At 46.9% G+C, this 72,089-nt stretch overlaps 1 long non-coding RNA gene and 1 gene segment (V, D, J or C); both read left to right on the top strand.

Annotated features, from left to right (window-relative positions):
* Positions 1–34,943: 34,943 nt before the first annotated feature.
* LOC119961467 lies at positions 34,944–45,888 on the top strand. Its single transcript, XR_005459667.1, has 3 exons — positions 34,944–35,010; positions 43,436–43,549; positions 45,840–45,888. It is a non-coding gene; the product is annotated as an uncharacterized LOC119961467 (long non-coding RNA).
* Positions 45,889–55,922: 10,034 nt separating this feature from the next.
* On the top strand, positions 55,923–62,677 carry LOC119961470. The segment is given in 5 exon segments: positions 55,923–55,948; positions 59,642–59,784; positions 60,927–61,226; positions 61,426–61,737; positions 62,358–62,677. Coding segments are annotated over 5 exon segments (1,101 nt in total).
* The last annotated feature ends 9,412 nt before the right edge of the window (positions 62,678–72,089 follow it).

Raw genomic sequence — 72,089 nt, 5'->3', positions numbered from 1 at the left:
GGCCGGTGGCCTGGATGAGCAGGTTTTTTGGGGTAGAGGAGAGGCGTGCCGGGGTGGGGGGGGGGGGGGGGGGGGGGGGGTACAGCAAGTCATGTCCATATGTTCTGGGCCTGCCTGAAGCTTGGGGGATCCTGGCAGGGTTTTACAGATGTCATGTCCACGGCCCTAAAAACACGGGTGGTGCCGAGTCCAGAGGTGCCGGATTTTGGAGTGCCGGCAGTCCAGGGGGTGAGAGAGACTGATGTCTTGGCCTTTGCCTCCCTGGTAGCCCGGAGACGGATATTGCTAGCGTGGAGGGACTCGAAGCCCCCGGAATCAGAGATCTGGGTTAGCGATGTGGCTGGATTTCTCAGACTTGAAAAATCAAGTTTGCCCTCAGAGAGTCACGCTCGGGTTCATCAGGAGGTGGCAGCCGTTTTTCGACTTCTTTCGAGAAAATTAACTGTCAGCAGAGGCAAAAAACTTAAAGGGGGAGAGTTAGGATTTCTCTGTTGAGGGTAGGAGGGACTTGTTATGGATGGAGATGATTTATGCACGCTGTTTTATGTGGATTTGCATTGTTTACTGTTGTCACATTATTATAAAATTATAAAGCCTTGACAAAATGTATTTTTAAAAAAATCAACATCACCAAAATCAGATCATCTGCACATTGCCACATTGCTGTTTGTGCCATGTTGCTTTGTGGAAATTGGCTGCTGCATTTCCTATAACAGTGACGACACTTCAGAAGCTCTTTGGGACAAGCTGAGGTTATGAAAGGTGCTACAGAAGTGCAAGTTTTAAATTGAAGATTGATGCTTTCTGATATTAATTGATTTCAGACATCCCAATTAATAAATTTGCTTTGGTTCGGACAAGACTTTAACCAATTAAATCAAAGGCAGAATTCTGGACAGTAAATTTAAAAAGGAGTTTTTTAAAGAAAAGCTTTATTGACTGACATGAAGAAATTGACATTTACAACTTCATGCAGGTGATCAGTCTGTGGAAGCGTAACCCTCCCTGGCTCCTTCTTTGACACTAATTTCCTTGGAACTCGGCCTCGAGAGTCTTCAGTACTTGGCCAGGAAGGAAGGCCTTCGGAACCTCGACTTTTACCCCCAAAGTGACCATTACCTCATGTCAGAGTTGGGCCTGTGGGAACATGACCATTGGTCAATTGGGCACCAGTTTAATTTAATTGGATCTTTAATTACTGACACCACCTTCTCTCATTATCTTTGACAGGAATACAATTGAACAGTTTCATACTATCCCTTTATCTGATTCTGTACAACCCCTTATTCAAACAGTTTCAAACATTGAGGCTAATCAGAGTTGGAAGGTCTCCCTTGCCGGTACATTTATCCTCATCGCACATTCTTTTTTTTTTTTATAAATTTAGAGTACCCAATTATTTTTTCCAATTAAGGGGCAATTTAGCATGGTCAATCCACCTAACCTGCACATTTTTGGGTTGTGGGGGCGAAACCCACGCAGACACGGGGAGAACGTGCAAACTCCACACGGACAGTGACCCAGAGCCGGGATCGAACCTGGGACCTCAGCGCCGTGAGGCGGTTGTGCTAACCACTAGGTCACCGTGCCGCCCTGTTCATCGCACATTCTTTATATACACAGCGATTAAGCTTTTATATTTTTACAACAAATAAAACTCAGACTTTTACTAGAACTACTGATCCATTATTGTTTAATTAATTGTAACTCAATTAAGGATCACTACTTATTTAATCATGTTACAGATTGGTAGCTAATTAATACTTAATTTATACATTTGGTTTATACATACACTGGTTATCTACTGAGTAGTACTACACTCAGTATGCTTCACACGGTGTCTGTGTCTATGTATTTACATTGTGTATTTATCGGATGTCCTAGATTGTTTCATGTATGGAACGATTTGTCTGGACTGTACGCAGAACAATACTTTTCACTGTACCTCGGTACACGTTACAGTAAATCAAATCCAATCAAAGAGACAGTTTCTGACAAATGTTCAGATTGAACAATGAGCCTTCTTAAAAATTATACATTCATAATGAATAATGGACCAGCATTTACTGCTCATTCCAATTCCCTTGAACTGCGTGTCTTGTGAGGCTATTTCAAGGGACACTTACAAATCAACCACATCATTGCTGTGGATCTGGAGTCACGTGTCGGCCAGGCCACGTAGAATGGCCATAAATTAGGAGAGGGGAATGTGCAACAGGACCTGGGTATCCTCGTACACCAGTCACTGAAGGTAAACATGTAGCTACAGCAGGCGGTAAAGAAGGCAAATGCTATGCTAGCCTTCATTGTGAGTGGATTAGAGGACAGGAGCAGGGATATCATGCAGAAATTGTGCAGGGCCTTGGCAAGGCCGTACCTAGAATATTGTGTACAGTTTTGTTCTCCTTATCAGATGAAGGATGTTCTTGCTTGAGAGGAAGTGCAGCGAAGGTTTACCAGACTGATTCTTGGGATGGTGGGACTGACGTATGAAAAATTGAATCAGTTAGGATTGTATTCGCTGGCTTTCAGAAGAATGAGGGGGGCTCTCATAGAAACCTATAATACATATAGATACATAGAAGACATGAGGCCTTTTGAGCCTGCTCCGCCTTTTATTATGATCATGGCTGATCATCCAACTCAATATCCTAATTCTGCTTTCTCCCCAAAGCCTTCGATCCTATTCTTCCGAAGTGCTATATCCAGCCGCCTCTTGAATATATTCAATGTTTTAGCATCAACTACTTCCTGTGGTAATGAATTCCACAGGCTCACCACTCTTTGGGTGAAGAAATGTCTCCTCATCTCTGTCCGAAATGGTTTACCCTGAATCCTCAGGCCCCTGAATTAGAAAAAATGAATCTCAGAACCCCTGGTTCTGGACAAACCCGTCATTGGTAACATCTTCCCTGCATCTCCCCTGTCTAGTCCTGTTAAAATTTTAAAGTCTCTATGAGATCCCCCCTCATGCTTCTGAACTCCAGCGAGAACAATCCCAACCTTATCGATCTCTCCTCATATGACAGTCCTGCCATCTCTGGAATCAGCCTGGTAAACATTCGCTGCACTCCCTCGAAAGCAAGAACACCCTGAGAAGGAGACCAAAACTGCGCACAATATTCTCGGTGTGGCCTCATCATGGACATGTACAATTGCAGCAACACATCCCTGCTTCTATACTCAAAACCTCTTGCAATGAAGGCCAACGTACCATTAGCCGGGGCGGCATGTGGCGCAGTGGTTAGCACTGGGACTGCAGCGCTAAGGACCCAGGTTTGAATCCCGGCCCTGGGTCACTGTGGTGTTTGCACATTCTCCCCATGTCTACTTGGGTTTCAGCCCCACTACTCAATGATGTGCAGGTTAGGTGGATTGGCCATGCTAAATTGCCCCGTAATTGGAGAAAAAAATAATTGAGTACTCTATTTATCTTAAACAAAACATACCATTAACCTTGTTGACCGCCTGCTGCACCTGCATGCTTACCTTCAGCAACTGGTGCACAAGGACACCCAGGTCCTGCTGCACACTTCCCTCTCCCAATTTACAACCATCCAGGTAGTAATCTGCCTTCCTGTTTTTGCTTCCAAAGTGAATAACCTCACACTTATCCAAATTATACTGCATCTGCCATTGATTTGCCCACTCGCCCAACCTGTCCAGATCATGCTGCAGGATCCCTGCATCCTCGTCACAGTTCACCGTCCCACCCAACTTGGTATCATCTGCGAACTTTGAGATGTTACATTTTGTTCCCTCATCCAAATTATTAATATATATTGTGAATAGCTGGAGTCCCAGCACCAATCCCTGTGGTATCCCACTAGTTACTGCCTGCCAATTTGAAAAGGACCCATTAATTCCTACTCTTTGTTTCCTCTCTGTCAACCAGTTTTCTATCCACCTCAGTACACTTCCCCCAATCCCATGCGCTTTAATTCTGCCCAATAATCTCTTAGGCAGGATTTTGTCAAACGCCTTCTGAAAGTCCAAATATACTACATCGACTGGCTCCCCTTGTCAACTGTACTGGTTACGTCTTCAAAGAATTCCAACAGATTTGTCAAGCATGATGTCCCCTTCATAAATCCATGCCGACTCTGACTGATCCTGCCACTACTTTCCAAATGTTCCGCTACAAAGCCCTTGATAATGGATTCAAGAATTTTCCCCACTACCGATATTAGGCTTACTGGTCCATAATTCCCTGCTTTCTCTCTACAGAACCAAAGTATGTATTCAATTGCTCAGCCATTTCTTTGCCCCTATTTTGCATTCCCCTGTTTCTGTCTGTAGGGGGCCTACATTTATCTTTACCAATCTCTTTCTCTTCACATATAGAAACTCTGAGTGTCAGTCTTTATGTTCCCTGCAAGCTTACTTTCATACTGTACTTTCCCCTTCTGAATCAATCCCGTTGTCCTACTTTGCTGAATTCTAAACTGCACCCAATCCTCAGACCTATTATTTTTCTTGGCCAATCTGTATGCTTCTTCCTTGGATCGCATACTATTTCTAATTTCCTTTGTAAGCCATGGATTGGCCCTCTTACCCATTTTGCTTTTGTGCCAGACAGGAATGAACAGTTGCTGTAGTTCCCCCATACGGTCCTTGAATGTTTGCCGTTGCCTACCTACTGTCATCCCTTTAAGTAACTCTCCATAATCTATCAAGGCCAACTCATGCCTCATATCTTCATAGTTCCCTTTATTAAGATTCAGCACCCAAGTCTCCGAATCAACAACTTCACTCTCCATCGTGATAAAAATTATCATGTTATAATCGCTCATAATATTCTAACAGCTCTTGATTTTCCCGATGGTGGCAGTGTACAGAATAAGAGGTCGCAATCTGAGGATACGGGGGAGACCATTTAGACACAGATGAGGAGAAATTTCTTCACCCAGAGAGTGGTGACCCTGTGGAATTTTTTAACACGGGAAATGGTTGAGGCCAATACATTGTATGTTTTCAAGAAGCAGTTAGATATAGCGCTGAGGGCGAAGGGGATCAAAGGATATGGAGGGGAAAGAGGGATTAAGCTATTGAGTGGGATGATAAACTATGCTCATAATGAATGGCAGAGCAGGCGCAAAGGGCCAAATGCGCCTATGTTCTATGTAATCCCTTCCCACACTGAGAGCAGGTGAACGGCTTCTCCCCAGTGTGAACTCGCTGATGTCTCTGCAGGGTGGATGAATCAATGAATCCCTTCCCACACTGTGTGCAGGTGAATGGCCTCTCCCCAGTGTGAACTCGCTGATGTCTCCGCAGGGTGGATGAATCAATGAATCCCTTCCCACACTGAGAACAGGGGAATGGCCTCTCCCGAGTGTGAACTCGCTGATGTTTCTGCAGGGTGAATGAAGCACGGAATCTCTGCCCACACAGAGAGCAGGTAAATGGCTTCTCCCCAGTGTGAACTCGCTGGTGTGACTGCAGGGTGGATGAATAAATAAATTCCTTCCCACACTGAGAGCAGTTGAATGGCCTCACCCCCGAATGAATTCGCCGATGTTTCCGTAGGCTGGATGAATCAATGAATCCCTTTCCACACTGAGAGCAGGGGAATGGCCTCTCCCCAGTGTGACTGCGTCGATGAATCTCCAGCTTAGACGGGACTCTGAATCCCTTCCCACAGTCCCCACATTTCCACGGCTTCTCCATATTTTGGGTCTCCTCGTGTCTCTCCAGATTGGACAATCAGCGGAAGCCTTGTCTATGCAGTCTATACACAGAACATGTGCACTGTCTCTCCTCGCTGTGAATGGTGTGATGTTTTTTCAGGCTGTGTAACCAGTTGAAGCTCTTTCCACAGTCAGTTCACTGGAACACTCTCACTCGGATGTGTGGGTCTCCAGTCACACTCACGTTTAAAATCTTTTGAAGCCGACAGATCGGACAAACATTTCTCCTTCTCACCAATGATATTCAGAGCCCGTTGTTTTCCTATCAGAAGGAATCGAATGAGTTTGTCACATCGAGACGTGATGTTTGAGATTTCTGTCTATAATTCCTCCTCTTCCAATATCCTTTAAAAACAATTTACAAAAGTCTTCATTGTTAGTTCAGGATAGAAATTCAGGACAGACCACTCTAGTTCCTCTCTCGTTCTCCAAAAGCTGTAAATCTCCATCCCACACAATCCCCCTCCATTCTCACTCTGCTGTATCTACTATTCACCCTCCCAATTCTCCTGAAGATGCTGATTCATGTTGATTGACAGATCCCAGCTCAGCTCACTGCTTCCTGACCAGGACACAGAAATTTGAATAGGAGCAAGAGTAGGCCATTCGGCCCACCGAGTCTGCTCAACTATGCAATGAGACCCTTGGCCGATCTCCCTCAGCACCATTTTCCCACACAATCCCCATATCCTTCAATATCTTCAATATCTGGAAACCTATCAATATTTGTCTTGAACAGACTTGGTGACTGAGGCTCCATATTCCTCTGAGGTAGAGAACTCAGAAGCTTCATCACATCCTCGAGTGAAGAAATCCCGCTTATTCTCAGCTTTTATGCTACTTTCCTATCTGTTCCCCATAACCCTTAACTCCATTGTCAATAAAATATGTCAAACTTGTGCTTCAATATATTCAATGACCCCCAGATACAACTGGTCCCTGTGGAAAACCCTCTGAGGGAAGAGATGACTAGAAATCTATAACGTAGCTACAGTCTTATATTACAAGAAGATAAATAATAATACGTTTACTTTATTATAGAACCGCAAATAATATATCTAATCTGTTCCATATATGAACACGAGACATATCTTTGTCCAATATTATTTTAATGTCCCGTGAAATGTCACCCATCTCCTGGGGAACTCACCCCTTTAATTGAGAACATTAGGAAAGAAACAATTATTTTTAAAAATAAATTTAGAGTAACCAATTTTTTTTTCCAATTAAGGTGCAGTTTAGCGTGGCCAATCCACTTACCCTGCACATCTTTGGGTTGTGGAGGCGCAGACATGGGGAGAATGTGCAAACTCCACGCGGACAGTGACCCGGGCAGGGATCGAACCCGGGTCCTGCGTACCGTGAGGCAGCAGTGCTAACCACTGTGCCACCATGCCGCCGACAGAAAAATATTTTCACCAGATAGGCTGGTGAACGGGAGTGAGAAGGGGTGAAGCTGCAGCGGTTGAACCAGTTTTCGCTGGTTCGTCAAGCTTAGCTTCTGGGGGGGCAGCACGGTGACGCAGTGGGTTAGCACTGCTGCCTCACGGCGCCAAGGTCCCAGGTTCGATCCCGGCTCTGGGTCACTGTCCGTGTGGAGTTTGCACATTCTCCCCGTGGTTGCGTGGGTTGCACCCCCACAACCCAAAGATGTGCAGAATAGGTTGATTTGCCACACTACATTGCCCCTTAATTGGAAAAAAATTAATTGGCTACTCTAAATTTTAAAAAGAGCTTAGCTTTTGGGTCGGAACCTGGGAGCGTGGGTCTGGATTCAATTTGTGTGTCTAGGTCGGGCGCTGATGGGAAATGGGGGGGTGGTGGGATGGGTTAGCTAGCTGATAGCTGATGTGTGTGGCTATCACCTTGGTGGACCCTTGGCCTGTACTTTTTGAAGATTTACTGGATAGTCCCTTATGGCTGATTCCGTAATGGGGTGGGGGAGGGGTGGGAGACCTCTGATTCAGGGCTGTCATGCTACCATGCTACCATGCTGCCCCTCATTCTAATCAATACACTTGTCCTTCTTTCATTCACTAGGATTGGCTTCCTTTTCTTTCCATCTCTGCCATCGCTTTGCATCATCAATAAAACATAAGATCAATAAGGGCAGCACGGTAGCATGGTGGTTAGCATAAATGCTTCACAGCTCCAGGGTCCCAGGTTCGGTTCCCGGCTGGGTCACTGTCTGTGTGGAGTCTGCACATCCTCCCCGTGTGTGCGTGGGTTTCCTACGGGTGCTCCGGTTTCCTCCCACAGTCCAAAGATGTGCGGGTTAGGTGGATTGGCCATGCTAAATTGCCCGTAGTGTGCTAAAAAGTAAGGTTAAGGGGTTTGTTGGGTTCCGGGTATAGGGTGGATACGTGGGTTTGAGTAGGGTGATCATGGCTCGGCACAACATCGAGGGCCGAAGGGCCTGTTCTGTGCTGTACTGTTCTATGTTCTACATTGGGACTCAAAGACTAATCCAGTTTGATGGACAAGTTGTCTCCATTCTGAAGAATGGGGAACAAGCTCCTCCCACTCATTGAAACATCGCCCCGACAAAGATGAGAAACGCGCATGCGCCCTGCTGCACATCCAATAAAGATGGCGGCCGTTAACCCGAGCAGAATATGAGGAGCTGCAGCTCCGCTCGGTACAAACGGAGTCCCGTAAAGTTTTCCGAAGTTTGCGGCTTACAACAATTTTACACAACATTTCCGCGCACCCCGCTATCTCTCGCTTCCTCCAGATTGTAAAACGCCATTTACCAATTTCGGATGTGAAGACGCAGCCCTTCTCCTTCGCCATTACCCACACTGCGCATGCTTCAATCACAGCGGACCCCGCCCCTCATTCACTCCGAATGGTTGGAGGACCAGCTGTTCCCGGTCGGTCCTCCAGTTCCGCCTCCCCTCTTCCTATTTGTCGGGAGTTGCCGTCAATTACCCGGGCATTATGACGGTTACAGACGGTGAGCGCGGCCACAGGCTCAGGCTGACTCGCTGATTGATCAATAATAACATTGTTTCACATTTGGCTCTGGGGTCGCACTCGGGATTTGTAAACCCCGCCCCCCCGGCACTGACCTCTCACTTGACACCTCACAATGCCCAGGCAATGATTGACGGCAGCTCCGGAACAATAGGAGGAGAAGGAGATTGGTTGGTGGAATCAGTGAATGTGGGGCGGGGCTCTCGGGTGCCGGATCTTCACAGAAGAAGCAACCGCGCAGGCGCACGTGCCAACATAAACAAAGATGTGGAGATGCCGGCGTTGGACTGGGGTGAGCACAGTAAGAAGTCTTACAACACCAGGTTAAAGTCCAACAGGTTTGTTTCAAACACGAGCTTTCGGAGCATGGCTCCTTCTTCAGGTGAAGGAAAGGCTTGTTCCAGAAATGTTTATATAGACACAGTCAGAGATGCCCCGGAATGCGAGCACCTGCAGGCAATCAAATCATCAAAGATGCAGAGAGAGAGGTAACTCCAGGTTAAAGAGGTGTGAATTGTCCCAAGCCAGTTCAGTCGGTAGGCCTCTGCAAGTCCAGGCTTGTTGGTGGGGGCCGAATGTAATGCGACATGAATCCCAGATCCCGGTTGAGTCCGCATTCATGCGTGCGGAACTTAGCTATAAGTTTTTGCTCACATGAGCAAAAACTTATAGCTAAGTTCCGCACGCATGAATGCGGACTCAACCGGGATCTGGGATTCATGTCGCATTACATTCGGCCCCCACCAACAAGCCTGGACTTGCAGAGGCCTACCGACTGAACTGGCTTGGGACAATTCACACCTCTTTAACCTGGAGTTACCTCTCTCTCTGCATCTTTGATGATTTGATTGCCTGCAGGTGCTCGCATTCCGGGGCATCTCTGACTGTGTCTATATAAACATTTCTGGAACAAGCCTTTCCATTCACCTGAAGAAGGAGCCATGCTCCGAAAGCTCGTGTTTGAAACAAACCTGTTGGACTTTAACCTGGTGTTGTAAGACTTCTTACTGAACATAAACAAAGAAAGAAAGGTTCCTCTCCTCCATATCTAACCTGGATGCATAGTGATGATTTTTGTCAACAGAGATTACAGCTATCAGGCAAAAATTAAACAGATTGAGCCTTATTTTCTTGAGAAAACAAGTCACTCAGTCGTGACCTAGCACATGTCTTTAAAATGATCTGTGGGTTGGACAGGGGAGATGTGGGGCGGATGCTGCCAATTGTAAAGGAGTCGAAAACTAGGAGCCAGGAATAAACATGGGCGGCACGGTAGCACAGTGGTTAGCACTGAGAAACGGTGCGGGATTTGCCGGTTTCGCGCTTGACACCGAGGAGGCTGACAAGCAGTGTTGTTTCACAGTGGGAGGATCCCAGATTCAATTCCCGCTTGGGTCACTGTCTGTGCAAAGGCTGCATGTTCTCCCCGTGTCTGCTTGGGTTTCCTCTGGGTGCTCGGGTTTCCTCCCACAAATCCTTAAAGATGTGCTTGTTCGGTAAATTGGATATTCTGAATTCTCCCTCTGTGAACCCGAACAGGCGCCGGAATATGGCAACTGGGGGCTTTTCACAGTAACTTCTTTGCATAAGCCTACTTGTGACAATAATGAATATTATTATTATAAACTAGGTCATAAATACAAGAGAGTTACTAAAATCCAAGAGGGAGATATGGACACCTTTCTTTATTCACTGGATTAGAATGTGCAACTTGTTACCAAGGAGGGAGTTGAGGAAAGTGCTGGGATGTTTCCAAAAGGAAATGGGACAAGCACATGAGAATGGGAATGGAAAGATCAGCTGACAGGCTGAGATGAGATGGATGGGATGAAAGGAGATGTGTCAAGTATAATCAGCAGCAGAACAGTTGGACCAACTGGCCTGTTTGTGCATTGTAGAATCTAAGTAATTCAATGTAAACTTATTTTACACAATATTAAGATTGCAGATGGGAGATTGAAACCAAACATCATGTCAAGTCCTAACAGAGTCTATCGATTCATCAGGAGTTGAAAATTATCAGCCTTTCAATGTGGAAGGAGAAATGTTTGTCCTGCCAGGGAGAAAAGATTGCAAACATCAGTGTGACTGGAAAAGCACTGAGGCACACACACACTGAGTGATTATTCCAGCGTACTGACTGCGCAAAGAGCTTTAACCAATCAGAGAGCCTGAAAACATGTTGCACCATTTGCATCAGGAAGTGACCGTACTCAGGCTGTGTGTGTGGACCAGGTTTCACATCAGGAAGTGACCGTACTCATGCTGTGTGTGGACGAGGCTTCAACTCATCATCCACCCTGGACAGACATAAGAACACCGTCCCCACGTAGAAAAAGTTGAAATGTGGGTATTGTGGGAAGGGATTCAATTAACAACCTGAAGTGGAAAATCATCCATGCAGTCACACTGGGTAGAGGCCATTCACCTGCTCTGCTTGTTGAAAGGGATTCACTCAGTCATCCAGCCTGTACACACACCAGCATGTTCACACTGGTGAGAGGCCATTCACCTGTCTGGGTTGCTTTATCCAACCATCCGGCCACTCTGATCAGAAACTGTTTCAATGTGCTGACTGTGAGAAGAGCTTTAAAAGCAGAAAAGATTTACTGTTGCACCAACGCACTCACACTGGGGAGAGGCCATTCACCTGCTCCGTGTGTGGGAAGGGATTCACTCAGTCATCCCATCTCCTGACACACAAACGTATTCATACTGATCAGAGACCATTTAATTGTTCTGACTGTGAGAAAACTTTTAAACAAACGGGATCTTCTGAAATACCAACACACTCACACTGGGGGAGGCTATTCGCCTGCTCGATGTGTGGGAAGGGATTCACTCAGCTCACCGTCTGAGACACTATCGAGTTCACACTGGGGAGAGACCGTTCACCTGCCCTGTGTGTGGACAGGAATTCATTGATTCATCCAACCTTCTGATACACCAACTTGTTCACACTGATCAGAGACCATTTAAATGTTCGCACTGTGAGAAGGGAATTGAAAGTAAACAGAATCTGCTGAAACACCAGCAAGTTCACACTGGGTAGAGGCCATTCAACTGCCCCACGTGTGGAAGGCATTTGCTCAGTCAAACAACCTGCTCAGACACCAGCAGGTTCACAGGCAGCATCAGGGTTTGGATTCTGCTGTTATTGCTGCTGTTAATCACATGCAGAAGTGAAATTTATTTGTGCACCTATTTCATGTGGGATTCCACAGTTTTGTGGTATATATCAATGATTTTGAGTTAAATGTAGGAGCAACGATTAAGAAGTTGGCAGAAGGTACAGAAGTTTTTCATGTGTTTGACAATGCGTGGGTTTCCTCCGGGTGCTCCGGTTTCCTCTTACAAGTCCCGAAAGATGTGCTTGTTAAAGGTGACATTCTGGATTCTCCCTCAGTGTACTGAACAGGCGACATAGTGTGGCAGCGTTAATGTCAGCCTGCTGTGACAGTAAAAGATTGTTATTATGCAGAACAAACCCATGGGCAGCAGGAAGATATCAATGGACTGGGTCAGATGGACAGAAAAATGGCAAATGGAATTCAATCTGCAGCAGTATGACATCAAGAATTTGGAGGGTAAAGAAGAGAAGGGAATGAAGAATAAACGGGATGATGCTGAGAATTATACAGGAACAATGACCTTGGATTCAAAAACCACAGATTCCTGAAGGTGGCTGGACAGGTAGATCAGGTGGTCAAGAGGCATTTGGGACACTTTTCTTTCTTGTCTGAGGCCCAGAATGAAAGAACAGGGAGATTATGTTTGAACTTGATAAAACATACAGCACAGCTAGATTGCTGAGTACAGTTCTGGTCACTACATGAATCAACTATAAAGTAAGGATATATGAATCAACTAATGTAAATCTTAAAATAAATTCATAATTTATCATATAGTTACATTCATTGTTCAGTTAATCAAATCTAGAGGATAAAGATAACACTAACTAACAAAGGATTGTAACAGTTGGAAATCTCAATTTTTCAGTAAACTAAATTCTGAGGTGTTTAGATAATAATAATCATTTCAGTTAATTCTATAAAACAAGGTGACTTCAGCACAATGGAAGAAGCTGATTGGTGAGTAGCTGATGAACCTTCATTTATTTTAATATCAAATTGATTCTGGTTCAGTCAGTTAATAATCAGATAAACAAAGACACAGCAGGGCATCCTAGTCCCGTGGAATGCACATCCAGTTCCCTGTGGGAAAAGCAGCATCTTTCTCATAGGCTGGACAATCACGCGTGCAGGAAATGTCATCAGCTGCAGCAACAGGAAGCAAAGAAGAGTATTTCTCAGGATACGATTCCATGCTTTGTGTGGTACATATCAATGATTTAAACTTTGACAGCGGATATGTTTAAGACAGTGACAATCTTGCGATTGTGAGGAAGAAAGCTGCAACCTGCAGGAAAATATCAGCCGACTGATCAGGTGGTAAGACAAGTAACAAACGGAGATTAATCTGTAACATTGTGAAATAATAAATACATTTGAGGCGGACAAACAAGGCAAAGAGAAATAATATTACAGGTATGAGTGAGAAGTGTAGAGGCACAGAGGGAGATTGAAGTGCAGGCCCACAGATCCCTGAATGCAGCAGGAGAGGTAGATGAGGTGGTTGAAAAGGCACACAGGGTAGCACGGTAGCATAGTGGTTAGCACAATTGCTTCACAGCTCCAGGGTCCCAGGATGATTCCCGGCTGGGTCACTGTCTGTGCGGATTCTGCACGTTCTCCCTGTGTGTGTTTCCTCCGGGTGCTCCGGTTTCCTCCCACAGTCCACAGATGTGCAGCCTCGGTGGATTGGCCATGATAAATTGCCCTTAGTGATCAAAAACGTTAGGAGAGGTTATTGGGATAGGGTGGAAGTGAGGGCTTAAATGGGTCGGTGCAGACTCGAGGGGCTGAATGGCCTCCTTCTGCACTGTATGTTCTATGTTCACGAAATCGATATTAAGTGAGACACAGCATATAAGAGCAGCGAATATGTCCAGCATTTTCTGGTGATGAACGATTTTGGGCTGGATTCTCTGTCTGCAGGACCCGTTACGACATAAAGCCAGCGCCGCCCCCACACCGATCCTCTGCCCGGTAGGGTGGGGAGGGGGGGGGGGGGGGAGGGGCAGCAGCCACTCCGCGTACAACCCCCGGCTTTACCTGTGGATATGCTGCAGAATGGCTGGGTCAATGGCCGTGCATGCACAGGGCTGTGGCCTGTGACGGCCAGGGTGTACAGCATGGTACTGGCCGCGTGCGGACCCGGCTTGCCTAAATCTACCCCCCTGTAACCCCCCTCGCCACCCTCAGACCACCCCCCCAGTCCCCGCCGAAGCGTCCCCTGCCAGCGGAATGGCTCCCCCACCCCCCGACAGTGACAGCGCTGGACACAGTCCGCAGCCACCACGCATGGTCCCTGAAAGTTGTGAGGACACGTGTCCCACACCATCAGGGAGTCGGCCAATTGGAGGTGGAGCATCGGGGGAGGGTCCCGGGTGATGTCCAGGGGCCGTCCATACGGCGTGCAGCGTACTCCTCGAGAATACCGTTTTAGGGGGCGGAGCATCGGAAAAACGGTGCCCCCTCTGATTCCAGCGTAAAAATGGATTGTCCGGCCGATCGCCGAACGCGATTTCGCCGATCGGAGAATCCGGCCTACTCTGGGCCAGGGTTTAGAGAATTCCAAAGTATATCATGGAGTTCATCTGACCCATAACTTTAAATAGATTGTGGTTATGGGGAGCACAAGGGCCTACTTTGCAGGTGTGACGCAACAGAGAGCTAAAGTATGTTTAAAACAAAACAATGTTTATTCTATGAATCCAGTTAACATTTTATAAACACACAGTGAACAATTTATCAACTACCAATCCTGATATAGATAACCCTGGTTAACTTTCCAAACAACATCCATAAGATAAATCGTTATTGAAATAAAGACAACAGGTTTAAATGCTCTAGAGAGGCAGGTATTACTTTGAAATCATCAATGATGATAAGAAGTAAGACATAGGAACAGAATTAGGCCACTCGGCCCATCGAGTCTGCTCCGTCATTCAATAATGGCTGATATTTTTCTCATCCCCCTCATGAAGAAGGAGCTTTTAAAGATCGTGTCACAGTAACTGTCACCTTGTTCACAATCAAACCAAACTCACTGTCTTCACCAAGGAGATAGATGCTATCTGTATTGTCTCAGGCAAGCGACCACTCGGAAGCGATGACTGTAGAAAAGTTTAGATTTATTCCTCTTACTATTTACCTTCTACTTACCAAAGGGTCTCCCACGCCGGCCCACACCTGGGGCGGGATATTTATGTTCCAACAGTCCCTGGAAAAGGTGGGGCAGCTCCCCCTCCCCTCACCTGGGTAAATAATACTCAGGTGAGGCCACAGGGGCTCTGAGGTTGCAGATCCCTGGGCCTCCTGTAGGGTTAGAACACTACCCAGGCCATGGAGACAGATTAGGAAACCCTGTCCCTAGATCAGTTCAAAATTGAGGACGTGTTGAAGTGAGAATTATAAATTACAGGAGCGCTGGCAATAATCTCCCAGCCATTCCTGGGGGTGCCAGAGGACTGGAGAATTACAAATGTTACGCACTTGTTCAAAAAGGACATTTCCAGCAATTACAGACCAGTTAGTTTAGAATATCCTGGGAAAGGAGTTCACTAAAATCAGCAACAACTCAGCCTCTTGTGCGGTTTTGGTTTCTGTTTCTCTTCCTGCACAATGTAACCCTAAACTCCGGTTTACAATGATCCACTTTGCAAACAGAGATCTATGGCTTCATTAATTTCAGCCCAAAGTGTAACCACAGGAAGAGGAGGCTTTGCAAACATCCCACCCTTAATGATGAGATTCAGTACATCAGTCCAAAAGACTGGCTCTCAGTCCAAAAGACTGGCTCTTGTGTTTGTGGTCCCGGGAGTGTTCCCAATACATTCCCTGGATCCGAGGGTTAGGAAACACTCTGGAAGGTATGGGGAGCTCGGACCTGTCCATGGGAGTAACTGAAGGTATGAGAACTGGATTAAAAAGGAGAAGAGACCCTAAAATGGGGCAATCGGGAACAGGACACCAGCTAGTTTCCTCTTATCCTGGAGAAATTACTGTCTCTGCTGTGTGTCTGAAAAAACATAAATTCATTTGATACATATCAGAATATTAATCTGCAGCAAATTGTGGGATTATTAACAACAGCATGAACATTCTCCAACTGTCAGAATGAACATGTTCAGTCCTGGATGTGATTAACAGCAGCATTAACAACATAATCCAATTCCAGTTGTTGCTTGTGAACTCTCTGGTGTCTCAAGAGGTGGGATGAGTGGATGAATGTCTTCCCACAGTCAGAGCAAAGAAACGGCCTCTCCCCAGTGTGAACTCGCTGGTGTGTCAGAAGATTGGACGGATAAATGAATCCTTTCCCACACGTGGAGCAGGTGAATGACCTCTCCCCAGTGTGAACTCACTGGTGTTTCTGGAGGCTGGACGACAGAGTGAATCCGTTCCCACACACAGTACACCTGAATGGCCTCTCCTCATTGTGAACTCGCTGGTGTGTTAGCAGATCAGTTGAGGTTTTGTAAATCTTCTCACACTCAGAACATTTGAAAAGTCTTTTATCCGTGTGAACCAGTTGGCGTTTAGCAAGGTAGGATGATCGTGAGAATCCCTTCCCACATTTAAAGCAGGTGAATGGCCTCTCCCCAGTGTGGACTCTCTGGTGTATCAGCAATTCACTTGTGGTTTTATAACTCTTCTCACATTCAGTACATTTGAAAGGTCTGTTATCCGTGTGAACTAGTCGGTGTGTAGTGAGGTAGGCTGATCGGGTGAATCCTTTCCCACACACAGAGAAGGTGAATGGCCTCTCCCCAGTGTGAGTACGTTCATGTTCAATGAGTGTCTGTGATCGTATGAACTGCTTTGCACAATGAGAGCAACTGAATTGTCTCTCGGTGGGAACAACCTGGTGCGTGACCAGGTCCTCGGAGTTTTTAGAGTTGTTATCACAGCCTGAGGGGTTAAAGAGCCTCTCGTCAATGTGAACTTGCTGGTGTGTCAGCAGGTGGGAGGACTGAATGAAGCCTTTCCCACATATGGAGCAGATGAATGGCCTCTCCCCAGTGTGACTGCGTCGATGATTTTCAAGCAGGGATGGATAATTGAATCCCTTCCCACAGTCATCACACTTCCATGGTGCTGGATTTGTTGTGTCTCCCCAGGTTGGGTGATCAGTTGAAGCCTGATCCACACACAGAGCATGTGTACGGTTTCTCCCCTCTGTGAATGTTTTTATTTTTTTCAGACTGTGTAACTGGTTAAAGCTCTGTCCACAGTCAGTTTACTGGAACTCTCTCACTTGGGTGTGTGTTGTGTGGGTCTCGGTGCTTTTCCAGTCACACTGATGTTTGAAATCTTTTCCCACAGACAGAACAGACAAACATTTCTCCTTCCACATTCTCCGATGTTATTCAGATTTTGATGTAGTGAATGATTCATTTACATCTCTGCGATGTTTTGTTTGAGTTTCCACTTGCAAAATTCTTTCTCCTAATACCCTGTAAAAGAAGTTTACAAACATCATCACTGTATAGCAATAGAAATTCAGAATAGACAATTCCAGTTTCTGTGGACTAATCTTTTATCGCTTGTTACCCCAAATAAGTGGTCCAAACAAACTGAAAGAAGACAAAATTAGCAACAAAATCAAAGGGAAGCTTCCTAACTAAACCAGAATGTTGCTTCCAGTGTTTTGGAGTTGCTCTGTACCGAGTTTCCCACCAGTTGTGGAAGGTAGCAAGCGTACCAGTGGACACCACTGCTCCCTTTCAATGAAACGTTGTAAGGCAGTCTGACAGGCGCCCAACCTCCAGAGAAACTGCTCATTGAGGTTCAACAAATTTCTGTGTTAACCAGATCCAAGAACAGGTCCAGGAGAAGTACTTCTGATTTACCCAGCCTCCTCCACACTGGACAGCCAAAGATTAGGAGCCTGGGGCTCAAGTGTAACCAAAGTTGAGGAGCAGCCCCTGCAGGAAACTATACAGAGGCTGTAACCTCTCACCCTGAATATATACATGGCTTCATGCACTCTTCTCGACTGCAGCCTGGGGATGGGTGAAGTTGGTTAACTTGTTGCCAGAACGATGCTTTTTCGGGCACCAGGACCAGGCCGGGAATAGACAATGAAGCCCCGCCGATTACACACCTTTCCCAAGACAATCAGTGTCCACTCTCCTACATTACTCTGTCTGATGGGGTTCAGAGGAGGAAAAAAATGAGGACGGTTTTGGACCCATGGGAAAGACTAGAATGAGGTGACACGCTTTAAGAATGAGAGATGGGGAGAACGTGAAGGCTAAAATGAGGATAATGTTTTTGTTTCCAAGGTTCATTAGTCTGTGGAATTCCCCAGAGAACAGTGGAGGCTGGGGTATTGAATTTATTTAAGGCACTGTTGGATGATAGATTTTTGATAGACAAGGGAGTCAATGGTTCTGGGTGATGATGTTGGTGGTGCAGACAGGCAAGGGGAACTGAGACCACAACCAGATCAGCCCTAATTATATTGAATGGTGGAACTGGATTGGAGGGCCGAATGGCCTGTTCATCCTCCTAAGTCCCAGTCCAATAGGTTAAACCCAGCAGCATCTCCTCTATCTCCACTCCAGCCCAAATTGCTTCTGCATCCAATGCCCATCCTGCTTTTAAATGGTCTGCTCAGCCTTTCTGTACATGTGCATTCCAGTCTTTTTGATTAAGATAGAACATAGAATTTACAGTGCAGAAGGAGGCCATTCGGCCCATCGAGTCTGCACCGGCTCCTGGAAAGAGCACCCTACCCAAGGTTAACAACTCCACCCTATCTCCATAACCCAGTAACCCCACCCAACATTAAGGGCAATTTTGGACACTAAGGGCTATTTATCATGGCCAATCCACCTAATCTGCACATCTTTGGACCTTGGGAGGAAACCGGAGCACCCGGAGGAAACCCACGCACACACAGGGAGGATGTGCAGACTCCACACAGACAGTGACCCAAGCCGGAATCGAACCTGAGACCCTGGAGCTGTGAAGCGATTGTGCTATCCATAATGCTACCGTGCTGCCCACTAAGATAGGATGCACTCACATAAACGACTGTTTCTGGGTTGAACTGTGCTCCCACTTGGGAGGGGTGTTCTCTCTCTCTCCCTTCCGCCATGCCCCATATCAGTGTGTCCTTTTCCAGCGGTCTGGGTGCTGCTTGTTTGGGAGCCTTTCTGCTGGTGGTGGGCGTGTGCTGGCGTGAAATCTGGTGGTTTTGTTTTCTTGTTGATTATTCATTGGTTTCTGTTTTGTAACAATAATCTTTATTGTCACAAGTAGGCTTACATTAACTGCAATGAAGTTACTCCGAAAATTCCCGAGTCGCCACATTCCGGCGTCTGTTCGGGTACACTGAGGGAGAATTCAGAATGTCCAGTTTTGGTGTATTGTGGATATTTTTCCTGTATTGCTGATTGTTTTGTATTCAGCTGTGTTCTTTTGTAATATGGAGTTGTTAATAAACTAAAATATCTGTATTCGCCCATGCAGAGAATTCTGGGTAGCATGGTCCACCCTTTAAATGTAAGAAAAATGAAAGATGATGTGTCAAAACCATAGAAAAGAAGAACAATATAAAATAACAAACATAATTTGCTTCCATTCCGCATAAGTGTCAGACAAAATTAATATATTAATTGCAATCAAATACTGTGACTTAAATCCTTCCGTTTATCATGTTTCTTCAACTGAATTTCTGAATTCAGATTCATGTTCTCATTTCTTTCCTCCTCTGAGCCTCTGAACTCGATCAGACAGAGTAATGTAGGAGAGTGGACACTGATTGTCCTGGGAAACAGCATCAAGAGGAGCTCGCAGGCCAGAAGGGCAAGGGAGCAGTGAGGTCTGTCACCAGACTTGAGGGCTGGAAACCGAGTTGCTCAGTCAAGTGAGTGAATATCTTTTTTTTATTAGTGTCACAAATAGGCTTACACTGCAATGAAGTTACTGTTCGGGTACACTGAGGGAGAATTCATAATGTCCATTTCACCTAACCTGTGGACTGTGGGAGGAAACCGGAGCACCCGGAGGAAACCCACGCAGACATGGGGAGAACGTGCAGACTCCGCACAGGCAATGACCCAAGCCAGGATTCGAACTAAGGTCCAAAAATTTATATTTTAAGAATGTCTTCCATCAACTGGGCAGTTGGCTATTTGTCGGTACTTTGATTTCCTAAAGCTCCTGTTTCGAGTTTCAGACAGTTCTGTGCCAAGTGAGATGTTTAAAGGCTTTTCATCTTCCTCTCTGCATATTGATGTTCATTAAGGATACATAAATTGTTCTCCCTGTGTCTGCATGGATCTCAGCCCCAAAGATGTGCAGGGTAGGTGGATTGGCCACGCTAAAAAGGATACACAAATTGACTTCCCTCTCGTTAGATATCTATTTTCCAATATTAGATGGATAGGGTTTCCCACATCGACGCTACGACCAGGAAAGCATAACAGTGCCTGTAGCCTTGTGGATAGCACAATTGCTTCACAGCTCCAGGGTCCCAGGTTCAATTGCGGCTTAGGTCACTGTCTGTGCGGAGTCTGCACATCCTCCCCGTGTGTGCGTGGGTTTCCTCCGGATGCTCCAGTTTCCTCCCGCAGTCCAAAGATGTGCAGGTTAGGTGGAGTGGCCATGATAAATTGCCCTTTGTGTCCAAAACTGCTCTTAGTGTTGGGTGGGGTTACTGGGTTATGGGGACAAGGTGGAGGTGTTGACCTTGGGTAGGGTGCTCTTTCCAAGAGCTGGTGCAGACTCGATGGGCCGAATGGCCTCCTTCTACACTGTAAACTCTATGATATCTATGATACTTCCTCAGGAAACTATGGAAATCCAGCATGTTCACGTTGAGTCTTACGATTTTTACAGATACAGGAAAACATGCTAGGAAAACATCCTATCTGGCTGCATCACAACCTGCTGTGGCAACTGCTCAGCCCAAGACCATCAGAAACTACAGAAAGCAATGAACACAATTCCAGTCCAGCATGCGCCTTAGGTCCTCAGCGCCTTAGTCCCACTGCTGACCACTACGCCACATGTCTCCCTCTTACTTGGATTTATGTATGATTTTTATCACACTCGCCCAATCTTCACATCATAGCAAACAGAAATCACTAGTCACTAATTGGGATAATCAATGGCGCTTCCATTACCCGGCATTCGCCGCGGTGGTGAATGTCCCCGATCGACACCGCAGGACAGCAGTGCGCAGGCGCATTTCCGGGAGTAGTTGGAGTATGCGCCAGGTGGTGGCGCCTGGGAAAGAGACGCTTTTTTGCCTCCTGGGCAGCGGGTCAGGATGCGGAAATCTGGAGGAAGCGATAGAGCCCACTCTGAAGTGAGAGAGTTTCTAAACACCGCGTGAAGGCCCTAAACCAGGAAGACGTACCTGTAGGTCCTGCGTTTGCAGCTTCGGGTCTTTTCCTGATATCAGGCATAATTCAACAGCCGCCATCTTGATTCAAATGGAGCGGCGCGCATGCGCGGGTGCGGTGACGTCTGCGAGGCTACGTAGTCTCACCCGGCCAGGTCCTCGTGCCCGAGATTTATTGCTTCAGACTGCAGTGTCCCTCAGCTTGATTCATTTATTTGTCTGGCTAAAAGGATGGTCCCTTTCCTAATGTTCCCAATTTAAGGGCTGGTTTCCCCAGGAGATGGCTGACGTTTAAGGGGGCAGTAAATTAATATTGGGAAGAGACATATCTGATGTAGTGGACCGTCACACAGTGTTGCTTTACAGCGCCAGGGACCTGGGTTTGATCCTGGCTTGGGTCACTCTGTGCAGAGTCTGCACGTTCTCCCCATGTCTGCATGGTTTCCTCCCGGTGCTCCGGTTTCCTCCCACAAGTCTCAAAAGACGTGCTGTTAGATGACATTGGACATTCTGAATTCTCCCTCTGTGTCCCCGAACAGGTGTCGGAGTGTGGCGAATAGGGGCTTTTCACAGTTGCTTCATTGCAGAGTTAATGTCAGCCTACTTGTGACACTAATAAAGAATATTATGTTCTGAAGGTTAGTCTTTGGATTTCTCTTCCACAGGGAGCAGTGGAGTCAAGGGGGGTGTCATTGAATATATTGAAGCACAAGTTGGACAGATATTTTATTGACAATGGAGTTAATGGTTATGGGGTTCAGGCAGGAAAATAGAGAGAAAGCTGAGATGAGGAGGGATTTTTTCACTTGAGGATGTGGTGAAGCTTTGGAATTCTCTACCCCAGAGGAATGTGGAGTCTCAGTCATCAAGTCTGCTCAAGACAAATATTGATAGGTTTCTAGATGTTGAAGATATCAAGGGATATGGGGATCGTGTGGGAAAATGGTGCTGAGGTAGATCGGCCAAGGATCTCATTGAATGGATGAGCAGACTCGGTGGGCCGAATGGCCTACTCTTGCTCCTATTTTAATCTCTGTGTCCTGGTCAGGAAGCAGTGAGCTGAGCTTGGATCTGTTAATCAGCCTGAATCAGCACCTTCAGGAGAAATGGGAGGATGAATATTAGATACAGCAGAGTGAGAATGGAGGGAGATTGTGTGGGATGGAGATTTACAGCTTTTGGAGAACGAGAGACTAAATAATGTTCCATAGAAACTAGAATTGTCTGTTCTGAATTTCTATCCTGTACTAACAATGATGACTTTTGAAAATCGTTTTTAAAGGATATTGGAAGGGGAGGAATTATAGACAGAAATCTCAAACATCACGTCTCGATGTGACAAACTCGCTCGATTCCTTCTAATCCGAATATCATCGGGCTCTGAATATCATCGACGAGAAGGAGAAATGTTTGTCTGATCTGTCGGCTTCAAAAGATTTTAAATGTGAGCGTGACTTGGAAAAGCACCGAGACCCACACAACACACAACCGAGTGAGAGAGTTCCAGTGAACTGACTGTGGAAACATCAGTGTGACTGGAAAAGCACCGAGACCCACACAACACACACCCAAGTGAGTGTTCCACTGAACTGACTGTGGAAACATCAGTGAGACTGGAAAAGCCACGAGACACACACAACACACACCCGACTGAGAGACTTCCAGTGAACTGACTGTGGAAAGATTTTCAGCGGGTTGCACAAATTGAAAAAACACCACACCATTCACAGTGAGGAGCGACAGTGCACATATTCTGTGTGTAGCCAAGGCTTCCAGTGATTGTCCAATCTGGAGAAACACGAGGAGACCCAAAACATGGAGAAACCGTGGAAATGTGGGGACTGTGGGAAGGGATTCAGAGCCCCATCCGAGGTGGAGATTCATCAACGCAGTCACACTGGGGAGAGGCCATTCACCTGCTCTCAGTGTGGGAAGAGATTCACTCAGTTATCTAACGTTCACATACACCAGGGGGTTCACACTGGAGAGAAGCCATTCACCTGCTCTCAGTGTGGGAAGGGATTCACTCAGTTATCCAGCCTGCAGGTACACCAGCGAGTTCACACTGGAGAGAAGCCATTCACCTGCTCTCAATGTGGGAAAGGATTCACACAGTTATCCAGCCTGCAGGTACATCAGAGAGTTCACACTGGGGAGAGGCCATTCGCCTGCTCTCAGTGTGGGCAGAGATTCCGTGCTTTATCCAGCCTGCAGACACACCAGCGAGTTCACACTGGGGAGAAGCCATTCACCTGCTCTAAGTGTGGGAAGGGATTCATTCAGTCATCCAACCTGCAGATACACCAGCGACTTCACACTGGGGAGAGGCCATTCGCCTGCTCTCAGTGCGGGATGCGATTCATTCAGTTATCCCACCTGCGGAAACACCAGCGAATTCACACTGTGGAGAAACCGTTCATCTGCTCTTAGAGTGGGCAGAGATTCTGTGCTTTACTCACTCTGTGGAGACACCAGCGAGTTCACACTGGGGAAAGGCCATTCACCTGCTCTTAGTGTGGGAAGGGATTACATAGAAAATAGGAACAGGAAGAGATAATTTGGTCCTTTGCACCTGCCCCGCCATTCATTATGATCATGGCTTATCATCCAACTCAATAACCCAATCCCGCTTTCCCCTCCATATCCTTTGATTCCCTTCGCCCTAAGTGCTATATCCACCTGCTTCTTGAAAACATACAACTTATTGGCCTCAACTATTTCCTCTGGTAACAAATCCCACAGACTCACCACTCTCTGGTTGAAGAAATTTCTCCTCATCTCTGTCTAAATGGTCTACCCCGTATCCTCAGACTGCGACCTCTGGTACTGTACACTCCCGCATTGGGAAAATCTTTCCTGCATCTACCCTGTCAAGTCCTGTTACAATATTTTAGGTTCTATGAGATCCCTCATTCTTCTGAACTCCAAGGAATACAATCCCAACCGATTCAATCTATCCTCGTACGTCAGTCCCATCATCCCAGGAATCTGGTGAACCTTCGCTGCACACCCTCGAGAGCAAGAACATCCTTCCTCAGATAAGGAGATTAAAACTGCACACAGGTATTCTAGGTATGGCCTCGCCAAGGCCCTGTACTGTATAATGACAGCAAGATATCCCTGCTCCTGTACTCGAATTGGCTCGCAATGAAGGCTAGCATACCATTTGCCTTCTTTACCGCCTGCTGTAGCTGCATGCTTACCTTCAGTGACTGGTGTACGAGGATACCCAGGTCTCATTGCACATTCCCCTCTCCTAATCTATGGCCATTCAGCTAATAGTCTGCCTACTCGTTTATGCTACCAAAGTGGATAACCTCGCATTTCTCCAACTTATACTGTATCCGCCATTCATTTGCCCACTCACTCAACTTGTCCAAATCACACTGAAGGATCTCTGCATCCTCCCCACAGCTCACCCTTCCAAGCAACTTGGTGGCATCTGCAAATTTGGAGATATTTCATTCTGTTCCTTCATCTAAATCCTTAATATATGGGGTGGCACAGAGGTTAGCACTGCTGCCTCACGGTGCTGAGGACCAGGATTCAATCTTGCCCAGGAACACTGTCTGTGTGGAGACACATTCACCCCATGTCTGCTTGAGTCTCACCCCCATAACCCAAAGATGTGCAGGGTAGGTGGATTGGCCACGCTCAATTGCCCCTTAATTGAAATGAAAGAATTGGGTACTTTAAATATTTAAAAATATCATTAATATATATTGTGACTCTGTGGGGATCGAGCACCGATCCCTGCCGTACCCCACTAGTCACTGCCTTACAATTTGAAAAAGACCTATTAATTCCTATACTTTGTTTCCGTCTGCCAACCAGTTTTCTATCCATCTCAATACAGTACTCCTGATCCCATTTGCTTCAATTTTACACACTAATATCTTCTGCGGGACTTTGTCAAAAGCCATCTGAAAGTCCAAATATACCACATCCACTGGCTGCCCCTAATCAACTCTACCAGTTACCCCCTCGAAGAATTCAAGTAGATTTGTCAAGCATGATTTCCTCTTCATAAATTCATGCTGACTCTGTCCGATCCTGCCACTGTTTTCTAAGTGCTTTGTGATAAAATCTTTGATAATGGAGTCTAGAATTTTCCCCACTGTCAATGTCAGGTTTACTAGTCTATAATTCCTGGTTTTCTCTCTATATCGCTTTTTAAATAGTGAGTTACATAAGCCACCCTCCAATCTGCAGGAACTGTTCCAGAGTCTATAGAATCCTGGAAGATGACCACCAATGTTTCCACTATTTCTAGAACCACTTCTTTAAGTACTTTGGGCTGCAGATTATTAGTCCCTGGGGATTTATCAGCCTTCAATCCCATCAATTTCCCCAACACCATTTCTCTCCTAATATTGATGTCCTTCAGTTCCTCCCTCTCACTAATTGCGGCGTTCCCCAACATTTCTGGTATCTGATATGTGAAATGAATGAAATGAAAATCGCTTATTGTCACAAGTAGGCTTCAAATGAAGTTACTGTGAAAAGCCCCTAGTCGCCACATTCCGGGGAGGCTGGTATGGGAATTGAACCCGCTCTGCTGGCCTGGTTCTGCTTTACAAGCCAGCTGTTTAGCCCACTGTGCTAAACCAGCACCTCATTTGTGAAGACAGAACCAAAGTATGCATTGATTTGCTCAGCCATTTCTTTGTTCCCTATTATACATTCCCCTGTTTCTGACTGTGAGGAACCTACATTTGTCTTCACCAATCTTTTTCTCTTCCCTTACCAATAGAAACTTTTACAATCAGCCTAATTTCCTGTTTTATGCCATTTCCAACATTACCACTGCAGTTTGGGGGTCTATATACGATGCCCACTAATGTTTTTGCCCCTTGGTGTTTCTCAGCTCTACCCATACAGATTCCACATTGTCGGAGCTAATATCCTTCCTCACTATTGTATTGTTTTCCTCTTTAACCATGGGCCTCATGGGTAGCACAGTGGTTAGAACTGTTGCTTCACAACGCCAGGGTCCCAGGTTCGATTCCTGGCTTGGGTCACTGTCTGTGCAGTTTGCACGTTCTCACCATGTCTGCTGGTTTTCCTCCAGGTGCTCCGGTTTTCTCCCACAAGCCCTGAAAGACTTAGGTGAGTTAGACATTCTGAATTCTCCCTCATTATACCTGAACAGGTGCCGGAGTGTGGCGACTAGGGGATTTTCACAGTAACTTCATTGCAGTGTTAATGTAAGCCTACTTGTGACAAGCATAAAAGTTATTATTAATCAGCACTGCCACTCCACTGCCTTTTCCTTTTTGTCTCTCCTTCCTAAATACTGAATATATTCAGTTCCCATCCCCGCAGCCATGTCTCCATAATCCCCATTATATCACACGAGTTTACGTCTTATTGGCACAATTCACTCGGTTATGCCGTCCGCAGTCATAACAAGGAGTTCACACTGGGGAGTGGCCGTTCACCTGTCCTCAATGTGCGAAGGGATTTTGTAATTCATCGCACTGTCTGCATTTTGTTCATTCTGTTGGTCAATGGGGATGGTCAGAGGGTTTCTTTCTGCTGGTCTGGCCGGTCTCACGGCTTCATCTCCAGTGGGGTGATTCTCTCTGAGCCTTCTTGCGAATATCTGGTTGCACATTTCACAAGGATCAAAGAGAGAAAGGGTGTTTGGAGGTTAGAAGATGTTTCATTCTCTTTTCTGTTTGGAAACCCCAAAAATCATGCCATATTGCCATGAAGATGGGCTACGATGGTTACATGGTCCTTTTGGTTTAATTTATCTTGGTGCTTCTCACAGAAAAAAACTATCAGGTTATGAGGTGCACATACCGGCTGAGGTTAGCCAAGGTCTGTGTCAGTATTTATGCTCCGCATGATCCTCCACCCGCCCCTCTACATCTCCCCCATCAGTATCTCCTTCTATTCCTTTCTCCCTCATGTATGTATCTAGCTTTACGTTCAATGGATTCATGCTGTTCACCTCAACCAGTCGCTGTGTTAGTGAGTTCCACATTCTCACCACTCGCTGGGTAAAGAGGTTTCTGCTGAAATTCCTATTAGATTATTGAATTTCATTTCATTTTCATTTCATTTCATTGAATCCCTTCATAATATTAAAGACTTCCATCAGATCACCCATCAGTCTTCTCTTTTCCAGAAAAAAGCAACCCCAGCCTTTCCTGAGTGTTAAATGCTCTCAGTTCTGTATATTATGAATCTTTGTTGCACCTTATCCAGTGCCTCTATTTCCTTTTTCTAAATGGAGATCGCCAATGTTGACAGTGTTCCCAGTGTAGTCTAACCCTGGTTCTAAACAAGTTGAACATTTCCTCCGTGCTTTTCAATTCTATCCCTTTAGAATGGAATCCTATATATGGAATCCTATATATACTTTAGGAAAGATGTGAAGTTCTTAGTTGAAAATTTAAAAATTGAAATTGAAAATTGAAAATCGCTTATTGTCACGAGTAGGCTTCAATGAAGTTACTGTGAAAAGCCCCTAGTCGCCACATTGCAGCGCCTGTTCGGGGAGGCTGTTACGGGAATTGAACCATGCTGCTGGCCTGCTTTCAAAGCCAGAGATTTAGCCCAGTGTGCTAAACAGCCCGAAAGTTAGGATGTAGAGGACAGGGTACAGAGGGACATAGATAAGCTGCAGAGCTGGGCTGAGAGGTGGCAAATGGAGTTTAATGTGGAGAAGTGTGAGGTGATTCACTTTGGAAAGAATAACAGGAATGCGGAATATTTGGCTAATGGTAAAATTCTTGGTAGTGTGGATGAGCAGAGGGATCTTGGTGTCCATGTACATAGATCCCTGATAGTTGCCACCCAGGTTGATAGGGTTGTGAAGAAGGCCTATGGTGTGTTGGCCTTTATTGGTAGAGGGATTGAGTTCCGGAGCCATGAGGTCATGTTGCAGTTGTACAAAACTCTAGTACGGCCGCATTTGGAGTATTGCGTACAGTTCTGGTCGCCTCATTATAGGAAGGACGTGGAAGCTTTGGAACGGGTGCAGAGGAGATTTACCAGGATGTTGCCTGGTATGGAGGGAAAATCTTATGAGGAAAGGCTGATGGACTTGAGGTTGTTTTCGTTAGAGAGAAGAAGGTTAAGAGGTGACTTAATAGAGGCATACAAAATGATCAGAGGGTTAGATAGGGTGGACAGCGAGAGCCTTCTCCCGCGGATGGGGGTGGCTAGCACGAGGGGACATAGCCTTAAATTGAGGGGTAATAGATATAGGACAGAGGTCAGAGGTGGGTTTTTTACGCAAAGAGTGGTGAGGCCGTGGAATGCCCTACCTGCAACAGTAGTGAACTCGCCAACATTGAGGGCATTTAAAAGTTTATTGGATAAGCATATGGATGATAAGGGCATAGTGTAGGTTAGATGGCCTTTAGTTTTTTTCCATGTCGGTGCAACATCGAGGGCCGAAGGGCCTGTACTGCGCTGTATCGTTCTATTAACGAGAATGAAATGGAAAATGAAAATCACTTATTGTCAGAAATAGACTTCAAATGAAGTTATTGTGAAAAGCCCCCAGTCACCACATTCCGGTGCCTGGGGAGGCTGGTACAGGAATTGAACCGTGCTGCTGGCCTGCCTCAGTCTATAAAGCCAACTATTCAGCCCTGTGCTAAAGCAGCCACTTAGATGGCACCAGAGATAAGTGACTCCAGTCAGTTGGAGTGAATGGAGCAGCTGAATTTCTCTCCTAAGATCACAGCATCTGGAGGGTGGGGAATGGCGCCATTCAGTCTTGTGCGATTATGTCAGCTCTCTGTGGAGGAAGCCAGTCTGTCCATTGCCCCGTTCTATCCCCAAATCTCTGTTGGTTCATTTCTCTCAGTAACCGTCTAATTTCCTATTGAAATCCTTCCGTCATCTCTGCAACTCCGACCTCATAGGCAGTAGGTTCCAGGTTGTTCCCATTCCCTTCACATGGACACAAGGCTGCTGGAGCACAGAGGAGTCTATTTGGCCCATTTATTCCATTCCAGCTCTTTGTACAGCGACCCATTTAATCCCATAGTTCGACTATTTTGTTTTCTTTTCAGAATGCATTAAATTCCCTTTTGGAAGTTACAGTCCAATGAGATTCCAGCACCATTTATGGACAGTGCATTACAAATCACAACAACTCGCTGTGTTTTACAACAAATAATTGTGCATATGGTGTGTCTGGATTTTCGTAGAATATTCAAAGGTGTCAATGACATGGTTCTGGCACAAAATTAAGACTCAATCTTTATCAATTATTCTGGTGAGGACACCGAGTGTAATATATCCAAGTTTGCGGACAATTAGAACAAATGTACATTTCTATAAAACCTCACTCCCACTGAACCTCCGAAAGAGTTTTAAAGGCAATGGAGTACTTTTGAAATACATTCACTGTTGTAATGTAGGAAGCTAAATACGCATGTGTAATCACATTTAGTTTTAAAATTGTTATTTTCATTATAAAAAAAATTTAGGGTACCCAATTCACTTTTTCCAATTAAGGTACAATTTAGCCTGGCCAATCCACCTACCCTGCACATCTTTGGGTTGTGGGGGTGAGACCAACAAAACCACGGGAAGAATGTGCAAACTCCACACTGCAGTGACCCAGGGTCGGGGTCGAACCTAGGGCCTCGACGGCGTGAGGCAACAGTGCTACCCATTGCGCCACCTTGCTGCCCGTAAATTGTTATTTTCATAATGTATTCACTGGCCTTAGTAATAAGGTCAAGGAAGCCCTTTTATACCTCTTAATCTGTGCCTTGCTGCAGCCATTTCGCCTTCTGTACCTTTTCTATATCAACTATGTATTGATTTAATCGCAAAAAACAATAATTAAATTCAAGTTTATTCAGTAGTGAACATTGATCATGATCAGTGAATTGGTGTGTTAGGTCATTATATTGCAAAGACTAGATTTTTTTTTCAAAAAATAACACGATCTACCAAAATGTTTACAGAAACTTCGAAAAAATAAATTACTCGATAATTTTGAGAAGTTACGAGATGTGATAAGCCTGTATAGAATATTACATGTACTCAGCAGTGTGACCTCCCACCAGTACGTGGCGTCAGGCATCAGTCAGGTGACATCCGGCTACCAGCAGAAGGTTGTCAGGCATACACGAGGCCAGTCGCACATAGGCGTAATTCCAAGAGAGTCTAATGTAACTCTGTGATAACTTAGTCTGTATAGCATTCTAATCGTTACCTTACCACGTGTACAAATGATACTAACTGAATTAGAGGAAATGTTAAAGATTTAACTGAACCACATTTTTGAAAGATTTGGCCTTCATGATGGAGAAACAGGAAAAGCCACTCAGGGAGATGAGGAAATCCAGGCTCAGTGCGGATTTGCTGTCACCCCTCCTTTCTTATACATGAACGGGATTTAGGCTGCAAAACGTTTCACACCAAAACACAGAGGGGTCAAATATAAGCATCACATAATTCTCAATTCACTTCCATTTAACTATATTTGACTTTGTTTGAAAGCTGTCTGTGGTCAAACTGAACAAAGATTCATGGGATTTGTGTTACCCAGTGAAAAGGTTTCTTTTCTTGGTCAGTCATGTTTGCAATTCAATGGTATATATTTCAGAGTTACTCAGGGTGAAGACTCTAGAGCTATTCAATTCAAAATTAAGTCATATATAACAAGTAAATATACAGATGTTCAACATTAAATAAACAAATGTTGAGTAAAATTGGTGGAAATTTTCTGTAGGAAGATAAGAATGATGCATTAATGATTGAACAGAGAGCATTGTTCCGTTAGATATTTACTGAACAAATGCTAAAGTTCAATATAAGTTCTATATCTTATGGTCTTACAAATTGAGACATCTGTTTTAAAGGAACAGCTGTCTTCATGTAATAAGTGACCTGGCCTCCCAGCCGAACCATTGAAAGCTGCAGCAAGACTGTGCAGTTGAACGTTGCACAGGTCCATTGGTACTGTGCTTCCAGCTGTTTCTGTAGCATGGAGGTTATCACATTCACCTAACGCGCAAAAGGTGTCTGGTTCAAAACTAGCAGAAGCATTAAATACTTCTCATTTATGATGTGGAGATACTGGCGTTGGACTGAGGTGGGCACAGTAAGAAGTCTTACAACACCAGGTTAAAGTCCAACACGTTTGTTTAGAATCACTAGCTTTCAGAGTGCAGCTCCTTCCTCAGGTGAATGAAGATGTGGGTTCCACAAACAAATATGTAGAAAAATTCAATGATGCAAATTGGTACTTTGAATGCGGGTCTTTGCAGGTAATTGTCTTTACAGGTCCATACGGTGCGACTAGAGAGAGGGATAATCGCAGGTTAAAGAGGTGTGAATTGTCTCAAGCCAGGACAGTTGGCAGGATTTCAAAAGCACATGTAATGTGACACAAATCCAGGGTCCCAGTTTAGGCCGTACTCATGTGTACGGAACTTGGCCATCAGTTTCTGCTCAGCCATTCTGCGTTCTCACACGTCCTGAAGGCCAAACGCTTACCCGAAGATCAGAGGCTGAATGCCCACGACTGCTGAAGTGTTCGCTGACTGGAAGGGAACATTCCTGCCTGCCGATTGTTGCGCGATGTCTGTTCGTCCGTTGTCGCAATATCTGTATGGCCTCGCCAATGTACCGCTCTTCTGGACATCCTTTGCTGCAGAGTATGAAGTATATAACGTTGGCCGAGTCGCACCATTACACGTGTTCTCACGTGTAATGTTGGTACCCATGTTAATGATCTGGCACATCTTGCAGAGGTTGCCATGGCACGGTTGTGTGGTGTTAGGATCGCTGTTCTCCTGAATGCTGGGTCGTTTGCTGCAATCAATGGTCTGTTTGAGGTTGTGTGGTTGTTTGGAGGGAAGCAGTGTTCATGACCTTGGCAAGATGTTCGTCTTCATCGATGATGTGTTGAAGGCTGCAAAGAAGATGTCATCGTTTCTCCGCTCCAACGAATTCATCAGGCGAATGAGGCTCCAGGAGCTCTTCCACAGGCCCCAAGAGGCCTACGGCGAACCCAATGAGACAACCAATGAACCAGAACAGCGGACTGAGCGATCTGTGGGACTGGAAGATCCAGCCAGCAGCAAGGATTTGAAAACCCCACCCATTGAAACAATCCTATCAGCTGATTCTACAGCTCCTCTTCCACTAAACCACTCAGAAGAACTGCCTAAAATACTTTCTTGTCCAAATTCTGAACTCACATCTTTCCCCACTTTACCTGTTGTCTCCCATCATGCTCTCTCAATGCTCATCTTGTCTGTGAGACATACCCTTTGCTCCTTTGACCCAATTCTCACAAAACTGTTTAACATCCAACTTCCACAATCATTGAATTTACAGTGCAGAACAGGCCATTCGGCACATCGAGTCTGCACTGGCCCTTGAACAGAGCACCCTCAAGTACACACCTCCACCCTATCAGTACGGGATAGAAATTCTGAACAGTTAATTCCAGTTTCTGCGGAATATTTTAGTCTCTCTTCTTTCCCCAAAGCTGTAAATTCCCGTCCCACACACTGTCCCTCCTCCCTGGGACGAAAATCCAAATAAAGGATTAGATCATTATTTCTGTATCCTTTTACCAAAGTTATATAATTAGAGGTAAGAATATTCTTCATAAGTCACTTCATTCATGAGTTGTGACAGACATTAATCTGAATCACCCTGACTGAGCCGACAGAATAACAGAGGTGAACCTTGTGTCCAGAACTGACCATGTGGAGATTTGATGAACAATCGCAAAGGTTGTTTCTCCAAATCTGCCAGGGTTTCCTTTGTTCTTCCTCACCCGCTCGAACTAAGCTATACCGGATATCAGACTCAGGGTCCATTCTGGTTCTCTTCCTACTGATTAAATAACTTCAATCAAATATGGAGAAGACTGAATCCACTGTTCAGTCTCTGCTCCAATCCTGACATACCGACTCCATCCCTCTCCCTGGCAACAGTCTGAGACTTCGCCAGTCTCTTTATAAACTTGGTTTCACACTTGATCCAATATGAGCTTCTGACCTCATAGAATTTACACTGCAGAAGGAGGCCATTCGACCCATCTAATCAGCACTGGCTCTTGGAAAGACCACCCAAACTAAGCCCACACCTCCACCTATCCCCGTAACCCCCCCTAACCTTTTTAGATAATACGGCAATTTACCATCGTAACCTCCAGATTCGACAATTCCATTACATACCTGGCTGCTCTCCCACATTCTACCTTTGTAAACTTAAAGCCATCCAAAAATCTGCTACCCATGTCTTAATTCACAGCAAGTTCCTTTCCCCTCTGATCCCTGTGTTCCGAGACCTGCATTCGCTCCCAGTCATTTCTCACCCTTGTTTTCAAGTCTCTCCATGGCGTCGTCTCTCCCTGTGTCTGTCATCTCCTCCAGCCCCACAGCCCCCTGAGATATCTGCACAGCTCTGATCCTGGACTCTTGTACACCCCCGATTCTAATTACTCCGCCATGGTTTTCAGTTCCCTCGGCCCCAAGCACTGAATTCCCTCCTTGAATCTCCTCGTCTCCACCTCACTGACCTCCTTTCAGACTCTTCAAAACTCACCTCTTTGACCAAGTTTTTGGTCACCTGCCCTAATATCTCCTTTTGTGTCTGGGTGTCTCACTTTGTTTTATAATGTTCCCGTGAAGTTGACTGGGATGATTTATGATGTTAAAGGTGTTATATAAATAGAAGTTGTTGTTGTTGACTGTAACCCTGACCTCCTGTTTTACAATATCCCATTGGTTTCACAACAAACTCTATCTCTGATGTTTTGCCCCCTGCGGGTTTGCAGCCTCTAAAAAGACGGCGGCCGTTAACTCAGGCCTGTCACCGGGAGCAGGCCGCAGCTGTCCCCCCGCTCGATGCAAACCCGGGCCGGGAAACTTCTTATTGGGGTTTGGAGCCTCCACCGGGTTTCAGTGAAACCTGCCACTTCGTGGCTCTGCCAAAGACCTGCTCCTTTTGCGGCCTGGTGGAGACCATGGAGCACGTTTATGTTGTCTGTCCCAGGCTGCACCCCTCTTTGATTTCTTGACGTTGTTGTTGAGGTTTTATTTGCACTTCAGCCCCACGCTCCTGATCTACAGACATCCGGTGCGGCGGGGGGCTGGGAAGGCGGAGGACGTCCTTGTGAACCTGCTCCTGGGCCGGGCCAAACTAGCCATTTATCGGTCCAGCACGACTGTCTGCCCCTCTTCCGAGGCCTTGTTCGCGGCCGGCTGTCCCGGGAGAGGGAGCATGCAGTGTCCACGGGCACACTGGAAGATTTCCGTGCTCGGTGGGCGCCGCAGGGGTTGGATTGCCTTATCGACCCCGATTTTCACATTCTAATTTGACAGGTTTTAGATAAGTTTCTGTTCCCTTGTTCCATTTGGGTTGTGCTCCACTCGTTGTTTTAGCAGCACCCCCTTCTTTTGTTTTATCCATTATTTACTTTATTTTCTTTTGCTTAGTTCTTTTCACACCCAGCATCATGCTAAGGCAGATGCTGGCTTAATCCTGCACAAGGACATAAATGTGCAGGTCTCAAAACTCACAAAATCATTAAAAAAAAACGAACATCAACATCAGACATAAACTAAAGTAGTGAAGCCACAAAACAGCTTCAGTGAAACCTCCCGGCCGAGTCCAGCATGGGCACTGCGCATGCCCGAACTCTCAATGCCCTGGGAATGATTGACGTCAGCTCTGATCCAATAGCAAGAGAGGGATGGGCCTGGAGGACCGAGTGGTTGTAGCGGGACCTCCAACCAATCGGAGTGAATGAGGGGCGGGGTCTGAGCCCCGTCTCCCACGTGAGATGGAGCATGCGCTGTGCCGAGCACAGTTCAGGATTCAGGCGGTGGGCTGGAGATTCCTGGTCAGATCCCGCTCGGTGAGTCATGAGGGAGGGATGGAGCCGGCGGATGGGTCGGGAGGCTTCATAAACACTCCGTGTCACCCTGAATACGAATCTCGGATTTGTAGTTGAACCGGCGAAAGGTGGTCGGGCTTTTCACCGAGATAGGCCCGGGTGGCCTGGCGCATGCGTACGGAGCGAGAGTCCCTGCTTTGCTCCGCCTCCCATTCACTCTGATTGGCTGGAGGACCAGCCGATCCTGGTTAGTCCTCCAGCACCGCCCCCTGAGTTGGAGCAAACCCTTCAGCTTCATCCAACAGATAGAACATAGAAACATACAGCACAGAATAGGCCCTTCGGCGCACGATGCTGTGCCCAACCTTTGTCCTAGATTAATTCTAGATTATCATAGAATCTACAGTGCAGAAGGTGGCCACTCGGCCCATCGAGTCTGCACCGGCTCTTGGAAAGAGCACCCTACCCGAGGTCAACACCTCGACCCTATCCTCATAACCCAGTAACCACACCCAACACTAAGGGCAATTTATCATGGCCAATCCACTGAACCTGCACATTTTGGACTGTGGGAGGAAACCGGAGCACCCGGAGGAAACCCAGGTACACACGGGCAGGATGTGCAGCACTCCACATAGACATTGACCCAAGCCAGAAATCGAACCTGGGACCCTAGAGCTGTGAAGCCATTGTGCTATCAACAATGCTACTGTGCTGCCCTTAAGAACAAATTAATCTACACTTCATTATTCTACCATAATCCATGTACCTATCCAATAGCCGCTTGAAGGTCCCTAATGTTTCCGACTCAACTACTTCCACAGGCAGTGCATTCCATGCCCCCACTACTCTCTGGGTAAAGAACCTACCTCTGACATCCCTCCTTTATCTTCCACCATTCACCTTAAATTTATGTCCCCTTGTAATGGTTTGTTCCACCCGGGGAAAAAGTCTCTGACTGTCTTCTCTATCTCTTCCCCTGATCATCTTATAAACCTCTATCAAGTCGTCCCTCATCCTTCTCCGTTCTAATGAGAAAAACCCGAGAACCCTCAACCTTTCCTCATAAGACCTCCTCTCCATTCCAGGCAACATCCTGGTAAATTTGGGGCAGCATGGTAACATGGTGGTTAGCATAAATGCTTCACAGCTCCAGGGTCCCAGGATCGATTCCCGGCTGGGTCACTGTCTGTGCGGAGTCTGCACGTCCTCCCCGTGTGTGCGTGGGTTTCCTCCGGGTGCTCCGGTTTCCTCCCACAGTCCAAAGATGTGCGGTTAGGTGGATTGGCCATGCTAAATTGCCCGTAGTGTCCTAAAAAGTAAGGTTAAGGGGGGGGGGGGTTGTTGGGTTACGGGTATAGGGTGGATATGTGGGTTTGAGTAGGGTGATCATTGCTCGGCACAACATCGAGGGCCGAAGGGCCTGTTCTGTGCTGTACTGTTCTATGTTCTAAATCTCCTTTGCACCTTTTCCAAAGCTTCCACATCCTTCGTAAAATGAGGTGACCAGAACTGCACATCGTACTCCAAATGTGGCCTTACGAAGGTTTTGTACAGCTACATCATCACCTCATGGCTCTTAAATTCAATCCCTCTGCTCATGAACGCCAGCACACCATCGGGCTTCTTCACAGCTCCATCCACTTGAGTGGCAACTTTCAAAGATCTATGAACATAGACCCCAAGATCTCTCTGCTCCTCCACAATGCCAAGAACCCTTCCGTTAAACCCTGTATTCCGCATTCATGTTTGTCCTTCCAAAATGGACAACCTCACACTTATAGAACAGTACAGCACAGAACAGGCCCTTCGGCCCTCGATGTTGTGCCGAACAATGATCACCCCACTTAAACCCACGTAACCCGTATACCCGTAACCCAACAATCCCCCCATTAACCTTACACTACGGGCAATTTAGCATGGCCAATCCACCTAACCCGCACACCTTTGGACTGTGGGAGGAAACCGGAGCACCCGGAGGAAACCCACGCGCACACGGGGAGGACGTGCAGACTCCACACAGACAGTGACCCAGCCGGGAATCGAACCTGGGAACTTGGAGCTGTGAAGCATTGATGCTAACCACCATGCTACCGTGAGGCCCTTGTCAGGATAGAAGTCTTACAACACCAGGTTAAAGTCCAACAGCTTCAAATCACTAGCTTTCGGAGTACTGCTCCTTCCTCAGGTGAATGAAGAGGTATGATCTAGAAACATACATATAGACATAGTCAAAGATGCAAAACAATGCATTGAATGTGAGCATTTGCAGGTAATTAAGTCTTACAGAGACAGGGGTATAGCCTAGTTTGCGGGCTACTTGAATAAATGTACATTTCTATAAAACTTGCACTGCCACTATCTTTTAAAGCCAATGAAGTACTTTTGAAATATATTCACTGTTGTAACGTAAGAAGCTGTAAGTACGCATGTGTAATCACATTTAGTTTTAAAATTGTTATTTTCATAGTGTATTCACTGTCATTGGTAACAAGGTCAAGGAAGCCCTTTTATACCTCTAACACGTGGCATCCTGCATCCATTTCCCCTTCTGTACCTTTTCTATATTAACTATGCATTGATTTCATAGCAAAAAACACTTTTATACCTCTAACACGTGGCTTCCTGCAGCCATTTCACCTTGTGTACCTTTTCTATATTAACCATGTATTGATTTCATACCACAAAACAATAATTACATTTATGATTATTCAGTGGTGAACATTAATTATCATTAGTGAATTGGTGTATTCGGTAATTATATTGCAAAGGCTAGAAAGATCTTTATTTTTTAAAATAACACCTTCAACCAAAATGTTTCCAGAAACTGCAGAGCTATCAGAATTTGATTGAAAAAATAAATTACTTTGTAATTTTGTGAAGTTACTGGACATCATATTCTGCCAAGACTGTGGGCTAGGCAGTAGAGTAATGGTATTGTTACTGGGTGAGTAATCCAGAGACCCAGGTTAATGATCTGGGGATCTGGGATCGAATCTGCCTATGATAGATATTGAAATTGAATAAAAGTCTCAAAGTACAAGTCTAACGGTGACTTTGTCGATTGTTGTAAAAACCCGTCGGGTCCTTCAGGAAATAGAACATAGAACATAGAACGATACAGCGCAGTACAGGCCCTTCGGCCCTCGATGTTGCACCGGCATGGAAAAAAACTAAAGGCCATCTAACCTACACTATGCCCTTATCATCCATATGCTTATCCAATAAATTTTTAAATGCCCTCAATGTTGGCGAGTTCACGACTGTTGCAGGTAGGGCATTCCACGGCCTCACCACTCTTTGCGTAAAAAACCCACCTCTGACCTCTGTCCTATATCTATTACCCCTCAATTTAAGGCTATGTCCCCTCGTGCTAGCCACCTCCATCCGCGGGAGAAGGCTCTCGCTGTCCACCCTATCTAACCCTCTGATCATTTTGTATGCCTCTATTAAGTCACCTCTTAACCTTCTTCTCTCTAACAAAAACAACCTCAAGTCCATCAGCCTTTCCTCATAAGATTTTCCCTCCATACCAGGCAACATCCTGGTAAATTTCCTCTGCACCCGTTCCAAGGCTTCCACGTCCTTCCTATAATGAGGCGACCAGAACTGTACGCAATACTCCAAATGCGGCCGTACTAGAGTTTTGTACAACTGCAACATGACCTCATGGCTCCGGAACTCAATCCCTCTACCAATAAAGGCCAACACACCATAGGCCTTCTTCACAACCCTATCAACCTGGGTGGCAACTTTCAGGGATCTATGTACATGGACACCGAGATCCCTCTGCTCATCCACACTACCAAGAATTTTACCATTAGCCAAATATTCCGCATTCCTGTTATTCTTTCCAAAGTGAATCACCTCACACTTCTCCACATTAAACTCCATTTGCCACCTCTCAGCCCAGCTCTGCAGCTTATCTATGTCCCTCTGTAACCTGCAACATCCTTCCGCACTGTCTACAACTCCCGACTTTAGTGTCGTCTGCAAATTTACTCACCCATCCTTCTGCGCCCTCCTCTAGGTCATTTATAAAAATGACAAACAGCAACGGCCCCAGAACAGATCCTTGTGGTACGCCACTCGTAACTGAACTCCATTCTGAACATTTCCCATCAACTACCACTCTCTGTCTTCTTTCAACTAGCCAATTTCTGATCCACATCTCTAAATCACCCTCAATCCCCAGCCTCCGTATTTTCTGCAATAGCCGACCGTGGGGAACCTTATCAAACGCTTTACTGAAATCCATATACACCACATCAACTGCTCTACCCTCGTCTACCTGTTCAGTCACCTTCTCAAAGAACTCGATAAGGTTTGTGAGGCATGACCTACCCTTCACAAAACCATGCTGACTATCCCTAATCATATTATTCCTATCTAGATGATTATAAATCGTATCTTTTATAATCCTCTCCAAGACCTTACCCACCACAGACGTTAGGCTCACCGGCCTATAGTTACCGGGGTTATCTCTACTCCCCTTCTTGAACAAAGGGACCACATTTGCTATCCTCCAGTCCTCTGGCACTATTCCTGTAGCCAATGATGACCTAAAAATCAAAGCCAAAGGCTCAGCAATCTCTTCCCTGGCTTCCCAGAGAATCCTAGGATAAATCCCATCCGGCCCCGGGAACTTATCTATTTTCACCTTGTCCAGAATTGCCAACACTTCTTCCCTACGCACCTCAATGCCATCTATTCTAATAGCCTGGGTCTCAGCATTCTCCTCCACAATATTATCTTTTTCTTGAGTGAATACTGACGAAAAGTATTCATTTAGTATCTCGCTTATCTCCTCAGCCTCCACACACAACTTCCCACCACTGTCCTTGACTGGCCCTACTCTTACCCTAGTCATTCTTTTATTCCTGACATACCTATAGAAAGCTTTTGGTCCTACCTGCCAAAGACTTCTCATGTCCCCTCCTTGCTCTTCTCAGTTCTCTCTTTAAATCTGCTCTCCTTACGTGGCCTGGCCTACACGTGACTCCAGATCCGCAGCAATGTTGTGGTTGATTTGTAAGTGCCCTCTGAATAGCCTCACAAGACACACCGTCCAAGGGCAATTGGAATGAGCAGTAAATGCTGGTCCAGCCAGTGACCCCCACCTCCCATGATTGAAGAATTTTGAAGAAGGCTCAGTGAGGTACAGTGAAAAGTATTTTTTCCATATACATTTAGAGTACTGCTCCAATAAAGCTCAAAGGAAACTTGAGAAACAGAACCTCATCCTTGATCAGGCAATTTATCTTTTATTTGTATAAATTTAGAGTACCCGATTATTTTTTTTCCAAATTAAGGGGCAATTTAACATGGCCAATCCGCCTAACGTGCACAATTTTGTGTTGTGGGGTTGAAATCCATGCAGACATGGGGAAAATGTGCAAACTCCACACGGACAGTGATCCAGGGCCGGGATTCGAACCCGAGTCCACGGTGCCGCAGTCCCAGTGCTAACCACTGCGCCATATGGTGCCCTGTATTCATTAAAAATTACTGTATTAATTAGCTAAAAGTCTGCAACAGATGATTAAATAAGTGGTGATCATTAATTGAGTTACAATTAGTGAAACAATTTTTTTAATGCATTGGACGTGGGCGTTGCAGGCTGTGCCAGCATTTATTACCCATCCCTAATTGCCCTTGAGGGCTGGTAAGAGTCAACCACATTGCTCTGTGTCTGGAGTCACATGTTGGCCAGACTGGGTAAGGACGGCAGATTTCCCTCCCGAAAGTACATTAGTGAACCAGCTGGTTTAATAGACTTTTAATTCAAGAAATGTTATTGAGTTTAAATTCCATCACCTGTGGTAGTAGGATTCAAACCCGGGTCCCCAGATCATTATCCTGGGTTTATGGATGACTAGTCCAGCGACGATACCACTACACCACTGCCTACCCACTGTGTAACTGGTTAAAGCTCTTTCCACAGTCAGTTCACTGGAACACTCTCACTCGGGTGTGTGTTGTGTGGGTCTCAGTGCTTTTCCAGCCACACTGATGTTTCCACAGTCAGTTCACTGGAACACTCTCACTCGGGTGTGTGTTGTGTAGGTCTCGGGCTTTTTCAGTCACACTGATGTTTGAAATCTTTTCTCATTGAGAACAGAGAAACATTTCACCTTCCACCTTCGAAGGGTGATATTCAGGGCCTGATGAATCAACTGACTTCTGTCCGACCTTGATGCAATATTTAGTCTCAATTTACCGAATACAAACCTTCTATTGTCCCGTAAAAAGAGTTTACAAAACTACGGTACTGAGGACCCGGGTTTGAAACCTGGCCCTGGGTCAATGTCCGTATGGAGGTTCTGTTCCTCGAGTTTCGTTTGAGCTTTATTGGAGCAGTGCAGGAGGCTGTGGACAGAGTGGGAGTGGGGCAGGGAATTAAAATGTTAAAATGATCATAAACTCAGGATTATGTTTGCAGACTGAATGGTGATGTTCCACAGTCACCCAATCCTGATTTAATCTCAGTGTCGGGAAGACCAAATCATGAGCAGTGAATACACAATACTGGATGGCAAGAAGTACAAGTAAATCACTGTCACCTGGAAAGTGTGTTTGGAATCCTGGAATATGGGAAGGATGGCGATGAATTGGTGTTTGTTCCATCTGTTGTGTCTGCATGGAAATGATTTACAATGATGTTCATAAGAACACATGAAATGGAAGCGGGGGAGCCTAGATGACTCTTCAAGCCACTGCATTTCTTGCTGTCTGTAATCTGCCCGTTCAGGCATCATTCTGGTACACTTTCCTGTATCGTCCCCAGTCCTTCCAGATCCATTTTATGACATGGAGACATTAGCTCAACAATCCTGTGAACTAATTTAGTCTGGCCCAGTGTCACCGAAGAGAAATCCAGTCTTTCTCTGAACATTATTCTTGATGCCACAGCTACAGGTTAAGAGTTTAGCAGTACGGGGAAGAGGCAAGTTTGTAGATGCTCTGCAGTGTTACAGACTGGCTTGTTGGATCTTGTTCTGTCCCATCTTACATTCTGCTAACAGTAAAATTACTAAAATACTGCAACATACAGGCATTTGGTGCAACGGTGAGTTTGCTGCTCAGATTAGTTAAAGTCTCCAGATTGTAAAATGGATCTCGAAGGACTGGAGAAGATGCAGGAAAAGATATTTGAATTATGCCTGAACTGGCAGGTGACACCCAGCAAGAAAGATTGGACAGGGGATCACCTTTTCTTTGGAAAAGGGAATGAAGGATGGCCTGATCCTGCAAGATTATGAAATGGTTTGATATGATAGACAAGTGGAAGATGTTTCCACTGGATAAGAATAAATATGAGTTAGTCATTAATTAATTAAGTCCAATTCAGAGGGAGATCACTCACACACTTCATGTGTGCAAAGAAATGGAGCCGGTGGGTAGCCGGAGAGTAAATAGAAGCTGCGGAGTGACCTGGGGAGGCTTCAGAAAAACCCTGAGGAGGCTTCAACTCCCGAGTAAAATGTTAATGGTGCGGTCTTAACGGGCACCGAATAGAGTGAGAGCTGAGCGGTGACAGGCCCTGGTTACCGTCCGCCACCTTTACAGAGGACAAGGAGCCGCAGGGCACATGCATTGCGAGCCTGGACTGGATACCAACTCTCCCAGATTGACTGACTTGAGTCTCCAGGATTTTATTTTATTCATTTGTGGGAGTCACTGGCTGGGCCAACATTTATTGCCCATCCCTAATTTCCCTTAAACCGAGTGGCTGGCTCGGCCACCTCGGAGGGCATTTAAAGAATCAACCACATTGCTGTGGTTTGGAATCGTGTCGGCCAGACCAGGTAAGGATGGCAGATTTTCTTTTCTATTCATTCCCGGGATGTGGGTGTCGCTGGCTGGGCCAGCATTCACTGCCCAGCCCTAATTGCCCTTGAACTGAGTGCATCTCTGAGGGCATTTTAAGAGTCAACAAGCTGACTGTGGATCTGGAGTCACATGTAGGGCACACCAGGTAAGGATAGAAGATTTCCTTCACTGTAGGACATCAGCGAACTAGGTGGCTCTTTGCAACAACCAGCAATGGTTTCATGGCCACCACTGGACTTTCAATGAATTCAAAATTTTACTTTCTGCCTTGGTGAGATTCATGCCTGGGAAATCATTAGGACAGTAAAGAAGATTTTTTTTGTAATTTTCTTTTAACATTTCTCTTAAGCGGATATAAAAATATTGAAAATGGGATAAAGGTTGTTTCCAGACAGTCAATCACTGTTCTGCAAGGCAATGAGTCCTTTCGCTTCCCAATTGGCCGAGGAAGGCAGCGTGTCACAAGGATGGATGTGTTGACCGATTAATGGCTGGAGGATGGGGGCAGGTCATGTGATAAAACCTCCAGGAATACATTTAATCAAAGTTAGCAAGGAGAGAATGTTCTGAATTTCTATCCTAAACTGACAGTGAGGTTTCTGTAAATTTACAGGATATTGGAAGAGGAGGTTTAACAGACGGGAAACGCAAGCCAAACATCACATCGCGATCTGACAGTCTCTCGATTCATTAGAAACTGAATTTCAGCAGCATCTGGGTGTGGAAGGTAAAAGGTTTGTCTGTTCTGTCTGTGAGGGAAGATTTCAGGTCTCAGTTTGACTGGAAAAGCCCCGAGATTCTCAAACCCTGGTTGGACCAAACCTGGAGAACTGTGTTCAGTTCTGGGCAACAAACCTGAGGAAGGATAGAATGGCCTCGGAGGGAGTGTAGCACAGATTTACCTGAGTGATATCTGAACCCTCTGAGGTTAAATTACAAAACGAGATTACACAAACGAGTCAGAGACATGATGGCACAGAGAATGGCATTCGGCCCATTGAATCCATGCTAGCTCTCTGGAGCAATCCAGTCAGTCCCATTCTCCTGCTCCATCCCTGTATCCTCGCAGGTTTATTTCCCTCAAATCCAATTTCCTTTTGAAATCAAATGATTCATTGTGTCCATTTTCAAACTCCCTCATAGGCAGCAAGTTTCAGTTCATTGCCGCTTGCAGTGTAAAAACATACATGTCATATCTCCTGTTCCTTTTATACACAAACTAGGAACAGGCCACTCGGGCCCTCAAGCCTGATCAGCATTCAATAAGATTGCGGCTGATCTCATTCTAACCTCAACTATTAACCTCAACATTCAACCTCAACTGAGGGGCTGTTTAGCACAGGGCTAAATCGCTAGCTTTGAAAGCAGACCAAGGTTGGCCAGCAGCACGGTTCGATTCCCGTACCAGCCTCCCCGAACAGGCGTCGGAATGTGGCAACTAGGGGCTTTTCACAGTAACTTCATTGAAGCCTACTCGTGACGATAAGTAATTTTGATTTCATTTTTTTTCATTTGAACTCCACATTCCTGCCGACCCCGATAACCTTTCACCCCCTTGCCCATCAAGAATCTATCCAGCTCTGCCTTAAACATATTCAAGGACTTTGCTTCCTCTGCCTTTTAAGAAGTCTTACAACACTAGGTTTAAAGTCCAACAGGTTTGTTTCAAACCTGTTGAACTTTAACCTGTTGTTGCAAGACTTCTAACTGTGCTCACCCCAGTCCAACGCCATCATCTCCACATCATGACTGCCTTTTAAGGACACGAGTTCCAAATTCTTACAACCCTCAAGAGAATAAAAAATCCACATCTCCATCTGAAATGGGTGACCCCTTGTTTTGCAACAGTGATGCCCTTGTTCCAGATTCTCCCACAAGAGGAAACATCCTCTCCACATTGACCCTGTCAAAACCCCTCAGGATCTTATATAGTTCAATCCAGGTTTTACCCAAAACTTTCAATCTGTGTCCCGACTGCTTGTACAATCAGTGAATGGAAACAGTTTATTTGTCCACCTGAATGAAATCTTGACAATCTTGTGGACCTGAATCAAATCTCCCCTCAACCTCCTTTCCTGGAACCATTCTGGTAAATCTCCTCTGCATCTTCTCCAAGAACCTTCACATCCTTACGTTTTTTTTTAAATTTTAGAGTATCCAATTCATTTTTTTCCAATTAAGGGGCAATTTAGCGTGGCCAATCCACCTACCCTGCACATCTTTGGGTTGTGGGTGCAAAACCCACACAAACACAGGGAGAACGTGCAAACTCCACATGGACAGTGACCCAGAGCTGGCATCAAACCTGGGACCTCGGCGCTGTGAGGCAGCAGGGCTAACGTTCTGCACCAACGTGCTGCCCACTTCACATCCTTCCTGAAGTGTGGTGACCAGACCTTCATAAAATTCCTACAGTGCAGAATCATAGAATTCACAGTGCAGAAGGAGGCATTTCAGCCCATCAGGTCTGCACTGGCCCTTGCAAAGAGCACCCTCCTTCAACTTAAGCCCACGCCTCCACCTTGTCCCTGGAACCCAGTGACCCCAACTAACCTTTGGACACTAAGGGGCAATTTAGCATGGCCAATCCACCTAAGCTTCACATCTTGGAACTGTGGGAGGAAACCCGCGCAGACACGAGGAGAAAGTGCAAACTCCAGACATAGTCACACGAGACTCGAATTGAACCCGGGACCCTGGCGCTGTGAGGCAGCAGTGCTAACCACTTTGCCACCAGAAGCATAGTTTCAGTATCAATGTTTCAATTTATGAAGCTCAAAGTCCAATTTGCTTTGCCAACTAGGAGCTTAATATGTCTTGTAGATAGACTAAATTCCTCTTAACCTCTTTCTCTTCCCAAAGGGACCAGTCGGGTTTTTATAACAATCCAGCAGCTTTCATGGTCACTTTTTCCCAGAGCCGGCCTCACAAATGACCAGAATCATTCAGCAGTTTCACTACCTGCCTTTGTGTTTACGTGGGATCTCTCTCACTCCCTATTTTCTGTTTTCAATCAGTTTCACAGAGTGTTCGATGGGGAGGATTCAAAGTCCGGAAACTCAAACCAAGCATCACATCATGATCTGACAGAGTCCTCAATTTATCACATCCTGAATATCAGCGGATTTTGAACATGGAAGGAACAAGCATCATTTTTTTTTTTTTTAAATAATTTTTATTGAATTTTTCAAAATACAAACATTTTAACCCCCCCTACATTTACATTTAAATTATAACAAAACAAAGTCAAACCCCCCTACTTAACAAGAAAAAGAAAAAGAATCCCCCCCCCCCCCCCCCTACCCGCGCGTCCCCCCCCCCCCCCCCCCCCCCCCCCGCCGGCGAACCGACAGTCAGACCAACTTATCATTTCTAGCAGCGTCCTCGGGCAGGCCTTGCCCGTGCCACCGCCGCTACCGTACTTCCTTCGTCGTTGTCCCCCCTCCCCCCCCCCCCCCCTCCCCCCCTCCCGCCCTCCCCTCCCCTCCCGGGTTGCTGCTGTCATGGCCTCAGTTTCTATCTCTGATCCAAGAGGTCTAGGAAGGGTTGCCATCGCCTGGAAAACCCCTGCACCGACCCTCTCAGGGCGAATTTGATCCTTTCCAATTGGATGAAGTTTGCCATGTCGTTTAACCAGGTGTTAACACTCGGAGGCCTTTCGTCCCTCCACTGAATCAGGATCCTCCTCCGAGCCACCAAGGACGCAAAGGCTAATATTCCAGCCTCCCTCGCCTCCTGTACCCCCGGTTCCACCCCAACCCCGAAGATCGCAAGTCCCCATCCTGGCTTGACCCTGGACCCCACCACTCTCGACACCGTCCCTGCCACCCCCTTCCAGAACTCCTCCAGTGCCGGACATGCCCAAAACATATGTGCATGATTCGCAGGGCTTCCCGAACATCTAATACACCTGTCTTCACCCCCGAAAAACCGACTCATCCTTGTCCCCGTCATGTGGGCTCTATGCAGTACCTTAAATTGAATGAGACTTAGTCTCGCACATGACGACGACGAGTTAACCCTCTCCAGGGCGTCTGCCCATGTCCCGTCCTCTATCTGTTCCCCCAGCTCTAACTCCCACTTATCTTTCAGCTCCTCTACTGGTACCTCCTCCACCTCCTGCATAATCTTATAGATGTCCGAGATCTTCCCCTCCCCGACCCAGACCCCTGATAGCACCCTATCACTCACCCCCCTGTCGGGGAGCGCGGGGAACCCCGCTACCTGTCGTCTGGCAAATGCCTTCACTTGGATGTACCTGAACGTGTTCCCCGGGGGGAGCCCAAATTTCTCCTCCAGCTCTCCCAGGCTCGCAAACCTCCCCTCTATAAACAAGTCCCTCAGTTGTCTAATACCCGCCCTCTGCCAGCTCTGGAATCCCCCTCCTGTGTTTCCCGGCGCAAATCTGTGGTTCCCTCTTAGTGGTGCCCCTATCAGACCTCCCACTTCCCCCCTGTGTCGCCTCCACTGCCCCCAGATCTTGAGGGTGGCCGCCACCACCGGGCTCGTGGTATACCTCGTGGGAGGGAGCGGCCATGGTGCCGTTACCAGTGCCCCTAAGCTTATGTTGCCGCAGGACGCCCTCTCCATGCGCTTCCAGGCTGCCCCCTCCCCTTCCATCATCCACTTTCGTACCATCGATGTATTTGCCGCCCAGTAATATCCTGAAAGGTTGGGTAACGCCAGCCCTCCACTATCCCTACTCCGCTCCAAAAAGACCCTTCTAACTCTCGGGGTGCCATGTGCCCACACATACCCCATGATACTACTCGTTACCTTCTTGAAAAAGGCCCTGGGGAGGAAGATGGGCAGACACTGGAACAAAAACAAGAACCTCGGGAGGACCGTCATTTTAACTGACTGCACCCTCCCTGCTAGCGACAGCGGCACCATGTCCCACCTCTTAAACTCCTCCTCCATCTGCTCCACCAGTCTGGAAAAGTTCAACTTGTGTAGGGTCCCCCAGTTCTTTGCCACCTGCACCCCCAAATACCTAAAACTTTTAACTGCTCTTTTGAAGGGGAGCCTCCCAATTCCCTCCCCCTGGTCTCCCGGGTGTATTACAAAGACCTCACTTTTCCCCAGATTTAATTTATATCCCGAAAAGTCCCCGAACTCCGCTAGTATCCCCATTACCTCCGGCATTCCCCCCTCCGGGTCTGCCACATACAACAACAAATCATCCGCATAGAGCGAGACCCGATGTTCCTCCCCTCCCCTTGTCAGTCCTCTCCACCCCCCTGAACCCCTCAGTGCCATCGCCAACGGCTCAATCGCTAATGCAAAGAGTAAGGGAGATAGGGGACATCCCTGCCTAGTACCTCGATGGAGCCCAAAATATTCTGACCTCCTCCCGTTTGTTACCACACTTGCCATCGGAGCTGAATAGAGCAGTTTTACCCACTTGATAAATCCCTCCCCAAACCCAAACCTTTCCAACGTCTCCCACAAGTATTCCCACTCCACCCTGTCAAATGCCTTCTCCGCGTCCAGCGCTACCACTATCTCCGCCTCCCCTTCCACTGCTGGCATCATAATCACATTTAACAATCTCCGGACATTTGTGTTAAGTTGGCGTCCCTTCACGAACCCCGTCTGGTCTTCATGGACTACCCCTGGCACACAGTCCTCTATCCTGGTTGCCAGGACCTTTGCTAACAGCTTGGCATCTACATTTAAGAGGGAGATAGGCCTGTAGGACCCGCACTGGACCGGGTCCTTGTCCCGCTTCAAAATCAAGGAGATCAGGGCCTGCGACATTGTTGGAGGCAGAACCCCCCCCTCGCGCGCCTCATTGAAGGCTCGCACCAGCACTGGACCCACCAAGTCCACAAATTTCCTGTAAAACTCCACCGGGAACCGATCCGGCCCCGGCGCCTTCCCCGCCTGCATCTGGCCTATCCCTTTAATTAGCTCCTGCAGCTCTATCGGCGCCCCCAACCCTTCCACCAGCTCCTCCTGTACCTTTGGGAACCCCAATTTGTCGAGAAAGTTCTTCATTCCCCCTCTCCTCTTCGGCGGTTCAGACCTATACAATTCCCTATAGAAGTCCCTAAAGACCCTATTCACCTCTTGCCCCTTCTGCACTACATCCCCACCCCTCTCTCTCACTCCCCCAATCTCTCTGGCTGCATCTCGCTTACGAAGCTGGTGTGCCAGCATCCTGCTCGCCTTTTCCCCGTACTCATACGCCGCACCCTGCGCCCTTCTCCACTGCATTTCCGCCTTCCTAGTGGTCAGTAGGTCGAACCTGGCCTGCAAGCTACGCCGCTCCCTTAATAGCCCCTCCTCTGGCGCCGCCGCATATTTCCTATCTACTTCTAGGAGCTCCCCCACCAGCCTCTCCCTTTCCTGCCTCTCCTTCCTCTCTCTGTGTGCCCTTATGGAGATCAGCTCTCCTCTAATCACTGCTTTCAAGGCCTCCCAGACCGTTCCCACCTGCACCTCACCTGTGTCATTCGTACCCAGATAGTTCTCAATGCCCGTTCTCACCCTTCTGCACACCTCTTCGTCCGCCAACAGCCCTACATCCAGGCGCCACAACGGGCGTTGGTCCCGCGCCTCCCCCATGTCCACGTCCACCCAATGTGGTGCATGGTCCGATATCGCAATGGCCGAGTACTCCGTGTCCTGCACTCTCGGTATCAGCCCCCTGTTCAATACGAAAAAATCGATCCTAGAGTACACTCTGTGGACGTGGGAGAAAAAAGAATACTCCCTCGCCCTAGGCCTACCAAATCTCCATGGGTCTACCCCTCCCATCTGCTCCATGAACCCCCTTAACACCTCTGCCGCTGCCGGCCTCCTATTCGTCCTGGAACTCGATCTATCCAGCCCAGGGTCTAACACCGTATTAAAGTCCCCTCCCATGATCAGGCCCCCTGCCTCCAGTCCCGGGATGAGGCCCAGCAGGCGCCTCATAAAACCCGCGTCGTCCCAGTTCGGGGCATACACATTTACCAGTACCACACTCTCTCCCTGCAGCCTACCCCTCACCATCACGTACCTGCCCTCCTTGTCTGCCACCACCTCTGCCGCCACAAACGACACTCTCTTTCCCACCAAAATCGCCACCCCCCCGGTTCTTGATATCCAAGCCTGAGTGGAACACCTGTCCCACCCACCCCCTTCTCAGGCGGACCTGATCTGCTACCCTCAAATGAGTCTCCTGCAGCATTGCTACATCAGCCTTCAGTCCCTTCAGGTGTGAGAAGACCCTTGATCTTTTGACCGGCCCATTCAGCCCCCTTACGTTCCACGTGATCAATCGGGTCGCAGAGCGACCCGTCCCTACTCCCTGTCGATTAGCCATGTCTTGTCCCTTGCTCGCCCCGGGTCATCCCTTCTTTTCTGACCCGCTTCCCATAGCGATGGCCCCCCCCCCCCCCCCCCCCCCCCCCCCCCCCCGGCTCTCCCCTTCTCGTCCCTGGTCTTTCTAGCAGCAACCCGGTGTCCCCCCCCAGTCCCCCCCCCCCTTCCCCCCCCCCCCAGTCCCCCCCCCCTTCCCCCCCCCAGTCCCCCCCCCCTTCCCCCCCCCCCCCCCCCCCCCCCCTGGCTAGGACCCCTCCTAGCCGCGATGTACCCCACATCGTACTCCCGAGAGTCAGCTGGTCTCCGCTGACCCGGCTGCTCCTGCCACATTCCGACTCCTCCCGGTTCACCCCATCTGCGCCCGTGAAAGATCCCCTTAACACCCCCGAGAAAGACCCGCATAATCAACCCGCTCCCCCCCGTCCCGTCTCCCCAACTTAACGATATAAATACAAATACCCAATGGCAACTAATTACATAAATACTTAACTACATACTTAATTAACAAAATAATTAACTAACTATCAACTAACAGTGTGCCCAACCATCACCCTCCATCAAACAGTATAAATAACCGCAGATAACCATAACCCGAAAAGAAAAAAAAAAGAACCAAAAAACCCCCCCAAGCACCCAAAGAAAAAGGGTAAGAGGGGTAAATAACTAAGGGAAATTGGAAACGGGAAAAAACACCCCATAAGAAACCAACGACCCACAATAGAGATTTCAACAGTACAAATATACAGAAACACCCAACAACTCGAAACCTTCAAAATATTCAGAAAAGTCAACCGTTCGAGAAAAAACACCCCAAACACTCCACGAAACTGTTACCCAGTTCCGACCTGGCCTGAAAAAGAAAAGGGCCACTTGCACAATCAAGAGTCCCCCGGCGGCTACGACCGCCGGTGCTCCCAGGTTTTAGTTCGTGTCCAACTTTTCCTCTTGTACAAAGGTCCAGGCCTCCTCTGGGGTCTCGAAATAATGATGTTGGTCCTTGTAGGTGACCCACAAGCGCGCCGGTTGCAACATTCCAAATTTGATCTTTTTCGCGTGTAGCACCGCCTTTGTCCGGTTGTACCGGGCCCGCCGCTTTGCCACCTCCGCACTCCAGTCCTGGTACACCCTTACCGTCGAGTTCTGCCACTTGCTGCTTTTCTCCCTTTTAGCCCACCTCAGGACTTTCTCTCGATCACTTAGCCGCTGGAACCGCACCAGCACCGCCCTCGGGGGCTCGTTTGCCCTAGGCCTCCTGGCCATGACCCGGTATGCCTCTTCCAATTCCAGGGGCGCCGGACCGGCCCCTTCCCCCATCAGGGAGCTCAACATCTCCGCCACATATCCCGGGAGATCCGACCCCTCCAGGCCTTCTTCCAGGCCCAGGATCCTCAAATATTTCCTCCTCATCCGAGTGTCCAGCTCCTCGAAGCGGCTCTGCCACTTCATGTGGAGTGCCTCGTGCACCTCCACCTTTGCCCCGATGACTGTGGCCTCCTCCTCCCTCGCGGCCATCTCCTGCTGCAGATCTTTAATCGACGCCTCTTGGATCGCCTGGGCTCCCACCAACCTGGTGGCCGTCGCGTTCATGGACTCTAAGAGTTCCACTTTCATCTCCGTGAAAAAACGGAGGAGAGCGGCCTGCTGCTCCTCCGCCCATTTCTTCCACTCCTCCGGTGCACCGCCGGCCGCCATTTTGATTTTCTTCCCCGCTTTTTTTGGGGAGCTGCTGCCGTTTTTCTTGCCGCTCCACTCCGGGTACCGACCATAAAATCGGTCTAGTTCTCCTCAGGGGACCTTCCCCCACCGGGATTCGTTTTTTCAGCGCCGTTGGGGCCCTCCAATTGGCCCAAAAACACCTTTGTTGCAGGAGCTTCCAAATGTGCGGCTTAGCTAGTCATAGCCGCAACCGGAAGTCGTCAGGAACAAGCATCATTGACAGTGGGGAGAAACCGTACTTGATTTGTGTGTGTGGACGAGGATTCGCTCTATCATCAGGCCTCACAAGCCACAAATGCAGTCACACTGAGGAGAAACCACGGAAATGTGCGGACTGTGGGAAAGGATTCATTTCCCCATCCAAGCTGGAAGCTCATCGACGTAGTCACACTGGAGAGAGACCATTCACCTGCTCCAAGTGTGGGAAGGATTCATTGTTTCATCAGCTCTGCAAAATCACCAGCGAATTCACACTGGGGAGAGACCGTTCGCCTGCTCCACGTGTGGGAAGAGATTCACCCAATCATCCACTCTGTCCACACACCAGCTAAATCACACTGGAGAGAGACCGTTCACCTGCTCAGATTGTGGGAAGGAATTCACCACTTCATTCCCACCTGCTGAGACACCAGCAAATTCACATCGGGGAGACGCCATTCACCTGCTCCAAGTGTGGGAAGGGATTCAGTGATTCATCCACCCTGCAGAAGCACCAGCGAGTTCACTCCAGGGAGAAACCATTCACCTGCTCGGAGTGTGGGAAGGGATTTACTATTTCATCCCTACCTGCAGAGTCACCAGCGAGTTCACACTGATGAGAGACCGTTTCAATGTCCAGACTGCGGGAATAAGCTATAAAACTTCTGGAATCTGACACGACATCAACGTCTTCACACTAACGAGAGACCGTATTAGGTGCTCTCACTGCGGGACTGGGTTCACACAATCATCTCAGCTCACTGTACATCAGCGGACCCACACTGGGGAGAGGCCATTCACCTGCTCCAAGTGTGGGAAGGGATTCACCACTTCATCCTCCCTACTGAGACACCAACGAGGCCACAAGTAACGGACTGCAATTGGGTTTTGCTGCTTCTCACATTCAGGACTGAACCATGTTCATTTGGGTCTCTTTCTGCTGATAACAAACTCCAGCCCATTTACAGGGGCTAATATTCTGGCTAAAAGTCAAATAAATTAGATTTGTGTGAAATACGCAGTGTGTTGAAACTTTTTAATATCTCTGACACAAGTTAGTTCCTTTTGAAGTACTCTCTCTCTCCCCTGTCTCTTCCATCCTCACCTCCAACAAGAAGTGTGAGGAGCTTGTGGAGCGTCTTTGTGACTGAGATTGAGTCAATCCGATCAGCTGCCTCTGCTGCTTCCCTCCCTTCCACGAGCCGACCGGACCAAACTGTCTCTAAATTTCATCCTTTCCTGAGCACTGAACCCACATCTTTCTCTAGTTTCTCTCCCATCTCCCCTCATGCCCTCTCAGAGCTCATCTTGTCCATGAGACCCAGCTCCTGCTCCATCGACCCTATTCCCACTGAGCTACTGATCAGCCAACTACCCTGTGTCCATGGATATTGTCAACATTTCTCTCCTTTCAGGTACTGTCCCCCTGTCCTTCAAATCTGCCATCATCACCCCCTCAATAAAACAAACCCTTGACCCTACCATCCTTACAAATTACTGCCCCATCTTCAACCTCCCTCTCCTCTCCAAACTCTTTGAACATGTTGTCACTCCCAAATCCTTGCCCATCTTTCCCAGAACTCCCATGTTTGAATCCTTTCAATCAGGTCCTTGCCCTGTCACAGTTGTGAAATACAAGAGACAAACAGTGGTTAGCACTGTGAAGCAACATTGCTGACGTCAGGGAAATACCACCAGACAGACCCATCGGAGGAGACTGAGAGAGAGAAAATCCTACAGAATCATAGAATTTACAGTGCAGAAGGAGGCCATTCGGCATTGGAGCCTGCACCGGCCGTTGGAAAGAGCACGTTACTTAAGCCCATGCCTCCACCCTATCCCCGTAACCCAGTAACTCCGTAACTCCGCCTAAACATTTTTGGTAACACATTGGTTAGCACCATTGCTTCACAGCTCCAGGGTCCCAGGTTCGATTCCCAGCTTGGGTCATTGTTTGTGTCGGGTCTGCACATTCTCCCTGTGACTGCATGGGTTTCCTTCGGGTGCTCCGGTTTCCTCCCACAAGTCCGGAAAGACGTGCTGTTAGGTAATTTGGAAATTCTGAATTCTCCCTCCGTATCCGAACAGGTGCCGGTATGTGGCGACTCGGGGCTTTTCACAGTAACTTCATTGCAGTGTTAATGTAAGCCTACTTGTGACAATAAAGATTATATTATAAAGGGGCAATTTAGCATGGTCAGTCCACCTAACCTGCACATCTTTGGACAGTGGGAGAAAACTGGAGCACCTGATGGGAACCCTCACAGCCACCCAAGGCTGGAATAGCTGAAACAGCAACACACTGCTCCTGGCAGTTGATGGTACAGTGGTTTGATAAATATAACTAGTGGATTAAAAAGGTGTGTCACATGGAGTAAAAACAGAAAATGCGAGATTAATTCAACAGCACTGGGAGAATGTGCAAACTCAAATAGCTGCAGTGATATCAGAGTGTGGGTGGAGCTGGGCTGTCTGTCTTCCTGCAGCTATTTGATAAACACCCAGTTCTTAAAGGTACTCTCACATGACAATTCTGAATTCTCCCTCTGTGTACCTGAACAGGCTCCGGAATGTGCTGACTGGGGGCTTTTCACAGTAACTTCATTGCAGTGTTAATGTAAGACTACTTGTGACAATAAAGATTAGGATTATTAAAAAAAATGTTCCGGCAAATTTCCATCCCGCCCGCAACAAATGGGATGAAGCCAAATCTTTAAAAGTCAAAGTCTTTCTTTCAATTTGTTGCCGTGCTGTCAGGGGAAAGGGTTAACTTCTCTGCTTGTTTACAAAAGGGGCTGTTTAGCTCACTGGGCTAAATCGCTGGCTTTGAAAGCAGACCAAGGCAAGCCAGCAGCACGGATCGATTCCCGTAACAGCCTCCCCGAACAGGCGCCGGATTGTGGCGACTAGGGGCTTTTCACAGTAACTTGATTTGAAGCCTACTCGTGACAATAAGCGATTTTCATTTCATTTTTCAAAGGGAAGAGGAAACATTCACAAAGCTTCCCACAGCTTGTGAGCTCCGAAACATAACTTCAAGGCTGAAGTTTATCTTCAGAGATTGAAACATTTTGGTGCCTTTTCCAATTGTCCCAGTAAATTGTGATTCACACTGAAAGGTTTACTTTCACTCAATAATTTGAACATTTCACTTTCTCAGCACAAAACACTTTAGATCAAATCCCAATTGTTCCATTGTAGCTGGTGTGTGGAGAAGATCATGTTCACTGTAGATCTGTCAGCACAGAAATCGCACTGTGCTTCTGGATAAACTCAGTCTGCAAGTAGATGAATCTTTTAAACATCACCCAAGTGAAGGTCTTCCCCTGCCTCTAAGGAGTGAGATGTCCCTGTAGTTGATGCTGTCCCCTCTGTCACTGCTGTTTTTATTGCATCACACATGTTCCATGGACCAGTCTCACAGCCCAAAAGGGGAGGGCAGGAAGGTGTGACAGTCGATGGGACTTTCTGTGTGTGAGCAGTTCAGCTGGAATTCCATCCTTGCCAGGCACCTTTCTGCTTGCTCAGCAATCAATGGCCTTTTCCAGCTCAAATGATAAGGGTCCCTTGTCCAACTCAACCATGACAGGAAGCTGGAGGAGCGTCAAACAGAGACTGGAAGATGCCCTTCTCACAGGGGTACAGCTCACTGTTGTGTTCAACCCAGCTCCTCCTCACTCTCTCACCATGACTGACACTGAGCATGCTCAGAGCACACACCCACACTGCACCTGCGCACTGGCCTCGTACACTCACTGATAGGGAACTTTCTGCAGCACGGGGGATTCTGGGTAACACAGCTGCCATAGAGCAATTAGTAAACAGGGAGATTCTATTTCCCAGTCAGCAAAACAGAAGATCCACAGTAAGGCAAGATGCTGGGCATGAAGCACAATGAGAGGTTTGGATACTTTATTTAATACAGAAACACATTATTCTGATAAGATATCACTGAGACATGGGCAGCAAGCAGGCTGATCTACAGTATGTACAGTATTTACAACATCTGGGGCACGGTAAATCATCTCATCAAACCAGTGATAGGTTTGTTTACTGTTCATAATTGTGACTGGGTCACACTCACGATTCGTGCAAAATGCAACTCCCCAGGTTCACTGCCCCACTCCCTCCAGACCTGTTTTCACTCCAAGGGTCTTGACATCTGCCTTAGTCTTTATCCAGCCATGTATGTTCAGCTCACAGTGCCCAACAACAAGCCTCTCCTGCACTGGGGCACAGGGTATCCATCACCAAAAATCTATCCTGGCCACGCACATCAACGCTACCACTAAGAAAGCACAACAGCACCTATACTTCTTCAGGAAACTAAGGACATTTGACATGTCCATACTGACTCTTACCACCTTTTACAGATGCACCATAGAAAGCATCCTCTCTGGCTGCATCACAGCCTGGTATGGCAACTGCTCGGCCCAAGACAGCAAGAAATTTCAGAGAGTAGTGAACACAGCCCAGTCCATCACACAAACCTGCCTCCCATCCATTGACTCTATCCACACCTCCCGCTGACCTTGGGAAAGTGGGCAGCATAATCAAAGACCCCTCCCACCCAGCTTACTCACTCTTCTAACTTCTTCCATCGGGCAGGAGATACAAAAGTTTGAGAATACGCATGAACAGATTGAAAACAGCTTCTTCCCCGCCATTACCAGACTCCTAAACCATCCTCTTATGGACTGACCTGATTAATACTACACGCCTGTATGCTGCACTCAATGCCTTTGTCGAGATATCTACATTGTGTACCTTGTGTTGCCCTATTATGTATTTTCTTTTCAGTTCACTTTCTTTTCATGTACGGAATGATCTGTTTGAGCTGCTCGCAGAGTAATACTTTTCACTGTATCTCGGTACACGTGACAATAAACCAATCCAATCCATATCGAGGGAGCAATCTGCCTCTCTTGCATTGATGCACTGCATTTCCCTCATAACACAGTGGCATAGAAAGGTGACAGCACAAAACAAAGGCACTCAACAAATTGTATCTGTGCCAACTTTCTGCAACAGTCACAATCCCCTGTCATTGGCCCTGAACTCTGCAGATATTTTTCTCCCCAAAAGATTCAAACAGATGAGCAAGGAGCTGGAGTTGGCTGTTCAGCCCAGTCTGCTCCACCATTAAATAAGATCATGGCTGATCTGATAGTAACAGATAGTTGTCCAATTATTTTCAAGACACCAATTGAATCTGCCTCCACCACATTTTCGAGCAGTGCATTCATGATCCCACATGCAGCACAAAATGTTTTTCTTCACATCATAAGACATAGTAGCAGAATTAGGCCACTCAGCCCATCGAATCTGCTCCGCCATTCAATCATGGCTGATATTTTTCACATCTCCATTCTCCTGCCTTCTCCCCATAACCCCTGAACCCCTTATTAATCAAGAACCTATCTATCTCTATCTTAAAGGTACTCAGTGATTTGGCCTCCAAGTCATTCTGTGGCAAAGACTTCCACAGATTCACCACCCTCTGGCTGAAGAAATTCCTCCTCATCTTTTTAAATTCCTCCTCATCACCTGAGCGAGTGAGTCGAAACAAAGTTGGACTTTAACCTGGTGTTGCAAGACGTCTTACTCTGTTTTAAAGGATTGCCCCTTTAGTCTGAGATTGTGTCCTCTGCTTCTAGTTTTTCCGACAGGTGGAAACATCTTCTCCTTGTCTACTCTACTCTGGCCTAGCAGTATCCTGCAAGTCTTAATAAGATCCACCCATATGCTTCTAAACTCCAACGAGTACAGACCCAGAGTCCTCAACCGTTTCTCATACGACAAGCTCTTCATTCCAGGGATCATTCTTGTAAACCTTCTCTGAACCCCTTTCAAAGCCAGCACATCCCTCCTTAGGTACGGGGCCCAAAACTGCTCAAAATACTCCAAATGGGGTCTGATCAGCGCTTTATACAGCCTCAGAATTACATCCTTGGTCTTATATTCTAGCCCTCTCGACATGAAGACATTGCATTTGCCTTCCCAACTGCTGACTGAACCTGCACGTTAACCTGAAGAGAATCTTGAACAAGGACACCCTTTGTGCTTGCGATTTCCTCAGCATTTCCCTATTTAGAAATTAGTCTATGCCTCCTTTGAAAGTCCATAACCTGACACTTTTCCACATTGTATCCCAGCTGCCACTTCTTTGCCCACTCTCCTAGCCCTGCTCAGCATTGCTTCTTTTTCACATCACTTTAAATGAATGCCCTCTGTTTATAATCTTGCCCTAAATATGACTTGCTAGATCAAACGTCTGTTGCAGATCCTGATCTTTAATGTGGTCAAGTGCCTTTCCATTTGAGAAGTGTTCAATAAAGTTATTAGAATTATTTGTAGCTAGGGCAGCACATGGAGCAGTGGTTAGCTGTGGGACTACAGCGCTGAGGACCCGGGTTTGAATCCCGGCCCTGGGTCACTGTCCGTGTGGAGTTTGCACATTCTCCACGTGTCTGCATTGGTTTCACCCCCACAACCCAAAGATGTGCAGGTTAGGTGGATTGGCCAGGCTAAATTGCCCCTTAATTGGGAAAAAATAATCATAATTGGGTACTCTGAATTTATTTTTTCTTTAAAGGATTATTTGTAGCTTCCCCACCAATCAGTTTTGTCCATTATCCTGAAGTGACCTTATTTTTATCGGGAGTTAACTGAAGTGTGTTCCTAACCTCTCATTATCTAAGTTTCCATTCACCACTTTTCTGTCCACCTGACCCAGTCCATGGCTTTCTCCCTCATTGTCCAAAACACATCAGCAACTTTTGTATAATCCTGGTGCATACATTTCAGTCTAAATCACTGATATATACCGTAAACTGTGGGACCCCACTGGAAACAGACGTCCAGGCATCATTCAGTCCTGGATGTGACTAACAGCAGCAACAACAGTTGAATCCAAACCCTGCTGTTGCCTGTGAACTTGCTGATGTCTGTTCAGGTTGTTTGACTGAGTGAATCTCCTCCCACGCACGGAGCGATTGAAAAACCTCTCCCAAGTATCACTCCCACGTTTGGGTGACACAGTCGCACAGTGGTTAGCACTCAGTTACTCACTCACCCGCACTCACTCTCCAACCCTCACTCAGTTACTCACTCACCCGCACTCACTCTCCAACCCTCACTCAGTTACTCACTCGCCTGCACTCACTCTCCAACCCTCACTCAGTTGCTCACTCACTCACACTCTCTCTCCTCCCCTCACTCAGTGACTCACTCACTCGCACTCACTCTCCTACCTCACTCAGTTACTCACTCACCCGCACTCACTCTCCTACCCTCACTCAGTTACTCACTCAGTCTCCTCATTCTCTCTTATTCACGGTCCCTAAATCAGCGAGGGAATGTCTGGAACGAGAGAGAAAGAGAGAACTGGGGCGAGACATGATCACGAGAGGTGCCCACATGTGTCTGTTGGCCCGGGATTGGGGAGAGCCGGAGGATAGTTCAGAGAGTCGGGAGAAAGCGCCGGAGCCGGGAGAAAGAGCAAGGAGGCAGGGAAAGGGCAGGAAAGGGGGTGGTGGGGAGGAGGGGGGCAAGCACAGAGATGTGGGAGCCAGGGGAGAGATTCTGCGGAAAGCTCAGGAAGCCGTCGCAAAGGACGAAGAGTTGGAAGAAAACGGAGAGAGCAGGGGAAAGGTGCCGAGAGCCGGTGGAAGGTGCAGAGAGCTGAGAGAATTGCAGTGATCGGGAAGAAACTCAGCAAAGAGTGGGCGATAAGCGGTAAGGTTACGCGCATAATAATGGCAAAAACTGAAAGAACCGCGGAAAGTACCAGGAACCGGGGCAAACTCCAAAGAACGGGAAAAGTGAAGAGCGCATGGGCAAAGCAGAACGAGATGGAGGAAAGTGCGGAGAGACAAAGGAAAAGGCAGAGATGTCGGGGAAAGCCGGAGAGCCGTCTAAAAGAGCAGACAGCTGAAAGAAAGTGAAGGGAGCAGGTGAAAGGTGCAGAGATCCAGCGGAATGGCAGAGAGATGGGGGAACGAACAGAGAGCGCGGGGCGGGGTGCGGGGGGATTGCAGCCAGCCCGGTCTCAGTGACAGGCGGAATGCTGTTGATTGTGACGTACACAGCTCAGTTAGCTGGATTGTGACGTGCACAGCTCAGTTTGCTGGATTGTGACGTACACAGCTCAGTTAGCTGGACTGTGACGTACACAGCTCAGTTAGCTGGATTGTGACGTACACAGCTCAGTTAGTTGGATTGTGACGTACACAGCTCAGTTAGCTGGATTGTGACGTACACAGCTCAGTTAGCTGGATTGTGACGTACACAGCTCAGTGAGCTGGATTGTGACGTACACAGCTCAGTTAGCTGGATTGTGACGTACACAGCTCAGTTAGCTGGACAGCTGGTTCATGATGAAGATCGATCCCAACAGCGTGGGTACGATTGCTGTACCGGCTGAGGTTATTCATAAAGACCCCCATTCTCAACCTTGCCCCTCGCCTGATGGGTGGTGGCCCTCGGGTTAAATCACCACCAGTTACCTCTCAAAAGGAGAAATCAGACTCCAGGACTATGGTGAGGTTTACATTTTGGAGAACATGTTCGCTGAAATAGTGGGAAAAATCATCCGCTCTTCGCTTTCAATCCAAAGCAAATTACACCATTCAGATTACATCAACATGTTGTTTTTTGCCAGGTGATATGGACGGAGAAAAATATGTAAGTTTCCAATGAGGGGCCAAACAGGTGGTGATTCTCAAATGATAGATCTAATAGAAGCTGAGATGTGGATGGAGCATTTATTGAGAAAATGTTGGAATAAACGCATCATTCTCGTGAATTTTAGAAATGTCTGGTTGCTTAATAAATACAATCCCAGAGTCTAACTTGTTGAATGGGTCATTCTCTCCCAGCGACACCGTCTCCGCCCACTCTCTACAGCCTGGTCTCCTCCTGTCAGCAACACAACACCGACGGCTCCCTAACCGTTGGATGTTTGGCGATGGACTACTCCCCAGAAATCACCAGCCTTACCTGGAAGAAAGATGGGCAGCCGATCACCACTGGAGTTAAGAAATACCCGTCAGTGAGAAACAAGAAGGGAACCTACACCCTGAGCAGCCAGTTAACCATCCCTGAGTCAGAGGGGGGATGCAGCAAAATCAGCTGTGAGGTTCGACACAGCGTCTCAGACAAGAGCATTGGAATGACATGTAAGTGTTGTGGAATCTGTGAGAAACAGACGCTTTGATTACTTTATTTAAATCTTTGGTCATAACACATTGATGGTTCTCTGCACAGTTCTGATTCCTGCGAGAAATAGTGACAACAGAGAAACTGTTAAAATATAATTAAACATTTTATTCGTCACAACATCTTCTTCAAGAAATGTCTAACTTGTGTTTCTTGAAGGTCCTCTACCTGACATCCATCCAAATGTTCTCCTCACCGTGAGTTCCAATGAAGAAATCACAAGACAGAAATTTGCAACCATGGTCTGTTCAATCAACGATTTCAGTCCAAAGTCAATGACGGTGAAGTGGCTGAAGAATGGACAAGCCATGGGTTCAGGAATTGTCACCTCTCCCGCCTGTGAAGTGAACGGGAACTTCTCGGCGAGCAGTCGACTGACAGTCTCTGCTGGGGAATGGTTCAGCAAAGCGGTCTATACCTGCCAGGTCATTCATCAAGGGGTCACCCAAAGTCACAACATCACCGCGTCTGGTAAGAGACCCAAACAGAGGAAACAATAAATCATCCTGCACAGTAATTTACTGAAGTTAGTGCAAAGCACAGAATAACTTCGAATTTACTGCCATGTAGTTTGTGTTTCATTCTGATGTAAGAGATGCATTTGGATTGATCACCATTCAGGATTTGATCAGTATAGAAATAAATGTTTCCCTCTCACCTGAAGTAATTTAGGGAGTGAGGTGGATTTGATATCAGCTTTATCCCGAGACAGCTGATTAAATTGCAGAGGCAATGGCTGTCTGGAACCCTTTACTGAAACCAGCTCGGGACGAAGATTTTGAAAAGTTCATTCAAGATATTTATCAAGCAGCCTTCCATATTAGGATTCTGAGATCAGGACTGGAATATTTGTATTGGGAATGCTGTAATACTGATTCATTAGAATGGTTTCGAGGCTGACTGTATTTCACAATGAGAATAGTTTTCACAAACCAAACTGGTTATCCATTGTGTATAGAAGATTTAAAGGCGATCATTAGAGGTTGTTATTTCGAAGTTGATCTATTCCCATTGAGTGAGTGAACGCTGAATCCTGCTGTCCTGATTCTGAAGATGAAACTTGGGTTGATTTCCACTTTTTTCATTCACAGATCCTTCCGTTTGCACTGATGCCTCAGTAACAATACTGCCACCACCAATAGAACAGGTCTTACTGGAGGCGACTGTAACCTTAACCTGCGTCATTTCGAATGCTCCTTATGGAGTCAACGTGTCCTGGAGTGAAGCGAAGAAGCCGCTGAAATCAGAGATTGCCGACCAGCCTGGGGCAGATACTGAGAGCGTGGTCAGCAAATTAAACATCTCCACACAAGCCTGGCTGAGTGGGGCTGTGTTTGACTGTGTGGCGAGCCATCAGGACCTGCCAACTCCTTTAAGAATTTCAACTCACAAAAAAATAGGTGAGCGGTGAGACTGAAGCAATAAGTGAGTCATTGTGTCTATTTCTAGTGTCAGTGCAGCGGTCAGTATTTAGCATTCAGTGTATTTATGGTCCATTCTGATTGGCAATTCCACTAACTGAATACTCTGGGCATTTAGAGTTTAAGGGGGAAATTGATATGCAGATGAATGAACAATGAATTAAACCCAGTGATATTGGGTTTAGATGAAGCGAGACCATAGACCACAAGACTTATGAGCAGATGTAGGCCATTGGGCCCATCAACACCGGTCCAGCCTTCAGTAAGGTCATGACTGATCTGATGTGATAATCTTCAACTCCTCTTTCCCGCCTTATCACCATATCTCTTGATGCTTTTACTGATTTAAAATATGTGTCCCTCAACCTTGAACGTACTGACCGACCCAGAATCTGAGGTTGTCTTCATTCTTCTAAACTCCAATCAGTACAGCCCAGCCGACTTAACCTCTCCCCGTAAGAAAATCCCTCCATACTCGGGATCAACCTCGTGATCGTTCTCTGGACTGCCTTCAAAACCAATCTGTCTTCCTTAGATACGGGCACCAAAACTATTCAAAGTATATCAGGTGTTGTCTAACTAATTCCCCAGTTTTAGCTAGGCTTCCCCATTGTTATATTCTACTCCCTTTAAAATAAAGATCAGCATTCAATTTGCCTCCATATTACCTGCAGAACTTGCTTTTTGTGGTTTCTGCACGAGGGCCCCCAATTCCCCCGATACTTCAGCTTTCTTCAGTCTTTCTCTATATAAATAATAATTATTTATGTTCTTCCTCCTACCAAAGTGTCGAACCTCACATTCTCTGTCCCTCTGTGGATTTCCTGTAATCCTCACCACTTGCCTTTTTACCTATTTTTTGCCATCTGCAAACATGGGAATAGTACATTCATTTATCAATCACCGTTTTGAAATTCATGTATATTACATCTATTGCCCCACCCCCTCCCCCTCCCTCTCTCGCCTTCTCGTCATCACCTCAAATAAGGGCACTAAATTTGTCAGGCATGATTTACCCTTCCCGAAGCCGTGCTGACTCTGTTTGATTATATTGAGTATTTCTAAATGCTCAGCTATTGGATCTGTTATAATGGACTCGAACCGTTTTCCACTGACAGATGTTAAGGTCCCTGGCCAATAGTTACCTGTGTTTGACTCCCTCCCCTTTTGAATAAGGATGTTACATTGGCAGTTGTCCAATCTTCTTGGGGTAAGGTGGGAGGAGCCTCGTGTGGAGTTTATACACCAACACAGAACAGGCGGACCGAATGGCCTGTTTCCCTGCTGTTCACTTTCTGAAACTTTCGAATCCAATATCCGTAAATTCTCAGGGAAAAGGATTGTGTCCACCTCTGCTCCGAGCTGGGAACCCGGACATACCCCAAAGTGGAAAATGGAAACCTTTAAAATCCAACACAAAACACATTTCTCTCATATCTAACCCGCGGTTCCATTGTCTCCGGAATTCCCCATTTTATTCCTCCGGGAATTCTTCCACAGACCCCAAGAGGCCGACAGCGAACCCAGGGACACGACCAATGAACCGGAACAGCAGACCGCGAGATCTGCAGTGCAGCAACCGAAAAGGAAAGAGTCAAATTGGACCCCTCCGGAAGGCCGCTGCCCTAGACTCGACATGTATGCTCAAGCCGTCAGAAGTCGTGTCAATGCCAGATTCATCACTCGCAATCACAAGGCAGCCTCAAACGTCACCCAAGCACAACGCAACGCCATCCGCACTCTCAAGACCAACCGCAACATCGTCATCAAACCAGCAGACAAAGGAGGGGCCACCGTCATACTGAACAGAACAGACTACTGCAAAGAAGTATACCGACAACTCGACAACCAGGAACACTACAGGCAGTTACCCGCAGATCCAACCAAGGAACACATCCGCCAACTCAGCAGACTGATCAAGACCTTAGATCCAGACCTTCAGAACACCCTACGTGCTCTCATCCCACGTAATCCCCGCATTGGAGATCTCTACTGCCTCCTGAAAATACACAAGGCCAACACACCAGGCCGTCCTATCGTTTCAGGCAATGGGACCCTGTGTGAGAACCTCTCTGGCCACATCGAGGGCATCTTGAAACCCATCGTACAAGGTACACCCAGCTTCTGTCGCGACACGACGGACTTCCTACAGAAACTCAGCACCCATGGACCAGTTGAACCAGGAACATTCCTCGTCACAATGGATGTCTCGGCACTCTACACCAGCATCCCCCATGACGACGGCATTGCTGCAACAGCCTCAGTCCTCAACACCGACAACTGCCAATCTCCAGACGCAATTCTGCAACTCATCCGTTTCATTCTAGACCACAACGTGTTCACCTTCGACAACAAATTCTTCATCCAGACGCACGGAACAGCCATGGGGACCAAATTTGCACCTCAATATGCCAACATCTTCATGCACAAGTTTGAACAGGACTTCCTCACCACACAGGACTTTCAACCGATGCTATACACCAGATACATCGATGACATTTTTTTCCTTTGGACCCACGGCGAGACATCACTGAAACGACTACACGATGACATCAATAAGTTCCATCCCACCATCAAACTCACCATGGACTATTCTCCAAATTCAGTTCCATTCTTGGACACACTCGTCTCCATCAAGGACGGTCACCTCAGCACCTCGCTTTACCGCAAGCCCACAGATAATCTCACGATGCTCCACTTCTCCAGCTTTCACCCGAAACACATTAAAGAAGCCATCCCCTATGGACAAGCCCTCCGTATACACAGGATCTGCTCAGACAAGGAGGAGCGCAACAGACACCTACAGATGCTGAAAGATGCCCTCGTACGAACGGGATATGGCGCTCGACTCATTGATCGACAGTTCCACCGCGCCACAGCAAAAAACCGCACCGACCTCCTCAGAAGACAAACACGGGACACCACTGACAGAGTACCCTTCGTCGTCCAGTACTTTCCTGGGGCGGAGAAACTACGACATCTTCTTCGCAGCCTCCAACACATCATCAGCGAGGATGGACATCTTGCCAAGGTCATCCCCACACCCCCACTACTGGCCTTCAAACAACCGCGCAACCTCAAACAAACCATTGTTTGCAGCAAATTACCCAGCCTTCAGAACAGCAACCACAACACCACAAAACCCTGCCAGGGTAATCTCTGCAAGACATGCCAGATCATCGACATGGACACCACCATTACACGTGGAAACACCACCCACCAGGTACGCGGCGCATACTCGTGCGACTCGACCAATGTAGTCTACCTCATACGCTGCAGGAAAGGATGTCCCGAAGCGTGGTACATTGGCGAGACCATGCAGACACTGCGACAACGAATAAACGGGCATCGTGCGACTATCAACAGGCAGGACTGTTCCCTTCCAGTTGGGGAACACTTCAGCAGTCAAGGACATTCAGCCTCTGATCTCCGGGTCAGCATTCTACAAGGAGGCCTTCAGGAGACGCGACAACGCAAAATTGCTGAGCAAAAACTTATAGCTAAGTTCCGCACGCATGAATGCGGACTCAACCGGGATCTGGGATTCATGTCGCATTACATTCGGCCCCCACCAACAAGCCTGGACTTGCAGAGGCCTACCGACTGAACTGGCTTGGGACAATTCACACCTCTTTAACCTGGAGTTACCTCTCTCTCTGCATCTTTGATGATTTGATTGCCTGCAGGTGCTCGCATTCCGGGGCATCTCTGACTGTGTCTATATAAACATTTCTGGAACAAGCCTTTCCATTCACCTGAAGAAGGAGCCGTGCTCCGAAAGCTCGTGTTTGAAACAAACCTGTTGGACTTTAACCTGGTGTTGTAAGACTTCTTACTGTGCTCACCCCAGTCCAACGCCGGCATCTCCACATCATGCCAGCTCACAATGCCCGGGGACTGATTGACGGCAGGTTCGGACCAATAGGAAGAGGGGGCGGGACTGGAAGATCGAACAAGAGCGACTGGTCCTCCAGCCAATCAGAGTGAATGGGAGGCGGAGCAAAGTCGGGGCTCTCGCTCCCTCCGCATGCGCCCGGCCACCCGGGCCTGTCTCAGGGAAAAGCTCGAGCAGCTTTCGCCGGTTCAGCTCCTCACTTCGTATTCGGGGCTTGGGCTGCATGGAGTGTTTATGAAGCCTCCCGATCCATCCGCCGGCTCCATCCCTCCCTCATGACTCACCAAACCGAATTTGACCGGCTCACAACTTCCACCCAACCGCCTAAATCCTGAGTTATCATCGGCACTGGGCATGCTCCAGCCTCACGTGGGAGTCCGGGGCTCTCAACCCCGCCCCTCATTCACTCCGATTGGTTGCAACCACTCGGTCCTCCAGGCCCACCTCCCTGTTCCTATTGGCCCAGAGCTGCCGTCAATCACTCCCTGGGCATTGTGAGCTGGAGCATGCGCAGTACCGATGCTGGGCTCGGCCGGGAGGTTTCACTGAAACCCGGTGGAGGCGCCAAACTCCAATAAGAAGATTCCGGGCCCGGGTTTGCATCGAGCGGGGGGACAGCTGCGGCCTGCTCCCGGTGACAGGCCTGAGTTAACGGCCGCCGTCTTTATAGAGGCTGCAAACCCGCAGGGGGCAAAACATCAGAGATAGAGTTTGTTGTGAAACCAATGGGATATTGTAAAGCAGGAGGTCAGGGTTACAGTCAACAACAACAACTTCTATTTAAAAGGAGATGTTAGGGCAGGTGACCAAAAACTTGGTCAAAGAGGTGAGTTTTAAAGAGTCTGAAAGGAGGTAAGTGAGGTGGAGACGGGGAGGTTTAGGGAGGGAATTCAGTGCTTGGGGCCGAAGGAACTTAAAACCATGGCGGAGTAATTAGAATCGGCGGTGTGCAAGAGTCCAGGATCAGAGCTGTGCAGATATCTCAGGGGGGTTGTGGAGCTGGAGGAGATGACATACACGGGGAGAGATGAGGCCATGGAGGGATTTGAAAACGAGGGTGAGAATTGACTGGGAGCGAATGCAAGTCTCGGAGCACAGGGACGGAGGGGAAAGAAAGTGGCTGTGAATTAAGACATAGGTAGCAGCCTTTTGGATGGCTTTAAGTTTACAGAGGTAGCATGTGGGAGAGCAGCCAGGTTTGTTGAATTGTTGAATCGGGAGGTGACAATGGTAAATTGCCTCAGTATCTAAAAAGGTGAGGTGGAGGTATGGGCTTAGCTAGGGTGCTCTTTCCAAGGGCTGGTACAGACTCAATGGGCCGAATAGCCTCCTTCTGCACTGTAAATTCTATGAGGTCAGAAGCTCATACTGGATCAAGTATTAACCATTAAACCAAGTTTACAAAGAGACTGGATAAGTCTCAAACTGTTGCCAGGGAGAAGGATGGAGTCAGTATGTCAGGAATGGAGATTGGAGCAGGGACCGAACAGTGGATTCAGTCTTCTCCATATTTGATTGAAGTTATTTAGTCAGCAGGAAGAGAACCAGAATGGACCCCGAGTCTGATATCCAGTATAACTTAATTCGAGAGGGAGGGGAAGAACGAAGGAAACCCTGGAAGATTTGGAGAAACGACCTTTGCGATTGCTCATCAAAGCTCCACAGAGTCAGTTCTGGACACAATGTTAACATCTGTTATTCTGTCTGCTCAGTCAGGGTGATTCAGATTAATGTCTGTCACAAGTCATGAATGAAGTGATTTATAAAACATATCTGACCTCTAATTATATAAAAGGATACAGAAATAATTATCTAATACTTTATTTGGATTTCAGCCCCAGGGAGGAGGGAGGGTGTGTGGTACGGGGATTTACAGATTTGGGGAGAGAAAAAATGTTCCCCAGAAACTGGAATTATCTGTTCTGAATTTCTAACCTGGACTGATAGTGTGGCCTTTGTAAACTCCTCTTGCAGGGCATTAGGAGAGGATTTTCAGACAGGAAACAAATCAAACATCAGATTAAGATCTGACAGTGTCACTTAATTGATCAGGACCTAAATAACCTGAGACTATGAATGTAGAAATTGTGTATGTGGGAACTGTGGGAAAGTATTTCAAACATCAGTGTGACTGGAAAAGCACCGAGACACACACACCCGAGTGAGTGTGTTCCAGTGAACTGACTGGGGAAAGAGCTTTAACCAGTTACAGCCTGAAAAACACTACACTATTCACGAAGGGAAGAAACCATACACGTGTTCTGTGTGAGGATCAAGCTTCACTTGATTGTCGAAAGATGAAACGCTCAAATACACTGACTCCACGGAAATACCGTGGAAACGTGGAGATTGTGGAAATTGGGTTCAACAGTTGAATAGAATCGAGCCAAAGGCGCAAAAGGTAAGTATCAGAGACAGGATGAGCTCTGAGAGAGTATGATGGGAGACAACAGGAAAAGAGAGAAAGTTGTGAGTTCAGAATTTGGGCAAGAAAGGTCTTCGAGGTAGTTTTACTGAGTGGTTTAGTGGAAGAGGAGCTGTAGAATCAGCTGATCGGATTGTTTCAATGGGTGGGGTTTTCCAGACCTTCCTGCTGGTTGGATCTTCCAGCCTCACAGATCTCTCAGTCTGCTGTTCCGGTTCATTGGTTGTTTCATTGGGTTCGCTGTCGGCCTCTTGGGGTCTGTGGAAGAACTCCCGGAACCTCATTTGCCTGATGAATTTCCTGGAGCGGAGAAACTACAACATCTTCGCAGCCTTCGACACGTCATCGATGAAGATGAACATCTTGCCAAGGCCATCCCCACACCCCTCCTGCCTTCAAACAATCGCACAACCTCAGACGATTGTTTGCAGCAACACAGCCTTTAGAAGAACAGCGACCACAATACCACACAACCCTGCCATGGCAACCTCTGCAAGTTGTGCCAGATCATCAACATAGGGATCACCATTCCATGTGGGAACACCACGCACCAGGTATGTGGTACATACTCGTGCGACTTGGCCAACATTGTCTACCTCATACGCTGCAGGAAAGGATGTCCCAAAGCGTTGTATATTGGGGAGACCATGCGGATAATTGGGGAGACCATGCGGATAAACGGACATCATGCGACAATCGCCAGGCAGGAATGTTCCTTTCCAGTCGGGGAACACTTCAGCAGTCAAGGGCATTCAGCCTCTGATCTTCGGGTAAGCGAAGGTGACCTTCAGGACACGCCACAACGCAGAATCGCTGAGCAGAAACTGCGAGCCAAGTTCCGCACACGAGTACGGCCTCAACCGGGACCATGAATTCATGTTGCATTACATTCACCCCCCAACATCTGACTTGGCTTGCAAAATCGTACCAACTGTCCTGGTTTGAGACAATTCACACCTCTTTAACCTGTGATTATCCCTCTCTCCATTCGCACAATCTCCTGCAAAGACTCGCATTTAAAATACCATCTTGCATCATTGAATTTTTCTGTATATATGTTTGTGTAAACTACCTCTTCATTCATCTGAGGAAGGAGCTGCACTCTGAAAGCTAGTGGTTCTAAACAAACCTGTTGGACTTTAACCTGGTGTTGTCAGACTTCTTACTGTGCTCACCCCAGTCGAATGGCAGCATCTCAACATCGTAAATGAGAAACATTAAATGCTTCTGCCGATTTCGAATCAGACACCTTTTGCACGTTAGGTGAATGTGATAAATGCTACACTACAGAAACAGCTGGCAGTGAAGTACCAATGGATCTGTGCAACATTCAACTGCACAGCCTTGCTGCAGCTTTCAATGGTTCAGCTGGGAGGCCAGGTCACTGATCACATGAAGACAGCTGTTCCTTTAAAACTGATGCCTCAACTTGTAAGACCATAAGATCTAGAACTTATATTGAACTTTAGCATTTGTTCAGTTAATATCTAATGGAACAATGCTCTCTGTTCAATCATTAGTCCATCATTCTTATCTTCCTCCAGAATATTTTACTCAATATTTGTTTCATTATTCAATGTTGAACCTCAGTATATTTATTTGTTATATATGACTTCATTTTGAATTGAATAGATCTCGAGTCTTCACTCTGAATAACTGAAATATACACCATTGAATTGCAAACATGACTGACCAAGAAGAGAAAGTGTTTCACTGGGTAACAGAAATCTGATGAATCTTTGTTCAGTTTGACCACAGTCAGCCTTTGAACAAAGTCTAATATAGTTAAATGGAAGTGAATTGAGAATTATGTGTTGCTTATATTTGATCCCTCTGTGTTTTGGTGTGAAACATTCTGCAGCCTAAATACTGTTCATGTATAAGAAAGGAGGGGTGACAGCAAATCCGCACTGAGCCTGGATTTCCTCATCTCCCTGAGTGGCTTTTCCTGTTTCTCCATCATTAAGGCCGAATCTTTCAAAAATGTGGTTCAGTTAAATCTCTAACATTTCCTCTAGTTCAGTTACAGTATCGTTTGTGACTATATATATATGAGCATACATTACTATTAGGTGTGTTTTGGGTGGCGATTAACATATTAATCGGTGTCTACAAAGCCATTAAATTCTTTTGTGAACTGAGCAAACTGCCAAGATCAGCACTTTGTTTTTTCATGTATGGAACGATCTGTCTGGACTGTACGCAGAACAATACTTTTCACTGTACCTCGATACACGTGACAATAAATCAAATCCAATCAAAGAGACAGTTTCTTACTAATCTTCAGATTGAACAATGAGCCGCCTTAAAAATTATTCATTCATGGGAGGTGGGCGTCACTGGCTGGACCAGTATTTACTGCTCATTCCAATTGCCCTTGAACTGCGTGTCTTGTGAGGCTATTTCAGAGGGCACTTACAAATCAACCACAACATTGCTGTGGATCTGGAGTCACGTGTAGGCCAGGCCATATAAGGAGAGTAGATTTCTTGAAGGACATTAGTGAACCAGGTGAGTTTTCACAACAATCAAGAATGTTATCATTAGACATTTAATTCAAGACTTTTATTCAATTTCAGCATCTGTCAGAGGCAGATTCGATGCCAGATCCCCAGAGCATTAACCTGGGTCTCTGGATTACTAGCCCAGTAACAATGCCATTACTCCACTGCCCAGCCCACATAGTATTGGCAGAATATGATGTCTTGTAACTTCTCAAAATTATAAAGCAATTTATTTTTTCAAACATTCTTTTTTTTTTAAATTTAGAGTACCCAATTAATTTTTTCCAATTAAGGGGCAATTTAGCATGGCCAATCCACCTACTCTGCACATCTTTGGGTTGTGGGGGCGAAACCCATGCAAACACGGGGAGAATGTGCAAACTCCACACAGACAGTGACCCAGAGCCGGGATCGAACCTGGGACCTCGGCGCCGTGAGGCAACAGGGCTAACCCACTGCGCCACCGTGCTGCCCCTTTCCAACACATTCTAATAGCTCTACAGTTTCTGGAAACATTTTGGTTGGAAGTGTTATTTTTTAAAATAAAGAACTAGTCTTTACAAGATAACTACCTCACA

The sequence above is a fragment of the Scyliorhinus canicula genome, unplaced genomic scaffold, assembly GCF_902713615.1.
Source record: "Scyliorhinus canicula unplaced genomic scaffold, sScyCan1.1, whole genome shotgun sequence".
Lineage (NCBI taxonomy): Eukaryota > Metazoa > Chordata > Chondrichthyes > Carcharhiniformes > Scyliorhinidae > Scyliorhinus > Scyliorhinus canicula.
The sequence above is the reverse complement of the archived record's forward strand: the minus strand, read 5'-3'. Positions and strand labels throughout refer to the sequence as shown.